The sequence below is a fragment of the Lissotriton vulgaris genome, chromosome 9 (genome assembly GCF_964263255.1).
Source record: "Lissotriton vulgaris chromosome 9, aLisVul1.2, whole genome shotgun sequence".
Classification (NCBI taxonomy): domain Eukaryota; kingdom Metazoa; phylum Chordata; class Amphibia; order Caudata; family Salamandridae; genus Lissotriton; species Lissotriton vulgaris.
Genome location: NC_141697.1, coordinates 210,065,513 through 210,137,601, shown reverse-complemented (window position 1 = coordinate 210,137,601; position 72,089 = coordinate 210,065,513).

The following is a 72,089-nucleotide window of genomic DNA, read 5'->3' as shown; positions in this document are numbered from 1 at the left end:
CCCTCATGTATGCATGCTATGACATCAATTTGAGCCATGCAGAGTGCCCTTGTGATTTGTCCCCCAGTTTGGGAATTAGGGGGATTACCATTGGTCCCGAGTCTGTGTATTGCTTCTGCTGTGATGGATGTTGGTACATGACACTGTGTAACTGGTCATTTACCCTACTTTTCTCCCATACCTGCAGCTCAAGGTACACCAGCGTCAGGCTGTGTGGAGGGCCATTGCTGCAAATGTGCGAGCTCTGGGGGTATCCAACAGACGACACACCCACTGCCACAAGAGCGGGGACGACATCTGCTGGCTGGCAAAGAACGTGGCAAAGATGACCTTGGGGCTGCAACCGCGCACTGGGCGTCTGGCATGGCGCAACTTTACCACCACTGATGGTCCGCATATTGGCAGTGACTAATCCGGAGTTGGATGCACATCTGAAGGAGCATGGCCAGCAAGGCAGGGTGAGTATTTGGGGAGGGTGACTTTGCCTGGGAGCGGATGCATGTGTACAGAGCCTGTGGCAGCGGTGAGCCATGTGATGTTTGTGGGGTGGTGCTGTGATGTGTCATGTGAGTGGCTGCAGGGATGTGTGCTAGTGTCAGGCATTGTGCCAAACAGCCCTTACAAGGCTGATCATCCCTGCTGTGCTTTAGCATAGCCAGGTGTGTTTGGATTCACATGGTCATTCTGCATTGGGATGGTGTGGGAAATCTATTAGGGGGTGAACGGAAGGGTCAACTATCTGAGTGTGAGTTCATGCATTCCTACTTTGCATGCACCATGATTGTTGAGGGTCACACGTCCCCAGAGTACCACATGGTGCGTGGTATGGCCTACTTGGCATTTTGGACTGTCATTTCCTAATAGGTGTGTGTGTTCTCCCCTCAGGTTCCCTGAAGGCCTGTCAGTGGCAATGAGTGTTTGGACAAGATAGATGTGGGCAAGGCAAGTTGTATGTGGTACACTTCATCCACGGGCAAGGTGTAGTGCTGTGGTGCCTCAACATGGCTCTTTCATGGCAGTTATTCAGTGTTGCAAACACCGTTGTGCTGTATGTAGTGTGTTGCTGCAATGTTTATGCAGGGTGTGGTGGCCAGCATGTTGATTTGGGCATCCCCTGTATGCATTGTTTGTTTTGCTTTCTCCTGATGATATCATTTATACAACCCTGCATCTCTCTCTCATAAAGAATCGCCAGTGGGTGCGGAGGAACGGTAGCCAGAAACCAGTGGTAGCGAGAGTAGCACTACAGCTGCACCGGAGGCCAGTGACACAGAGCTCACCAGCGCATCTGAAGGGGACAGGAGTATGCAGGAGGAATCTGTGGCTGAGACAGAGAGTACTACATCATCTGATGCGAGTGGTGATGCATCCATGTTGTCAGGCACAGGGGATGGGGAGTCTGCTACATCATCTACCACTCAACGGCCAGTGCCCAGCTTATCCTTCACTTCCTCGGTGCTGCCCGTGTCCATGTCAGTAAGAGGGGATGAGTTACATTCACACCTGGCACCGATTACCCTGAAACTGTCCCCCCTGCTGCACTCAGTGCTGAGTCTGTAGAGCTCCTGCGACCAGCTTTATGTGGGCAAGACCGCCATGCTCAATGCCTTCAGTGGCCATGACAAGAAATTAGGGCAGGTGGGGTTCTACATTGAGGGCATACACTCTGACGTGGGTGGACTAATCGTACAGTCCAAGCTTAGTCATCCGCAGTAACATCTGCCTTTCCACAAGCACATGCTCCCATTCCTGCTCAGGTGCCTTTGTCCACCCCCCAGTCAGTGGTTCTCATGCGTCACAGACACGATACAGCACAAGGAGCACAAAGCAGGCACAACTCAAGCGGTCCCGCCCACAGACACCATCCCAACAGAAGAGAAGAGCCTGCTCAGAATGCAAAGACAAGAGCCCGTCAGGGAAGAGCAAGGCCGAAAAAGCAATGAGGCTGACATCAGCCTCACAAACATCTGAGGCATCACCAGCAAAGGACTGTTCTGTCCCTAAAACTTCATGCAGAGCTAGGCGTGCAGTGTCTGTGCCCACTGAGGAGGTGCTGTATAGCAAGGGTGCACCTAGGAAGGGCACAGGCCCACATCCACCCACAACATCAACTCCAATTCCAAGCCCAGTGAAGCAGGTGGAGGAGGGCACTGTAGGGGCCACCCCAGGCAAAGTGACAAAGGAGGGCACTGTAGGTTGGACACCTGGCAAAGAGGCAAAGGAGGGCACTGTAGCGGCCACCCCTAAGAAACAGGCAAAGGAGGGCAACTGTAGGTGGGACACCTGGCAAGCAGGGAAACGTGGTCCAGAGGTGTAGCCAGACAAAGCGTTCTGCAGGATCCAGCATATCACAAAATGGAGTGCCAGTGTCTGAACCTAATGCGGGACAGTTGGTGTGTGTACCTGTTGTGTCATCACCAGTTCCCATTAACCCCAAGACAGGGAAGCAATTTCGTATTCCCAAAAAGTGGAAGGGCACCCCTCCAACCTCTCCCACCCACACTGTCAGAGGTCTGCATGGCTCTACCTTCATGTGCCACTTACCACCTGGTCCAAACAGCCCTCCAGCTTGCCAAACGACTGATAGCCCTACATCACCGGCTTCTATATCTCCCCATTCAAGTGTTCATGCTGACCCCGACACACAGCCAGCTCCAAGTCCACCTGACAGCCAAATGTGAGTGGCAGTTCCCCTCATACTCCTGTCTCTCATACAGGTGTGCTAGTCCTGACCATTGTTTTTCTACCTGGGTGTGTTGCTGGACATGGAAGGTTACAATCAAACACACTCACTGTGCAGCTTCTCATGTCCTGACTCTCCACTTCTCCCTGGCCACTGGCCTTGTCGTTCACTGCTGCTCTCCCCTTGCCTGTGCAGCTTCTCATGTCCTGACTCTGCACTTATCCCTGGCCACTGGCCTTGTCGTTCACTGCTGCTCTCCCCTTCACTGTGCAGCTTCCCATGTAATGACTCTGCACTTCTCCCTGGCCACTGGCCTTGTCGTTCTTTACTGCTCTCCCCTTGCCTGTGTAGCTTCTCATGTTCTGACTCGGCACTTCTCCCTGGCCACTGGCCTTGTCGTTCTTTACTGCTCTCCCCTTGCCTGTGCAGCTTCCCATGTTCTGACTCGGCACTTCTCCCTGGCCACTGGCCTTGTCATTCACTGCTGCTCTCCCCTTGCCTGTGCAGCTTCACATGTCCTGACTCTGCACTTTGCCATGCCTACTGGCCCTGTTGCTCCGCTGTGTTGGAGTCTCCCCTGTGCCATGCCCACTGACTCTGTTGCTCTGCTGTGTTGTACTCTACCCTGTGGCATGCCCACTGGCTCTGTTGCTCTGCTGTGTTAGATTCTCCCCTGTGTCATGGACACTGGCCCTGTTGCTCTGCTGTGTTGGAGTCTCCCCTGTGCCATGCCCACTGGCCCTGTTGCTCTGCTGTGTTGGAGTCTTCCCTGTGCCATGGACACTGGCCCTGTTGCTCTGCTGTGTTGAAGTCTCTCCTATGCCATGGACACTGGCCCTGTTGCTCTGCTGTGTTGGAGATTCCCCTGTGCCATGTCCACTGGCCCTGTTGTTCTGCTGTGTTGGAGTCTCCCCTGTGCCATGGACACTGGCCCTGTTGCTCTGCTGTGTTGGAGTATCCCTTGTGCCATGCCCACGGGCCCTGTTGCTTTGCTGTGTTGTAGTCTCCCCTGTGCCATGGACACTGGCCCAGTTGCTCTGCTGTGGTGGAGTCTCCCCTGTGCCATTTACACTGGCCCTGTTGCTCAGCTGTGTTGGAGTCTCTCCTGTGCCATGGACACTGGCCTTCCTGTTTGTAGTTTGCTTGTGCAGGATATCTTGCATTTGATCAGCATGTTGTACATTGCTCATGTGTACAGTTGTTTTTAGTATCAGTATGAGTGTCTGTATGGTTTGGTGGGGGTGTTACTTAGCACATAGATGCATCAATGACTAACTCACTGTTTGTATGTGTTTTGAAGACAGCATATGTGCAGGACTGTATGGGTAGATGAGTGTGTATATGTGTGTGTTAGTGAGTGAATGACTGTCTCAATAGTGTCTGTATGAGTAACTACATATGTTTTAATCTAGTATATGTGAGTATTGATGTATATAAGCAAGTATATGTGAGAGTGAGAGATGGAAAGAGTTCCTGTTTAAATAAGTATGTGTTTCTATAAGTGATTGTTTAAGAGAGTAAGTATGTGTAAGTTTCCTTAGAAGTAATGTGCTAGTGTGTGTATAGTTGTATATGCAAATAAATGGATGTTCAATAGTTTATTTGCATGTGTGAGTATGTGTGTGAGTAACTTTTGGATGACTGTCAGTGTGTAACAGGATGTATATGTGTATCACTACATATGATAAGTGAGTATATGTATGAGTGACTATATAGAACTGTTGCTGAATGAGTGGATGTGTATATAGATGGTGGAATTACTGAATTGGTTGTTGTAACTGGTATGGGTATCTCCATTTTTTTGAAAATGTTAGTTTCTATTTTTGAATATGTGTTTCAAGGGTTACATTACACTGAAAGGAGGTCTGTCACTCTGTCACAAGGATGGTGTCATCAGTGATGTCATGAGTGATGTCTCTGACCATGTCATGAGTGATGTAATATGTGATGTCATCAGCAGTGCATTGCAGGCGCGCAAGTTATAGTGAGTCCAACTAACTATAACGTGGGAATTTCAATGGTTTTATTTCAGTAAAATTTCCAGCTAACTATTACTGGTGTGAAACCTATGGTTTTTTCAGTGAATTTAATATGTTTTTTAAATGCTAATTCCTAACTATAACTGGTGTGAAACCAATGGTTTTTTCAGTGAATTTCATAGGTTTTTTAAATGCTAATTCCTAACTATATATAGGGCCTCAACCCTGTTTTTTTTCAGTGAATTTCAAAGTTTTTTTAATAGCAAATTTCTATTGCTATCACATATATTATTTTTTATAATGAATCTATATCAGGTCAAATATCCCATTTATATGAAGGTGAGGTGAACACATTTTGTGAATTTGAATATAGAGAGTTTCACAAATAAATGTCACATACAAATTCTCAACTTCAAAATGTAGGGAGAATACAGAGAATCCAAATGATGCCAGTAATAATCGGTTAGAGTGACGACACGTGACTTAACTAATGAGGAATTTTTTAGGGATCATAGATCATCCAAAATTCGATGAACAATAGAATGAAATTCATTTTAATTGATGAGTCCATACTAGTTGTTTGATAAGGTTTGGACCATATTATAGAAAATGTCTTTCTTTCATTATTTCTAGGAGAAAGTATGACTTCTCATTTTTTACTCTTGACAATTTTATTTAACTGTTGTATGAGAATTGGAAGTTGCACTGCTATCTACTGATGTACTTCCGATGTAGAACTGCCTGAGCCATGGACATCAAGATGTAAATGAACTTTCTGGCCTTAAGATGTAGAGAAGACCAAGCTCTTAGTAACAAGTCACTTATACTCATATGATGGCACCTATGTCAGCTACCTTAAAAGGTAGAATACCTATTTTGCTAAAACACAAGGGGGTTAATACAGAAGTCATATTCCATATAGCTGATTGTGTCTTAGATTAATGCTTCAAAGACAACTGCAATTTAATATGCAAGTATCTTTCTACTTTTCTGTTGAGAACAACAAACTTGTCAAACCATGCCATTTATACTCTGGAAAGAATTTCGTATTTCCAGGCTTCAAGAACAGCACCATTGTAATACACATGTAAAACATTTCAACCTGAAAGAGGCTTTTTAGTTATGCTAAGAGAGAAATCCAAGGGCTAGGGATCAGTTGCATGAAGGACCTGTTTTGCGATTTCCTACTTGCGAATCTTAGCGATTTGCAAATAGAAAATGGCAAAACTGAATGCATGAAAGTGTGTTTAACACCATTAGCGATTCCTAGGGGATCGCAAATTACCTACCTCATGAATATTAATGAGGTAGGTCGCAATTTGACCACCATGTCTATGATTGCTTTCAAATAAAGCAATCTTTTTTTTTTTTGTTAAGCAACCCGTTTTCCATAAAGGAAGACTAGATGCTTCACAAAAATACATTTTCTTTTATTTTTTTCATTTTTGAAGAGCAGGCATTGGTCCATAGGATTTGCGAAAGGGTTACCACCTACTTGAAGTAGGTGGTAAAATGCATTTGTTTTGCAACCGCATTCACGGTCACAAAACATTCATGCATACTGTTAGGATCTGCTATTTGGAAGGGATGCCCTAAACATGCCCCTTCCAGGTTACCAAATCCCAAAATTGGGTTTGGTGCATCAGAAATGCATTTTTTGTTTTTGCAAACAGGCCAATTCTGAGAATCAGCCTGTTTGTGAGGAGCTAAATGCATGATGTCTCTGGTCCTACATGTACGACAATAGGAATAGTGATAACATAATTACGATTTGCTACAAATTAGAAATTTTCTATTCCTAATATATGAAACTCTTTGCATTTTGCTGAATATGATTTTACCTTGAATATAAAAGACAAAAGGAGCTTGTCAAAACAGGAATGTTTGTTTAATTAAACACTTTGGCAGGGAGTACAGTCTCAGAAGCTGGTCTGAGGTCTGTCCCTGATAACAAATGCTGGTGGTCCCCTATCTTACGTGGAAACAATCGGGGCTAGTGTGGCCAGACATCTGGCATGAGGGATGTGTGATCACTACGTGTATAGTGTGTGCTGTGTCCTAATTGGCTGCATGCTCCTAACTCCACAGGGTATCTGTACTTAATGGTGTTTTGGGAATGCGGGCATGACTGGTGAATTCAGTAAGAGAGATGTGATTTCTTTTTTACATGTGAATGTCTCATTATTACTATTGACATCAACCTGCTCAATATTAGCATTCCCCCCTCTAGTTCAATTTTCAATTACACTACTCAACCCATACTCTATTCTAGTCATATTATTTTTGTTTTGTTGTTCTTCAGTTTTGATTATTAATATTTTCCTAGTTACTTGTATTCTACTCAATTTGAGGACTGCCTTTTTTATAGCAGGAAACCCCCAATTGCAGGAAACCACAAAAAAAAATAGCAATAAGAAAATGGGCAGCAATGACATGCATAGTTCAGACAGCCACTGGGAAAACCAGGAGAACCAGATCCAGTACCACAGCTTTTTAGGGCACCGCTCTCCTCATGCATGTCTCTTTGTAAGTGGTGCAGTGCTTCGATGACAATAGTCAGAGTCCCATTGTCCACGTCATTTCCTGGGATAAATTCAGCAGAACGTACAGATGTAGGTGCACACCCCTCCTTCAATTGTAGTCATGAAGTCTAACACATAATAATGTTGCATCACCATGAGACAGATGACTCTCATTTCTTCCTTTATCGAATTAAGGCCAAGCTCAGTCCTGTTGATCATCTTGAGCATTCCCCTTCTGGTCATCTGCAACCAGATGTTGTCTGCTTTTATCTGTGATGTGAAGATTAAGTATAGGTGAATTTTGCTGATCTGCGGTACGCGAATACGCAAAAAAATCTGCGAATTCGAAGATTTTCCTGCGAAATCGCAAATTATTTTGAGATTTGCACTATACTCAACTGGAGTACTTTCTACTGGCTAATCAGTAAGTGCTACCTTACTGGGTAAATGTATAGTGCTTTTCCTACACTGCAACTGCATAAAGGGCCAGAAGATTTGTCTCCACTGACCATGTGTGCCTTTAACTTTGCCACTGTGCCAAAAGGCGCCGAGATCCCTTGAGTGAGCTGTCGATCATAGTTGGGAAAGGGTGGGAAGATGGTTGATACCGCTAGTGTGTGGTGCGGGGCTTAACGGGTGGGGCTTCTATGCGTGTCAACACGCCTCTTGTGTTTAAAGGGTCAGAGAGAGAGCAGGGCAGCAGGTGAGGAGAAAGCAGCCTCCTGGCCACAGGAACCACACGGGGATCACGCTCGAGAAACTCATGGATCCCAAGACCTCCCTCGAGTATTACAGCTAATTTTCGACGGCAGATATGGGGTTAAAGCACACTTGGCCCGCCTCGACCGTGCATGTATACTGCTTTTCCTACACTGCAGCTGCGTAAAGGGCCAGAAGATTTGTCTCCACTGACTGTGTGTGCCTGTAACTTTGCCACTGCACCAAAAGGTGCCGAGGTCCCTTGAGTGAGCTGTCCATCATAGTTGGGAAAGGGTGGGAAGACGATTTATACCCCTAGTGTGTGGTGCGAGGCTTCTATGCGAGTCAATGCCTCATGTGGATAAAGGGTCACAGAGCGAGCAGGGCAGCAGGTGAGGAGAAAGCAGCCTCCTGGTCACACAGGGATTGCGCTTGAGAAACTAAGGGATGCAAAGACCTCCCTCGGGAATTACAGCTAATTTTTGATGGCAGATATCGGGTTAAAGCACACTAGCCCAGCATTGACCGTGCTCACTAATGTTTTGGGCTGATTAAAACGTTACTGAATTTGAGCTTCAACTCGGGCACCTGCTTTATTTATATGAAGTGCTTCCTGTTGAGGTTTAATTTTTGTGACAGCAGCCTTGTGCCAAAATTAATCCTACCCTGCATAGTTATCCATGAAGATGCCACCGTTTTGTGCAATACCTCTACTCAACTGGAGTACTGGATAATCAGTAAATGCTACCTCGTTGGGTAAATGTAAATTGCTTTTCCTACACTGCAGCTGCGTAAAGGGCCAGAAGATTTTTCTCCACTGACCATGTGTGCCTGTAACTTTGCCATTGCGCCAAAAGGCGCAGAGTTCTAAGTTGCGTGCTGCTGAGTGCTGGCAGTCATAGTAGAACCTTTTTGTTGTTGGTTTAGTTAGTGATTTACATAACTTTCCAAGTAGACGGTCTGCGAATCCAGCAATACTGTACTAGTATCCTCCAAGTTGACCAGATCAGATAGGTCAATACATGTAGTGCAATTGTTGCTAATTTATTTCCCCGAGATTATTTTAGATTGTGGTCAAAGAAATCAAATATTTCCAAAAAACAATCATCCATGTTTGTGTTTATTTTATGATCATCAGGACCTCCCAGGGGCAAGGCAGCAACATCCCAGACTTCGGCGGAACAGAGTGGGCAGGAACGGTCCTCTGCAGGCTCTTCTGCTGGCCCCAGTAAGTTGTTCTGTTGTTAAGAAAATTATACTTCCCTAACTTTTACAGCTCTTATTCATTTCAAACTGTTTCCTAATTCTATTTTTTACAAAATAGTCTTTGATCTTCTTGTTGACTGTTTCTACTTTCTTATCCTGCCTCTCTACCATCACTCTCTGTGCTACTACTATATACTAATATTTATGAGTCGGTCTGTGTAGGTAGCTAAGCTTGCCCAGTCGGCAAACGGCGTTAAACAAAACTCTGATCCAGCAATAGCTCTAGAGGCACTCAGTGCAGTCCTCTGGGTTGCCCTTGCTGTCTATTCCAGTCTTCTTAATGTTAGTGCTTTGACAATTTCCAACAACAAAATGTCAATGTCCACCAATAATAAGCTAGTAGTTGGCTTTTTGATTTGATAGTAGCACATACCATACATACCATACCGCTAGTGTTTCTGGGACTATTCTGCACATACAGAAGTATGGACAAGAGAAATAGGACATTGTTGATGATAGGTGCAGTTCGACTTTCCACATACCTCAGTCAGAAGTAACTGTGTGAGACTCGGGAGCCCTCACCTTGTTGAAACTTCAAGTCCTCCTGGTGGTGATGAGGAGTAGTTGGTTCTGTCTGTAATTATAAAAATGTTGCACGTTAAAGAGCAAGCATTCATCAGTTGTGCCAAAAAGAGTTGCACGTTATGGCTAAGCGTATAAGTTAACACCCTCCCCAAAACCGTGACTTGTTTTCAGTCCCAATAATTAAAAATTGTTTAAGATTTTCTCTTCCATTATGAGACGCAGTAGGGGGTGGTGTATGGCATCTAAAAATATGACATGTTTTTTCTAGGCGTCACAACATCGGATGCAGCACTTGCCACCACCAGTGCCGGGGCCAGCAGCGTGGAGGGGTCAACGCAAGTGGCGGATGCGGCGGCGCCACCAGGAGGAGTTGAGGGGGATGGCTCAGCAGCGGCAGACAGTGGTAATTTATTATTATACTTCTTACAATTTAGAGTAGGCTCACAAAGGAGTGTATGATGTACTGTACAGTAGACAGTACACTACTACAAGTACACCGTACTGTTACGAACAGTTACTGATTTAGAACTACATTTTTTAGCCAATCACAGATAAGACAGTCACCCTTGACTTAGCAATAGCTTTAGCGGCGGCAGTTCTCGAGTAAGCAATGGCCCCCTCTATTTGACTTCAAATCAGCTGGGAAACTTTATGGTGAAGCCAAGTCATATCAGATGAACTTGAGGGATGTGATGAACAAAGAGGGAAAGAACTTAGGGTCAATGGAAGGACGAGCGAGTGACTAAAGAATGATACGTTTTTTTGAATGCAGGCAGAGGTGTCTGATAGGAAGGAATCAGATGCATGGCTGCTTGAAGCATGGATGGTTGGAGGAGAAAGAAAAAATGACTGCCTGTGTGGCTCAATCAGAAAATTCATGCGTGGTGTGCATTGCAATATATCATTTTGGTGAAACTCAAATGCAAGTCAAGACGGTGGTTTACTAAATAAAATGAAAAGTGTGTTATTTGGTTGTTGAGAAAAAGTCAGGTTGTTACAGTTGAGACATTAAGAAGAATGATAGATGTTTACTTCGGAAGCCTGGATGGTATCTTCTTCCTCATACATAGCTGAGGTGTATGTAGAGCAGACGCTCAGTGCATGAAGAGTGTTACTCTGTTCGAACAGCATGTCTGTGCCAGAGTACCAAAGCAGAGGCAATGCAAATACTACAAGTTGTGATTGTTCAGAAACTCTCCCTTGCCTAAAGTAACAGTACAGTAGTTTACTTTGCTAGCACAGCTCCTTGTAAAATAGAATCCTGTTTTACCACGAAGGACCTCTGCCCGCCTAGAAGGAGAAGAGACGCTGGGAGAACTGGCCTGCTGCTTGCCTTGCTGAGAAAGGAGAGGAAAAGACTTGATAAGAAAATACTTTGCTGCTTTGTGCTTAAACATTCTCCAAGGGCTTGACTGAGCTTGCCCCCTGACCTGAGCCACATGACCATCTGGCTCAACCTGCCCTCTGCTCGTCTGCCGGTAATTACTCGGGATATCTACTACTGCCGGAGCTGTGACCTTGGTGCCCCCCAGCCCCTCCCTGAGGCCGTGACCGACTGTGTCTCCTCGTCCCCGCCGAGGAAGAGCTCCGCTCCGTTGAGCCGCTCTTCCCCACGCTGAGGAGATCGCTGTGTTGACCGCCTGGGAAGGCTCGCTGCTGTGGTGCCCCCCAGCCCCTCCCTCAGGCCGTGACCGATTGTGTCCTCTCGTCCCCGCCGAGGAAGAGCTCCGCTCCGTTGAGCCGCTCTTCCCCCGCTGAGGGGATCGCTGTGTCGACCGCCTGGGAAGGCTCGCTGCGGTGCCTCACCCTCCCGCCAGAAATCCTTTGCCGGACTAAAACAGACCCAGGGGACAGACCTCCGCTGGACGGACGCCTCGGGTGCCAGCCTCGCTCTGCCTGAGCCGCTGGGCACCTCGCATCTGTCACCGGAGAAAAGCCGCCACTGAGACTGCCATCGGGCTCGTGGCCCGCAACGTTACTTGACCCCCTTTGTTTCTGCCCACTGCCCTGTTCACAAGTGCCCCCCGGCCTAAAGATCCGCTGTGGTGCGAGCCGCCCTTTCCAGCTGACTCGCACCGCTCTGTGTGCCTGCCTGCAGCTCCGCGCTGCGAGAGCGCTCCAGCCCCTCCCGCTGGAATCCTTTAGCTGTCGGGAAGCCGAGGCTGCAATCTAAGCCCCTGCCCGAGTGACTGGGGCTGCGCTGGGTTCTTGGGCCTTCCCTCCTCCTGGACAGCCCTGAGGTCGGTGTTTCCCCCCGGTGTGGGTCCCGTAGACCAGGGGGGCCATCCGCTCCACGAGACCCGGCCGGGCCGATCGCGCCTCACGCGGGAAGCGTGAGACTTGGCAGGGGGTCGGGATTTCACCCATCTGAGGCGCCGCGGAGTGCGGCAGAGTGCATAGCAGGACCCCATAGGTCCTAGAGGGGTGGAAAAGTGCACAATCTGGTCAGAAACGAACAAGGAATTAAGGGAACACTGTGGAATACAACTTGAGATAAGAACCGTGCATTTTGAACTACAACTAAAAGAGAGCTTGCCTATTTACAACCTGTGGGCATACAAAAACGTTATTTGGTCTTGTACTAAGTCTGAACTGCATAGAGATATATATTTTTACATAAAGAAGCGTATTTTTATATACTCACAGCCTGGTGTCCATTTGTGGGGGGATTGGTGTATTTTACTGCGTGTGTGATTACAAATGCTTAACTAGCTAACGCCTGAAGAATAGCCTTGGCTGCTCATGCCACGCACCTAGAGGGTGAGCAAGGGTCATTCTAAGGGGTCATCCTTCGCCCTGACTTAGAGGAGAGGGTCCCTGCTTGTCACAAGTGAATACTTGCGCCAACCAGAGACCCCCAATTCTAACATTGGACGCAGCGGTGAGGATTTGCGAATTTGCATTTGTGATTGACATACAGTGAATTGCTGATCACCACATAGTGAGAGCAGACCTATAACGCAGCCACAGATTTCCATTTTGTTTAATTTTGCTGGGAGATCTCCATGTGCTGGTGAAACGTCATGCCTGGTTCAGTGAGGATGGAAAAGGCAGCAACCAGATGCCTGTCGCCAGAGGAGTTGGCAGACAGGGCAGCAACCAGGGCACATGAAATGGAGATGGCGAGATTAAAAGGACAATTGGAAATGGACAAGCAAAAATTGGCAATGGAAAGGCAAAAATTAGCCATGGAGGCGCAAAAACGCCAAAGAGCTCACTACTTGAGGATGAGAGAACTTGATTTGGAGCTTGAAGCCAGGAGGGCGGCAGCCCAACATCCAGAGATGTGTGTAGCTCGCAGATGGAGCTTTGCTGAGTTGGAGGTGGAGTCCAGCTCAGCTGGTGGCAGCAACATTCAGGTATCTAGTGCTGACAGCATAGCGCGCGCACCTAGAGATATGGCACCTGACTTGGAGGGGGTTAACTTACACCAGGAGGTTCAAGGGCATGAGGTAGCTCCAGTAGTGCGCAGCGTCCCTGAAGGGAATAGGGTGGCTGGCGTAGGAGTTCATGGTCCTAGTGGTGGGAGGGATTCCCCCATGGTTGAGGTCCTGGTGGGTGAGTGTAAAGACCGCCCAGAAGAGTGTGGGTTGTGTGACAGAGACAGTCCGCTACTGTCTGGCCAGTCTCAGAAGAATGGTGTGGAGTATGTGTGTGAGGCACTGGATGGAGAGGTGAAGGATAGTTTGGTTAACCCTGCAAGGGGGCTGTGTAATCCAATTGTGGGAGAGCATACTTTAAGTCCCAGTTTTCCAGAGCTATGCCAACACCTGTTTGAGAGTGAGTTCTCTGACCCCAGGGAGCTCACGTTGGAGGCAGACCTTGTGGTGGATTCCAGAGGGTCTGGAGAGGCATTGGGGTGTGATCCTGTGGGGAGTGGCTCAGGTATCTTGAAGCCCAGAGTGGTGGAAGTGGCGCAGAGTAGCCCAGCTAGGTACTGTAGTAGTGAGAGGGGTGTAGGGCCTCATGTCCTGTCCTTAAGGGGAAGGAGTGAGAATGGGATTTGTCCCGGTAGTGCCCAACCTCAGTCTCAGAGCCTGGATGGTTCTTTAAGGGAACATCAGGTGGGGAGCCTAGGCTGTCCGGAGGAGTCACCCTCTGAGGGGGATCCCCCAGAGGCTAGAGAACGTGGAGGCTCTGTAAACAGAGCTCCAGTAGTTCTGGTGTCTGGCAGTACCGCTCCAGTTGGGAGGGTGCAGAGGTCCAGATGGAGGGGCGAGAGGGGGAAAGAGTCCCCAGTGGAAGAACCAGTGGGTCAGGGGCCAGCCAGCAGGGCTGCGTCCCCAGTGAATGACCAGGGGGACACCACTTCTGTCCTGGGGGATCTTCCCGCACTGTCAGAGGGACAGAGGCTGGGAGATCTGCGCCAGGCAGACTGTCGCACGGCACATGAGCTATGTGCCACCCTCAGGGGGGGCATGCGTGCTCCCCGGGAAGTCCTGGTGCGCCAGGCAAGTGTTCAACTGCAGGGTTGGGTCCCTGAGTTGGAGAGCCAGGTTCAGGTGTTGTCTGACCTGGAGGGTGGGACCACTGTAATCAGTGTCCTGACCCATGTCACTTCTAGGGGTACCACTCCAGTGGGGAGTGGGCAGTACTCTGGAAGGGGGTGCAGAGGGAGGGAGTCCTTGCCTCTGGCCCCGGTGCAGTTTGAGGGTTTAGACCCTGGGATAGAGGGCCAGGTGCAGGGTGTCCCCCCTGACCTGGTTCCCCAGTTGCAGGATAGCACCCCTGAACTGGTGGGAGAATTGTGCAGATCACCTGCCACAGGTGCCCTGACAATTCTGGAAGGGGGTACCACTCCAGGTGGGAGGGTACAGAGCCCCAAGGAGGAGGACCGGGTGTGGGAGAGCCCACCCCAGTCTTTGGTCCAGTCGCCAGGTACAGACCTGGGGCTGGTGGGTCAGTGCCAGGATATCATACCTGGACTAACAGAAGAGAGAGTGGACAAAAGGTGCCAAGCACCTGGGGCTACTGCCCCCCGCTCTCTGAGGCCACAGAGGTTTGAGAGTCCTGAGAGGCATGAGGCCTGGGTCTCAGCCCTGACTACTGTCAGTGGCCACTGTGATTTGATGACTGTCTGTTGGGACACACCTGTAAGCCACTTAAGGTTAGAGGCTGCACAGGTGGTGTCCACAGAGAAAGAGAAGGGTGCCCCATGGATTAGCTGGGTGAACCCTGAGAGTATGGACAGAGGATTTGAAATAGGTTCAGATTGGCGTAGAACTGGAATGTGCCCCTGCTGTTGCGGGCCAGGTCCAGGTTCTATCGCCCAAAGCAGGGAAGCCCATCACAGTGGTGATTGGTCTACCCTGCGTTTTGGCTGGAAGGGGGTTGTGTTGGACCTGGGCCTCTTGGCAGGGTCATCCCTAAACTTTTTGCCTTCCTCCAATACTCTCTCTGACCTGTTTTTGTTGGTTTAATGACTCTGGGCACTTTACCACTGCTGACCAGTGCTAAAGTGCATATGCTCTCCCTGTATAAAATGTAACTGTGTTTGGTATACCTGATTGGTAATTGGATTTACTGTCAGTCCCCAGTAAAGTGCACCAGGAGCGCCAGGGCTTGTAAATACCAATACTGCTAGTGGGCCTGCAGCGCTGGTTGCGCCACCCACAGAAGCAGCCTTGTAAAATGTGTCTAGGGTCTGCCATTGCAGAACCTGCGTGCAGTCTGGTACTGTCATGCTGGCTGGGCAAGTGCACACACTTGCCAGCCCCTAAATCTTCCCTTAACTTCATATTAGTCACCCCTATGGTAGGCCCTAGGGCAGGGTGCATTGTAAGTGTAAGGTAGGACATGCTCTGATGAGTGTGGCATGTCCTAATAGTGAATTACAGCCAAATTCGTTTTTCACTGTGTAAGGCTACCTGCTCCCTTTAGGCCAAGATGGGCTGCTGGAATTATTACACCCTATAATCCCAGCAGGCTCAGGGAACATGGTAGAAATTAATGTTTAGTATGCCTGAACTCAGAATAATAAAATACTTCTTTTAGTAAAGTTTATTTTAATATCCTGTGTTTGCAAATGCTACTTTTAGAAAGTTAGCATTTGCTTGCCTAACCATTTCAGCCCGCCTCTGCAGTATGTGTATCTGACTGTCTGGGTTGTGTGAGTGACAGGGCTGGGGATGACAGGTGGTGAATGCAAGGATTACACCTTAGTGGGAGGTAGGAGTGGCCCTTGACTCTTAATCTGGCTGTGCTCTGCCACCACAATGCTGGCTCCGCCCCCCTGGGGAGCGACTGATGACTCAGCCTGCACCTGGCCCAGGAAGGGAGAAGCCCCATCATCAAGGTACTCCTGGCTGCCCCTGTCCACACAATGCTGGCTCCACCTCCTGTGGAGCGTCTGATGTGCCAGCCCCTCACACTGAAAGAAGACACCAGAGTACACCCAACAAAGTGCTCAGGGACTGAAAGTGGCTATGCAAAGGCCCCCCTGGCCTGTGAGAACAAAAGAAACTGTGTATAAAAGTAGGAGCCCTGCTCCTTGTAAATTAGAATCCTGTTTTACCACGAAGGACCTCTGCCCGCCTAGAAGGAGAAGAGACGCTGGGAGAACTGGCCTGCTGCTTGCCTTGCTGAGAAAGGAGAGGAAAAGACTTGATAAGAAAAGACTTTGCTGCTTTGTGCTTAAACATTCTCCAAGGGCTTGACTGAGCTTGCCCCCTGACCTGAGCCACAGGACCATCTGGCTCAACCTGCCCTCTGCTCGTCTGCCGGTAATTACCCGGGATATCTACTACTGCCAGAGCTGTGACCTTGGTGCCCCCCAGCCCCTCCCTGAGGCCGTGACCGACTGTGTCTCCTCGTCCCCGCCGAGGAAGAGCTCCGCTCCGTTGAGCCGCCCCCCCCGCTGAGGAGATCGCTGTGTTGACCGCCTGGGAAGGCTCGCTGCTGTGGTGCCCCCCAGCCCCTCCCTCAGGCCGTGACCGACTGTGTCCTCTCGTCCCCGCCGAGGAAGAGCTCCGCTCCGTTGAGCCGCTCTTCCCCCGCTGAGGGGATCGCTGTGTCAACCGCCTGGGAAGGCTCGCTGCGGTGCCTCACCCTCCCGCCAGAAATCCTTTGCCGGACTAAAACAGACCCAGGGGACAGACCTCCGCTGGACGGACGCCTCGGGTGCCAGCCTCGCTCTGCCTGAGCCGCTGGGCACCTCGCATCTGTCACCGGAGAAAAGCCGCCACTGAGACTGCCATCGGGCTCGTGGCCCGCAACGTTACTTGACCCCCTTTGTTTCTGCCCACTGCCCTGTTCACAAGTGCCCCCCGGCCTAAAGATCTGCTGTGGTGCGAGCCGCCCTTTCCAGCTGACTCGCACCGCTCTGTGTGCCTGCCTGCAGCTCCGCGCTGCGAGAGCGCTCCAGCCCCTCCCGCTGGAATCCTTTAGCTGTCGGGAAGCCGAGGCTGCAATCTAAGCCCCTGCCCGAGTGACTGGGGCTGCGCTGGGTTCTTGGGCCTTCCCTCCTCCTGGACAGCCCTGAGGTCGGTGTTTCCCCCCCCGTGTGGGTCCCGTAGACCAGGGGGGCCATCCGCTCCATGAGACACGGCCGGGCCGATCGCGCCTCACGCGGGAAGCGTGAGACTTGGCAGGAGGTCGGGATTTCACCCATCTGAGGCGCCGCGGAGTGCGGCAGAGTGCATAGCAGGACCCCATAGGTCCTAGAGGGGTGGAAAAGTGCACAATCTGGTCAGAAACGAACAAGGAATTAAGGGAACACTGTGGAATACAACTTGAGATAAGAACAGTGCATTTTGAACTACAACTAAAAGAGAGCTTGCCTATTTACAACCTGTGGGCATACAAAAACGTTATTTGGTCTTGTACTAAGTCTGAACTGCATAGAGATATATATTTTTACATAAAGAAGCGTATTTTCATATACTCACAGCCTGGTGTCCATTTGTGGGGGGATTGGTGTATTTTACTGTGTGTGTGATTACAAATGCTTAACTAGCTAACGCCTGAAGAATAGCCTTGGCTGCTCATGCCACGCACCTAGAGGGTGAGCAAGGGTCATTCTAAGGGGTCATCCTTCTCCCTGACTTAGAGGAGAGGGTCCCTGCTTGTCACAAGTGAATACTTGCGCCAACCAGAGACCCCCAATTCTAACATGCGGGCTACCAAGAGTTCACGTACAAGTAATTTCTTTCGTAAAACTAGAGAAAAAAAGAATACTGATGTACTCTCTGACTCTCTGACTATGTATTGAGTCCATAGTGCTGCCTGGTAGTAGAATTCCTGAAACTCCCACTGTTACAGGCCTACAAAGACGGCAGAAATATTCATGCCAAAATGTTATACTGTGCTTGAAAATTGCTAGTGTTGCTGTGAGACAACTTTCTGTTGAATTATTTTGTGTTATTTTTTAAAGGGTATTGGTTACATTATTTTTCTTTCTTTCTCCATATTGATTCTCCCAAAATGCTCACCAGAAGGGAGATGGCTGTCCGGGCCAGGGCCCGGAAGCTGGAGGCCATTCGGGTGGAATATTGCCGGCTGTGGGCTCGGGAACAGGAGGAGGGGCGTGAACAACCTCCTCCAGCACTGCCCCCGTGTCCACCAGCCAGCAGCCTCCAGCACTGCACCGTGCTCGGACAGCCCCCCGCCGCCGCTCAGCTGCAAGAACACCAGCAGCTGCCCCCCCCCAGGGCCTGGAAGGCACCATGCACCGCCTAAGCCTTAGAGTGGACTACCTGGAGCGCAAGGTGGACGACCTTGAAAAACAGCTCCGGGACCTCCGCAAGGAGCGGCGGGACCGCCTGTCCAGACACCGCTAGAAGTGACTGTGTCCCTTGGCCCTTTTTTAAAGACTGTTGGAGGGGTGGGAATCGGGAGTTGAGGATTATTTGGGACTAGTGGACTATTTGAAATGGATAATTGTTTGGGGTGGGGATGGGTGGGACTAGTTTATTTTTGGTAGGGGAAGTATATCATTATTCATTTTACATACTTCAAGATAGTGTACGCGTTGATGTTATTTTGTGGGGTGGTGGGCGGGGGTTAAGGCATGTTTGGTTTCCTCAATCTTACCAGCATGAATTATCTAAAACATCAAAAAATTTTCAAAAGTGCCACTAACAGAGTTAGTGAATTCAATTAGACTACTAGTACTTTACTAGTACTACTGTCAGTCTCTCCTCCGAGTCCTAGCCCATTATTCTACCTCCCAAAATGCTTATCTTACCTGTGGTTCGTGTTTGAGAATAGAGCTAGGCACAGCACTGGCTGCATGGCAAATGGCGATTACGCCATCCCGGACCGAAATTCCGTTGTTGTGGTGTTAGTAGGAGTGGAACCACACTAGCAGTAGCAGCATATGAAAAATAAAGTAAAACATGAGACATTGCGTGGCCTGAGAGGAGTATTAGAAGGAACAGTAGCCTAAGCAATGCTGAAGATGAGTATGGGGAAAAAAGAATTGCATGGATGATTATGGCTACAACAATAACAGTGACACAGCAGCGTAACAACAAGTCTTCTTGAAATGTAGGAGGATGATGTTGACGATGGATCCAATCAATGGTGGGCATGAAATTCAGAATTTATTTAAAAATACTCATTGTTGTTTTTTTAACCAGAATTACAATATCCTAGCTGCCTTAAAATTGATTTAAGGAGGTTGCTTGCACCTTATCCTTCCCAGCAAGTGTGTGGAATTATTGTTGTAATTTACTCACACCTCAATGAAAACCACACAGCCCGGGGGAAGAGGGTTAGGATTTGAAACTTGGATGGGAATGGGGTTTGTGGGGAAAGTTTTTTGGAGAGAGGAAAAAAAAACACAGCATGGACAAACAACAAATGAAGATAAACAAATCTTTGGATACAAAGCTATCCATAAATCTTTTAAGGGACATAAAGGAAGTGCATGCACTACGGCATGCATGAAGTTGTTTGCTAAATGGATAGGTCACTGAAAAGTAAGTAGTACTTTCTACAATGTACTAACTATGAAGAAGCAATGTGACAGTACAGGGCTGCAGTAATTACGCAATTTCACCTGCCTATCTGCCCTCAGAGAGAAGAACCACTTAGTACATTAAATTAGTTTAAAAAATAGCAAGACAAAAGTATACAATGGCTGGAGGGATGAATTGAAGCATAGAGCAAACAAATGCACAGAGTCACACTCATAGAAGTTCACAGCAGTAATATTACTTAAAAGATAAGTAGAAATGAAGATGGATACTGTTACTGTATGTTGTTGTAGTTGTCCTGTTGAATTTGGGAAGTTGCATGCATCCAGCCATTCCTCTTTTTCGCGGTACTCCTCCATTCCATCTGACGCGCCGTCGATCAATGTTGGGGACCAGATAACACCTTATCCACGGCCTGTCTGGCGGGTGCTGAATTGCGGGTAGCTAATTGTAAGCCTGAGTTCATCCTTTTTGCCATTGCACAGGGTAAAAGCCGGCCTGTAAATGTTGATGGAAAAACAGGAAGTGATATTAAAACGTCACGGAGAAAAAAATATAAGGTACACTGTGTATTGCAATAATAACACTTTCAGTTTCAGAGTCTACTACAATACATACAAGCTTCATTTCGAAAGTGCATACTCTGAGTCTCCTTTTCAAGGATAAATAAGTGTGGGCGAAATTTGCGGATCTTTCCCCTCAAGCTAGGTGTAAAGTGTAAACTGCGATTTTAGAAAAAAATTAGACCTTCCCAGCATTGCTCCCAGATCCCTCAACCCACCCCCAAACATCTAGAACCCCCCCAACAAGCCCACCAAAAACATGCGATACTACTAGGCCTAACTTTCAACAGTGCAAAAATGCTCTCTGCAACTAGGGCTAGGCCCAAATCCCCCCTTTCCACCATGGATTTTCTTCAAACCACTTGCATCCGATATTAGACCTTCCCAGCAGTGTCCCTAGACCCCTCAACCCACCCCCAAACGTCTAGAACCCCCCAAAGCAGCCCCCCAAAAACATGCAATACTACTACTAGGCATAACTTTCAACCGTGCCAAAACGCTCACTGCAACTAGGGCCCAAACCCCCCTTTTCCACCATGGATTTTCTCCAAACTACTTGCATCCGATATTATACCTTCCCAGCAGTGCCTCCAGACCCCTCAACCCACGGGCAAAAAAGTAGAACACCCCCAAACAGGCCAAAAGCTAAAATGGAAAATGTCACACATAAAACATTTGAGGCCTACCTCAAAATCACTCCAAACGCGCTCTGCAGCTAGGCCCTAATGCCCCTTTTCCACCATGGATTTTCTTCAAACCACTTGCAATCAAAATTAGACTCTCCCAGCAGTGCTCCCAGACCCCCCAACCCACCCCCAAATACCTAGAACCCCCCCAAACAGCCCCCCAAAACATGCAATTCTGCTAGGCCTCAGTTTAAATTGTGTCAAAACGCTGTCTGCAGCTAGGCCCAACCCCCCCCCCCTTTTCCACCATGGATTTTCTTCAAACCACTTGCAATCAAAATAAGACTTTCCCAGCAATGGTCCCAGACCCCCCAACCCACCCCCAAAATCCTAGAACCCCCCAAACAGCCCCCCAAAACATGCAATTCTGCTATGCCTCAGTTTAAATTGTGTCAAAACGCTGTCCGCAGCTAGGCCCAACCCCCCCTTTTCCACCATGGATTTTCTTCAAACCACTTGCAATCAAAATTAGACTTTCCCAGCAATGGTCCCTGACCCCCCAACCCCCCCAGACTCACCAAACAGCCCCCCAAAAACATGCAAGTGAGCTAAAAAGGAAACACTTTTTCACCATGGATTTTCTCCGAACCACTTGCATCTGATATTAGACCTTCCCAGCAATGCCCCTAGACCCCTCATCCGACCCGCAAAAAAGTAGAACACCCCCAAACAGGCCAAAAGCAAAAATGGAAAATGTCACACACCCCAAGCAGCTCCCCAAAAACATGCAATAGTGCTAGGCCTCAGTTTAAATTGTGCCAAAACGCTGTCTGCAACTAGGCCCAAACCCCCCTTTTCCACCATGGATTTTCTTGAAACAACTTGAGATCAAAATTAGACCTTCCCAGCAGTGCTCCAAGACCCCCCGACTCACCCCCACTAATCTAGAACACCCCGAAACATCCCCCAAAAAACATGCAATACTGGTATATCCAAAACATGGCAAATTGAGCTGTTCACAAAAAATTGCTGTTTTCGGCCTTCGACTACTTCGATCCTCTTGAAACTTACCTGGACACTTGTTCCAGCGATTCCCAAGAATCTCAGCAAGGCAGAACAAAATCGAACCACTGCGCTCTAAGAAGAAGAACAAGAAGAAGAAGAAGAAGAAGGTGTACGACTAGTTTCCACTTTTCACCCAAAAACACGCTCCCGCAAAACATCAAAAAAGGCCAGAATCCTGCCAATTCTGGACCAAAGAACGCCAAACCGCCCTAAAACCTTGCCAACATCATTATGAATGAGCCTGCATTGGGCCCTGAGCCCTAGACTAAGCAAAAACCCTATCAACTTAAACCCAAAAACCCTAGAAAATCGCACGGAACCCTAAACCGTAGATATGCTTTGTCTGTCGGTGTCAAAGAGCCTAGGTATGCTACATCAGGATGCTTCACTCAGTGGTGCCTGCCTTGACCATCTGCATGGCCCTGCTGCAAGCATGGTCCAAAAATCTGTTCCGCTCAAGAATTTGCGAATTTTCGGTAATTTTGCGAGATTCTCGAAAAACCCCAAAACAGCAAATTTCGCAAACATAACGGATGTTTGGCCCAAGCTTGAGGCAGGGCCATGCAGACAGTCAATTCAGGCACCACTGAGTGAAGCAACCTGATGTAGCATACCTAGGCTCTTTGTCAGACAGGCAAAGCATATCTAATTGTATGCAGCAAGCCACATAGCCCCAATTTTACACGAACTGCTGTCTGGAGTGGAGTGGACTCTGCCTGGCATAACAGCAACAGTACACTGCCTCGCCCTCGACCACTACATACCACAAATAGACAGACATGTAGTTCTGCTGTAGTAGTTGTTGTAGACTGGTTTACCTGATTGCCACTCAAAAATTGGCCATAGTTCTTCCGTAAACCGACGCTGATGATCCATCCCAATGAGTGACTGTAAAGAAAAAAGATATATTATTTAATCAATCATCATGGTATATTGGCAAGTGAGTCCACTCCAAGGACATTTTGCATATTGGAAAATGCAACATAGTGGCCAATGAAGTTGAAGTACAATTTGAATTAAACAAGGTAAAAATAAACAGAGTAGTAGACATGAGTTACAATTACTGTGTAAAAGATTAAATAATAACTAAGACAAGACATATGATTCATTTGATGCACAAAAAACAAACAGTAATTGGTTTCATCAAAGCCAGACAGCCATTGCTGTCCACTGCATGCCATCTTCTCATTATTCATTACCTGTTATACTGTCTGCATCTTCTTCGGAAAGTGAGGGCCCACAGGGCAGCCTCTCCTGTCAATTTCAGAAGTAACTCTGTCAGCAATCAGCAAGCATGCAGTCAGTCAGTAATTTCAGTCCCACTTGAGGGGACTTGTCTACGAAGACAAAGTGTCTTTATTCTTCGTAATCCATCCATCTGCCTTGAGAGAAATGGATAGGGGGAGACTGGAGGAGGAGGATAGAGGAGCATGATTGAGTTGTGAACTTGTGAACCTCAGGAATGCAGACTGTGGCACCTTCAAATCAATAAGGAAAATAAGATGAAGACAGTGCTGCTGATGGACTTGTTGTGATTAGGTGATTAGAGTTTTGTTGTGGTAAAAGTTGCAAAACAAAGAAAGACACACAGGAATAAAAGTGAATAAGGACGAAAAAAAAGGAAGTCATTTTCAGGCCTCGGTGTCAGGAAAGTAGAGCTCGTCCTCAAACTCTATGAATTGAGACGGGAGTAGGTCAGCTAACAGAGAAGAACTTTCTTCACCTAAGTCGGTGTCCTCTTCTTCCTGCGTGCATTCAAGTATTTTGTAATCTGGTGGTATGAAGTGCTGATTCACCTTGATCAGTGTTAACCTCTCCACATTTTTGGGCAAGAGGCGGGTCCTTTTTGAAGTTACAATGGCACCAGCAGCACTTAAAACACGTTCAGAACACATGCTTGCGAGTGGGCAAGACGAATAATTTAGAGCCAGGTTGGTGATCAGTGGCCATAGAGGCCTTTTCCTATACCAATACAGCAATGGGTTCTGATTAAAAAAGACCTCTGTTGGGTCATCCAGTTAGGCCTGCACCATCGCCTCAAGGTTCTCTATGGTTGCTCCACTTTGCATACCATCTGTGGCCTTTTCAGCACTGGAACGAGCAATCCCTTGATGAGCTAGCCAATCCGCTTCCGAAAATATTATGGCTGGGTCTGGTGCAGGTCAGGATGCTGATACGGTTGCTGGTGTCGTTAATGGCTGTGAGGGAAATTGACTCCCTTCGGCCACAGATTCAGAAGTGGAACTTGACGCCGGATGGCCTGCTGATTCAGTTGTACTTCGACCGGCTCCTTGAATTTTCTGTCGCTCTTTTTCGAACAGAGTGGCTGACACAGCTATCCAATGTTTGTACTTTGAAACATCTGCTTCATCAAAAGGAATGAATGCTTTGCTGGCCACTGCCTTTTTGTACCGTGGATCCAGAATAGTGGCACACATGTAATGTTGTTCTGTTGGTATGTTTTTAAGCCTGTCATTGGCAACTAGGCGGCTTAATACCCTCTCCGCCAACTGATATGCGTCTTGCTTTTCAGCCTCAGCTCAGAACGTTGAAGACACCGCCTTGAGTTGGTTCTCTAGCATGACCAACAATGGGATAGCTTTACCCAAAGAACAGTCCTCCCTGATGACTTCACGCGTGAAGACCTCAAAAGGACGAAGCATGTCTGTCAGGCTTGCAACTAGCTTCCATTCCTCCAACTCTAGCCTCATGTCTTTCATAGTAGAACTTAGTTTATAGACATAATCATTTATTACCCCCCACTGCTCAGACAGACGCTCAAGCAGACCTCCCTTGATCCGGAAGTCCTGAAAAACTTCCGGCCAATTTCGCTGCTTCCCGCCCCTGCGAAGATGCTTGAGGCTCATCTAAATAAGCATCTCGCCGCTTTTGTAGAAAGCTCGGGTTGTCTTGACTCTTCTCAGCATGGATTCAGGAGGGAACATAGCACCGAGTCGGCCCTCACTGTCGTGCTCGATAACATCCGCACGACAGTGGACAGAGGCCAGACTACCCTCCTGGTCCTGTTAGACCTAACTGCGGCCTTTGATACCCTCTCTCCCTCAGTTCTTTCATCTCGTCTGGGGGATGTGGGGGTGAAGGGCGCAGCTCTAGATCTCCTGACTTCCTTCCTGACTGGGAGGGAACAAAGAGTCAAGATGGGTGAGTTTCTATCTCCATCCCGGCCTGTGCTATGTGGGGTCCCACAAGGGTCGGCTCTTAGCCCGACCCTATTCAACATCTATGTGACCCCACTGGCCAGACTAATAAGAACTTTCGGGATGGAGGTAGTATCCTATGCCGACGACACCCAAATACTCGTCTCTCTCTCCCATTCAGATGTGCAGACCGTCTCCAAATTTAGATCTTGTATGGAGGCGGTTGGTCACTGGATGATTCAGAACTCCCTCAAACTGAATGGGGAGAAGACTGAGGTGATGGTGTTTGGTGGGAACGAAAATATCTGGTCCTCCAGTTGGTGGCCTGACTCGCTAGGTGTGTGCCCTTCCCCCACTACATCTGCAAAAAATCTTGGGGTGATGATAGATCCTGCCCTGGATATGGGTAGACAGGTGAGTAGGACCATCTCCACCTGTTGGGGCCTTATCCACACCCTGCGAAGGATCAGGAAATATCTTTCTGTGCAGTCCAGAAAGCAAATAGCGGTCGCGCTCATTGGCTCACGCCTGGACTACTGCAATGCGCTGTATGCGGGGCTAAATAAGACCCTCCTGCAGCGCTTGCAGGTTGTCCAGAATGCCGCGGCCAGATTTGTTCTGGATGTTCCTAGACGCTCCTCGGCCACTTTGGCCAGAAAATCGCTGCACTGGCTTCCTGTGGAGTACCGAGTACGGTTTAAGGTCCTGTGCATGACATACAGAGCCATCGCAAGGAACAGTGACTCTGGAGTGGGTTCAATCATCTCCCACTACATCCCCGGAAGGAATCTGCGTTCCTCCGGGAAATTGCTTCTCTCAGCCCCTCGCGTGCGAAAGGCTAAATGGGGTGGTAGGGCCTTCTCCACTTTAGCTCCTAAGTGGTGGAATGATCTTCCTTTGAATCTTAGGTCCCTGCCCTCCCTGCAGACCTTTCGCGGCGCTTTACAAACCCGCCTCTTCCTACAGGCCTATGTGTAAGGATGATTGATTCAGACTTTTTGATGTCATTGATAGGCGCCTTGATACCTTCGGGTTATTGTCTTGCGCAATATAAATTTTTATCAATCAATCAATCAATCAAGCATGTAAAATGTTGAGTTCCAATGTGCTGCCACCTCCTGGATGAGTACTTTGACTGGCAGTCTACGTTCATGTTGAATGCTCCTCAGCTCCTTCCGGGCCTTAAAAGAATGGCTGAAATGTGTGCAGTTTCTTGCTGACTGTGTTTTCTTTTTTTAAGAAATCTTGCACCACGATGTTAATACTGTGCTCCAAACACGGCACTCTGAAATAGTCACCTTGTTGCATGGCCTTGACTATATTACTGCCATTATCCGCGGAAACATAACCAACTATGCGATTTCTTGGATGCAGCCATTCATAGACCTTCCTATCAATTTCCTCCAAAAGGCTAGGTGCAGTATGAGTTTTCTCCATGGCAAACATGGCTACTGTTGCATGTTTCCAACTAGCTTGAAAAATTGTGGCACTGTCAACACCTGCAGATAACTTGTCTCTAACCCCTGCAAAAGAGGCCAGTGTGCAGTGATGCACATGTAATCAAGGGCTTGGCAACTGGTCCACATGTCTGTTGTCAGGTGGATAGTGTGAACAGCACTCTTCTGAAAAGAAGCCCCAATCACCTCCAGCACATCTGGATGTAGTGCTGGTACCACAACTCTGGCAAAATAGGACCGGCAGGGAACCTTCCATTTAGGGCAGACTGTTGCCACAAATTCTAGAAAACCCACCCTTTCCACGAAAGAAAAAGGGAGAAGGTCCAGCGCTTTCATTTTAGCCAGCTTTGCATTATACAGACGCGCCGTTGGGTGGTTGCGTTCAAATGGCGCCTCCGACCAAAACATTCTGCTAATGGTGGTCTGGACCGTTTTATGTGATGATGATGCAGACTTCTTCAAACCAGTTATGCTCATTGATGTACTTTTTCACATTGGTGTCTCTCCCAGACTCTTAGTGTACCTCATACATGTTGCAGGGGTAGAGGGTGAGGGCGCTACCACTGCAGTGCTGCTGCCAGGGGTACTGGGTGTACCAGAAACAATGTTGGTCGGTTCTTTACTTCCCCCTGCACAATCAGCCCCTCATCAACATCAGATGCAATGTGAATGGATACATTTGGATCAGTTCTACCTTTGGCATCCCGGATCTTCCTTAGGTGTGTCTCCCACTGGATAATGTGGCGTTTTTGAAGATGACCTCTCTGGTCTCCGGTACCATAGTTGGCACCAAGCTTACCCCGACTAACTAATATTTTACAAATCGAACAAACAACCATGTTTTCAGCCTTTTGACTAACAGTAAAGAAGTCCCAAACTGGGGACTGGAGATGTCTGCTGGTGGTGGAGGTGCTACTTTGAGTTTCAATGCCAGATGTAGGTCGTGTTGGTGTTGTAGTTTACTGTGTTGGTGGTGGTACCAGTGCCACGCCGCCCACATCCCTCTCAGCAGCCATTTGGGATAGGTTGAAAATGTCTGTCTGCTGCATGCCCACTGGGGCTGGAGTGACAACTGTGATGACTGGGTCGACGTCAGACTGTTCATCAGCAGCAGAAGACACCACCTCTTGTTCGTCGTCATCACCCATACGTGGATGCCTTGCGGGAACCTTCCTTTTAGGCTTAGCTACCTTTGTCAGCTCATGTCGTGCCTCACTCTCAGACTGCATTGGTGGGTTCCAATCAAGGTCATCAGAATGAAGGGAGCTTGAAGAAGAACTTGTAGTAGTAGTAGTAGTAGTCCTTCTTGCTGGGGATCTTGAAGACAATGGATCTTCATCAGGAGGAGTGGCTTCCTCGGATGATACCTCCGCTTGAATATCAATTTCCTGATGTGCCCCTACTTCTGGAGGAACAAGCATTGTAGGCAGTTGTGCCTCTCAATGAACCTCTAGTTGCACCTCTCCATGCACCTCTCCATGCGCCTCTACTTGCGCCTCTCCTTGCGCCTCTCCTTGCCCATGTACTTGCGCGTGTAGTAGTTGCACCTTTGGTTGTCGTTGCAGCTGTGGTTGTTGAACACTCGTCAGCTGAGTTACACCCAGTGTTGATTGGATAGTACTTTCTTGTGATGAGCCAACATCACTGGTCGATGGTGATTGAGAAACTAAAGTGGCTGCCTCAGCAGCACTCATGGTCTTGGACCTAACTTGGCGTGGTGGCACTGAGCCCAATGAAACGGAGGTGCTGCTTCCAGCTTGGTCCCCGGCGGACACCGCTGATGTTGCAGGAGTAGTTCTTTTTTATCAAAAAAGGTGTTGGTGGGCTCACCAGTCTCCTTGGTAGGTGGTGCCACTTGGTTCTTCTGCTCCTTCTTACTGGCAGTGGCACTGGCAACTTTTATCGCTGAGGCGCTACGGCCACCTTTCTTTAGGCCCATCTTCTTCAGATGTCAGAACAGCAGGCCTCAGTTGCAGGAGTTGCAGAGTTGTCTTGTCTGTGGCCACACGTGACATTAAGTGACGTTGTGCTATACACAGCGCTGAAGGACTTCTTCCTGGCACTGGAGGTTCTCTTGTGCACCTAAAAGCAATGGAAGCCAGAGGAACATCAGTTAAACACCCCAAAAAGTATAAAAAACACACAAAAATCACCACAATCCAATGCCATCAATGCCCTCAATGATGTTTAAATTCAAGACACCCCACAGAAAGACTTGGTCCATGCACCACTCACTACCCCTGGGCCTAATGGAAGAAAGCAAGGCAAACTGGGTGCAGGCCTGCGCACACTGCCAGGCCCTGCATTGACCAGGCCTCAAAATGGCACCCACCCACACGGCCAGGCCCCAACACCACCCCAAAGAGTCAAAAACCACACATAAATCACCACAATCCAATGCCATCCATGCCCTCAATGATGTTAAAATTCAAGACAACCCACAGAAAGACTTGGTCCATGCACCACTCACTACCCTGGGCCTACTGGCTAATTTGGCTTTACATGCACCCCAAAATTAAAACAAAATTCCACATATAACAGTGAGCTATTCAATTCCATAACATAAATGATATTTAAGTTCAACAAAACTCACAGAACAATTGTATCATGCCCCCATGACTAACCTTGAGCCTACTGCATACTGTGGCTACCCACAATATATATTTTTTATAGTTGTGAAAAAGTTTAACAATTGTAGATGCAGCAACTGCAATGCCCCAAGCAAACAACACCAACTTATTTGTAAAATCTCAAATCCAAAAGTAATTCAAAAGTGATCCAAACAAAAAGTCCTCAAATACAAATATCCAGCAGCAGCCACAAAAAGTAATCCTTCCAGCTCCAGATCCAAATGAAAAGTGACCAGGACATGGACAAAGCACTGGGAGGAGCCTGCTGGACAGGAACAGGACATTGGAGACTCTGGGGCACTTCCTTCCTCCAACCCCCCCCAACAAAAAATGGCCCCCACCCACATGGCCAGGCCCCAACAACACCCCAAAAAGTCGGAAAACACACAAAAAATGACCACAATCCACTGCCTTCCATGCCCTCAATGATGTTTAAATTCAAGACACCCCACAGAAAGACTTGGTCCATGCACCACTCACTACCCCTGGGCCTAAAGGAAGAAAGCAAGGCAAACTGGATGCAGGCCTGAGCACTCTGCCTGGCTTCAAAATGGGCCCTTAACCCCCAGCTACATGGCCAGGCCCTGCCTGGACCAGGCCTCAAAATGGCCCCCACCCACATGGCCAGGCCCCAAAACCATAAGTGTGGCAGGGTATGCTCAGACGTGAGTCCCTTGTTCACTTTACCACTGGATTCAAGCAAGCCGGGCTGAAGATGGCTGAATTGCAAGAAACCGGTCCTCAGAAGCTTGTTTCCGGTCCAGGGAAGGCATGGCTTGGCAGTTAGGGCTGGACTGTTCCCATGAGGCACAGGGTCAGACTGATTTGCATATAGCCATGTCTGAACTGGGGTGGCAGAGTGGGCTAAAGAACGGTGATGGATTAAACCCAGATCTTTTGACTGGGTGTGAGTGTTTGATTGGTTCAGATGCTCCGTCCATTACCACCCCCTTTTGTACCGCTTTTAGCCGCCATAAGTGTGGCAGGGTATGCTCAGACGTGAGTCCCTTGCTCACTTTACCACTGGATTCAAGCAAGCCGGGCTGAAGACAGCTGGAATGCCAGAAACCGGTCCTCGGAAGCTTGTTTCTGGTCCAGGGAGGACATGGCTTGGCAGTTCGGGCTGGACTGTTCCCATGAGGCACAGGGTCGGACTGATTTGCATATAGAGTGGGCTAAAGAACGGTGATGAATTAAACCCAGATATTTTGACTGGGTCTGAGTGTTTGATTGGTTCAGATGCTCCGTCCATTACCACCCCCTTTTGTCCCACCTGCATTTGTTATCAGGGACCTCTATTTATGACTCCACAGACAAGTCCTGCATTCTTTTAAATAACAAGGATAGTTGGATGTACTTTGTGACACCCAAGACTGTATTAAAATCACTCAGATTGATTGTACTTTGAGACAGTCCTCAGACCCGTTGCTGTAAGCTGTACTCTGGGCCAAATTGTTCAATTACACCACCTGTTTCGGTTTGCCAAACACCTCTTGTCTCTGTTTTTTTAGGTCAATTCATATTCGGGCAACATTTTGGCAAACCAGATAAAAGAGAGTAATACCTCAAGCCTGACTGCAGCCGAAGGAAACAGATCCAGCCTGGACAGAGTCACATCTGTGCACCAAGGAAGCTGAGCAGATGCCGCAATTGATTGGAAGTTCTGCTGAATTTGTGGGGCAGAGTTCCGTCCTGAAGCCAAAGTCAGAAAGGTAGAGACCACATCAGAACCTGGCCCCTAGCATTTGGTGTATGGCAATCTAGGGAAGACACCCACAAATGTAACGTAAGTGCCCTGTCATTAACAGAATTTATGTTGCGTATTTTATGTGCCTGAACTGTGAAGTTGCAAGGTGGCCTTGCTGGCGTTCCTGTACAGGTCACTTTTTTTCGATAGTCAGCAAGCAAGGTAAGTTGAATTAGTCGTCGCTTGGACAGCTGGTGCGTAAAACAGATGGCACGCTTGTCCTGGGGTGTAATACAGAGTTGAGGCCTCACTGCATGGGCCCTGGGTGTCGTATAGGGCTGACACGGCCATCTTATTTTTTAGTCTAAAGGGTTTTCTCATTACTGCTGTTTTCTTAAAACCGAGATCGTATCTGAAAGAAGTTAGAGGTGTTGTTTGCTTGGACTGTTGAGTGGTACACAGATGGTCCGCTAAGCCTCTTGTGTGAAACGTTTGAATGTTAGGGCACAATTTGGACCTGGGAGAACAGGTGAGTCTTGTATTTGGCCAAGAGGGACCTATGATTCTTCTAGGTATTCCTTTTCTCCATGAAAAAATTGTTGTTATCTTTGTCCCTGAGCCGACATTGACAGACTATCAGGCTCACTTAGTCCTGTGCACCGCACAGGGCTTCCCCTGCTCACAGGAAAGCATGCGCTTGAAGCGGGCTAAGGTTTTTTTTTGACAAAGTCATCAGTTTTTCTCCAATCATTTATTTTCTTACTGTAGTTTCGAAATTGATAAGAGGTATTTGATGTTGTGATGATTTGATACTTGCTTCTGGTACATTAATGCAACTGTATTTTGTCTGAATATTGTGTTTTATCAATGTCTCAAAGTGCTCAATAAAGGGACACACACAGAGACAAAATATGCAGGACAGAAGAAGGACAGGAGAGAGGCCCTATAGGAACTGTGGGCCATCTGTGAAGATGCCCAGACTGATAATCCTAACCCACAGACAATAAGCAAAGCCTCTACACCACCTCCACTATATGCAGGCATTGATTTACTCTCCCTGATGCCAGCAATCCCCCCTTAGGAAACACCAACCTGCCAGTTGAAGGGTTGGGATGATCCCCTCCCGAACAATGTGCTGTTAGGCCTAGGCACGAGGCCCTAACAGGCCAGCACACCCAGGCACTACCCTAGTCCAGTGCTAAGGCTCCCTGAAGCTCGAACCCCATCTGTCACGTTCAGCCCATCAAGTGCCAGCGACGCAAAGAATGTACACACCCACCTGCTCAAGTGAGGGTGAGGAAAATGGTCCCAGAATCTAACTACAAGGGTGGGTGCTGCCAGTCCCAAGCACCTAACAATTACGAAGTGACCCTGTGGGAGCTCATAGTGAGAGACAAAGGAGAAATGTTTTCACAACTATTCTGCAACATGTTGACAACTTGGGCTAATTAGGGGAAACAAATTGACCAGTCCTTGCCTAGGGTAGCTTCACCCGAGCTAGAGGTCATGGTTATGGCAAAGGATTGTATCAGGTATGAGAGGGGTAGACCCAAATGGAGTTTTCCTACATGCAGCAATGTGTCATAAGGTGGAAGAGAAAGCAAGTGCAGGAAAGAAGGGAAACAAAAGAAATTAAGAAGAGGTTAGGACAGAACCAGGGGGTCACTAAGAAACCCCTAAACTTGGAGCAGGCAGTCCTGGTAAGAACAGCTGTGGCCACAATTGCAGAGAAAGCAGCAACATCAAACAGCACCCTGATACAGTAAGCAGACAACATCTTCATTTGCAGTCCATCAGAGGACCTATGTTGGTAGGACACAATAACCCTCCTGGCTGCACTTGGTGAGAGAGGTTGCAAAAGTAGAGAAGGGAAAGATGCAGATTGCGCAACAGGAGGTACTGCATCTGTGTCAACATATATCAGCGGCCGGTTGACAGACCATATTGGAAAATGCAGATTCTATCAGGGCTATGCCTTCATATACAATAAAAAAGGTATGTAAAGGTTTTTACGGTTATGCAACTATGACCAATAGAAGGTCTTTGACAACAGCACACGTGTTGCCCCCTTACTCAAGGTCGTGTAAAAGGTGAAGGCAGGCCACAACGAGCTAGTGTGGGTGCCTCAGATGAATGAAGCCTTTGGGAAACTCAAAACAGAAATACCACACTCCCCTGTGCTGATATCACCCGACTATAAGAAGGAATTCTTCTAATCCCAGCGAAGGGCAAGGCATGTCAGCTGTTCTGATAGAAAATATCCCCTGGGGCAAAACCACCTTGTGTACTACAACGGGCTCCTAGACTGAGCTATGCAGGGTAATTTCCCATGTGACAAGCTCGGGCAGCAGCAGCCTTTGCCATTTACAAAATCACCTCCGTTGTGATGGGGTACCACTGACACTGTATACAGAACACTCAGTGGTGCAGTAATTCAAAAGAGCACCCTGACTACACAACAGGTTTCTGGCTACAAGCTGATGCTCTTCAGGCCATTATTAAAAATAATAAGGTGCCCTCTAGTAAACCCAGCCAATTTTTAGCTCATGAGGTTCAGGATGAGGAGGAGATCCATGACTGTGCCACATTTACCCCCAAGGGGATTAGCCCGACAGAGGAGGATCCCATCTTAGACAGTGAGGCCCTGTTCATTGACAGTACCTCCACAATAGATCAAAAGACCAGGGTAAGACATATAGTAGCAGCAGTAGTGATGACCTGTAGCTACCCACCCGTAGAAACATTACATGTAACCGTGCAGTATACCCTCCTTTAGCACATTTCAGCACAAGCAGCAGAACTGACAACATTGATGAAAGTCCTTACACAAAGCACGGGAAAAACTGTAATGATCTTGTCAGATGTAGCCTATGTCACAACCACAGTGCACTCTTTCATAGGAAGGTGGAAAAGGTGGCGGTTCGTAAAATAAGACGGTGCACCCATTGCACACAGGGATCTCCTAGAATTACTATTCAATGCACTGACCTGGCTATGTGCAAGGCTGTAGTCAAGTGTGCCACCCACACTGGCGGCAAGGACTCACATCCTGGGGTGATGCACTAGCCGATCAGTTTACGAAAAGGGCAGCTTGTGTAATTGTCAAAGAGATGCACATGCTTCCTTTACAACAGGTACCAAAGACAGAACCCCGGGGGGCAACCCCTAATTAGAGATAGCAGGGTTGTAGTTGAGGGAGCTACAGGAAACAGCATTGCCTGACCAGAAGGAGCGATGGATATGCAGGGGGTGCACACTGAGTGCACAGGACCTCATATACCGACACACTACCAGGAAACCAATTGTGCTTAAGAGCCTAGTCCTCACAGCATTTCTCCAATTACACTTACCAGCCTATACAGCAGGGACTATGACTCGGTACAACGTGAGTCATCACAATGGGTGCAATTAGAACGCAGTCGTTATAACGACTGCATTGGTTACCATGCAAAGCCATTACTACGCAAGTCAATACATTGACTTGCAGTATATGGCACGCTGACATTAGAAATGTATAGTTTTATATTCCAATTCCAGCCTATGTAATAATAGGAAATGTGTTGGAATAGTAAATGATACTATTTCTAATGTTAGCACACCATCTACTGCAAGTCGATGTAATGACTGTCGTAGTAATGGCATTGCGTGGTAACAACGCAGTTGTTGTAACAACCGCGTTGTAATGGCATTGCGATGTGATGCCCACGTTGTTAAGTTTGTTTCCTACAGCAGGAGACAACATGATAGCTCATCTCCAACACATCTTGTTAATCCCCAACCTTGCCAAAATGGTGACTATGTACTTAAACAAATACAGAGTCTGCTAATTGTACTCACCCAATCCACTCAAGGTTGTGTCATCTGCCATTCCAAGATCAACGGGGCCTTTCAGGCTTTCACACATCAACGTTATCAACAGTATCCATGTGCTAACTGCAGATACCTAATTATAGAAATCTGCTCCTACTTTAGATGAATAAAAGCTGGTCCTTGCCTGTATTTCAATGCCTAGGCAGAGGCAACATTCATTATCATGGATGTGATTCCCAGATGGGGGGGTACTGGACTTCATTTGGTAAGATAACAGAAAGCACTTTGTTAACTCCATGTTTAATCACCTCTCCACCCTTTTAGGAATAACACGAAAACTGGCTGCTGTATATCACCCACAACGCAATGGCACTGTTGAGAAGCTTAACGGCCTGTTGTAAAACAAAATAAGCAAGATTTGCACCAGTTTTAATAAGAAATGACTTCATTGTAAGCTCCTAGCCTTGTTTGTGCTGAGAAACATACCCATCAGTGATCACCACCTCACAAAACACCGGATAGTGACTGGTAGATTGATGGGGATGCCCATACCAAAAATCAAGACCGAGTTGAGCCCCGAGGCTAGCTCTCAAGCGCTAGCAGATGATATGAATGTGTACCTCTCTGAACTAACCAAAACAGATAGATTCCTATCTAAGCAGGTCTACCTCCAGAGCTTCAAGTGCATGCCCGCCAAACTACAATATAAAGCAGCTCAACCCGGACAGGAAGTCTACATCAGCAACTTTGTAAGGAAGAGGAAGCAATCCAAATTTGGATGCTTCTACAAAGTAGTCTTCAAAACACCAACCACCCTCAAGGTGGAAAGGAAAAATGCATAGGTCCACCTCTACAGCGTATGACTGAAACCTTCCATGAAAAACCCTCTATTGAACTCTACAGTGAACTTTTGTCTCACATTTTAGACTAAATACACTCCCAATTGCTGGAGGATTACCTAGGATCCAGTCCCAAGACTTTCAATGTTGCATAGGTTATGTCAAGACTTTCAATGTTGCATAAGTTAGGAGTGGTGTGGCTCACTGGTTAGAGGCGGCAGACCCGAGAGCAGAGGACGGCCGGGACAAGGGTTCAATTCCCGACGCGGCAGGGTCGTGGACCAGGGTCAGCGGACTTGATAATTCTCATCTCGGTGCCTACTCTAACCAGGGATCATACTCGGCAACTCTGGGCATTACTTTGCCTCATCTCCACAACGGCCCCCCCACATACGCTGGGGATGCCTGGTTTCACCTTGGAGATACCCAGTAGGGACCACCTCACAGGGAAAGCCAGGATGGGTTCCCCAGCGGTCCACTGCGCAGAGATACTCCTTCGGGAGTCGATTCTAGCGCATTACAAACCCACAATTAATTAATTAATTAATATTGTTGCACCTCTATGAAACCTCTGTTCAGTATGGGTGTTTCTGCATCCATGCATCATCAAAGCACTGCCTAATCTGATGGAGGCTACCCTGGAGCTTTCACTGCACTTGGGTAGGGACCTCTCCAGCATCACTTATAATTGAACCAAATCCAACACTAGCATTTCACATGCAATATATAGCACCCTCTTACAAAACATGTGGCATCAGCACATGACCACTGTGGATTCCAAGACGCCAGCTCATGTTACTTTGGTTCACTGATACTACATGCAATAGGCACAGACAGGCTTTACTTGTCGCAAGATGGAGCCTCTGAAAATGAAAAATGTCTTCTCCACCTATAGCTATGTAGGATTAAGTCTAAGATACAACCTAACATAGTAGAACCCCTTACAGTAGTAGTGAAGATGACCAATATGCGACCAATCCCACAGCATTGTACCTTTTCACCTAGACTAGCAACATTCAAACAGACCCAGATAGGATGCACAGGTGGCCACCATAGGGGAGGATACAGTTATCACCTGAAACTTTCTAGAAGAAAAGGTTCCTGAAAGTAGCTAACCAGCCACACCAATGCACAAACACATTCACTACTGCCTCCATCTGTGGTTCCAGGGTGGCTCTTAGCATTTCTGGGGCTCCCTTCTTTAAGAACAAATAGACTCTAGACATGGAGCCATCAAGGATACAAAGAGGTAACATGTCTCGTAGTAGAGGGTTAAACAACAGCGTAGATACTCCATGTGAGGATATCAGGGATAATGAGGTGAATAAATATACATGGTTAGAAGGGAAGGGGCAACCCATAATTGATACATTTGCAATATTATCAATTTGAATTGATTCACTATGTGGCATGGTCTGCCAATGTGTTTTCCAACCAAGAGGCCCGGAGCTATTCATGGGTGCATCGAACAACTGTTTCTGTGGTGTCTTTTGAATTTAAATATCATGTAGGGCATGGATGGCATTGGATTGAGATGCAAAATGCGTGTTTTTTTATGTTTCACTTTTTTCATGTGTGTTAAATAAATGCCTTTGTTGGATTTGTGTGTTTTTTATAACTTGCAGACTTTTTTTAGCCTTTTGGATTTTCGTTTTTGGTATAGTTGCATTATAGATGTGTTGTTTAGCATGCCTCCTTTGTCTGGCCAGTGCGTGAGTGTCTTTGTAATAGTGGTCCAGCATTTGCCTTGGCGAACCACCCCATGTGGCCAGGAGCTATTTTGTAAAGTCTGTGTCCATATCGGCTTGCTTGAGTTCATTGTTTTTCAGGTCTCCTTCTTGGTGTTGTTGTGAGTGACCAAGTGGCTGGCAGCCATTTTTGTAGTGGCAGTTAGTGTGCTTTTGCCATAGGTCTGCATGCATTTCCATTGTTCCTCTTGGCTTATGGCTTCCATCCATTGACATTTGTCAGCTGCAGCTCCCTGAATGCTGCATCCTACGTGACGCACAATAACAAACAATTACATTAGTATTGTTGTTGTTGTTCTTCTTCTTTCCTATCCTTCCTGAGTGTACTGAACAGTACACCATGAAAGCCTTTGTTGTTGTCAAAGTCTCACAAATGGCTACACTGAATTGTTGATTTGTTTTTAATAACTGAGGCAATGCATTTACTAAACATATCAATAACACTAACAAGTGTGACAACACACTAACTTATATTATATTTGTTTGTACTAATAATTGAACCACAACGAATGCCACAATGCACAAATGTTCTTTTTGCTTCTTTGCTTTTAGGTGCTCAAGTACCACCACTACAGATTCCACAAAAGGGTAGAGGGAAAGCAGAAGAAAGGAAGCTACAGACAAACTAGTAACTACAGACAGTTTGAAGTAAAGTAGAGAAACTTGAAATATAGCAAATAAGTAAAATTTAGAAACGGATAGATTGAAGAGGACTTTTGGAAAAATAATATAAAAAGGGTAGACGGCAATGCCACATTATATAAAAAGGAGTTGAAAAATTAGGGGAATAAATATATGAATGTTAACAACAACAGGAGGACTTACTGGGGACAGCAGAGCCATCGGCCGAGGAACTCTGGGAGGCACCTCCATCTCCAGGACCCTCACCCGCCTCCGCCGTCTTCCTACCCCTGGATGCTGATGTAAAACATAAAGACCTTAAAAGATTAGTGGTAATAAATATTATCGGTCCAAAATATATTTTGAGAAGCTAAGACAATTGCAATAACATTTAACATTTTTAAATCAGATCAACTAGCTCTAGTATACAGTGGACCGTCCTATCCTATTAAAACATTTCAAAACCTACCTACCCAAGTCCACTCCTATTCCAAAATGAATAAACTGCATTTTGGAATTACTAATGATAAATTGCAACAAATGATGTTTGCTTCTTCTCAAATCTCATTTGCAATCTCTCAGTCTCAACTCAACCCCTTTTGACGGACCAATGCACTAATCACTAAGGGACTTATTATAATGATTACAACGATGTCGGGTGGACGCCATTGCAGTTCTGGAACTGCCCAACCTTAAGTTTGCACAGCGGTCACCCATAGGCCATAGGGCGGTCGCAAACCTCCATTTGTCAATGGAAGCTTGTGTGGCAGGCAAAAAAGGCCATCAGCCAAGCTTCCATTGAAAAACGATATTGGTGTTCACACACATCCCTGCACCATCTGTCTGGCATGCACCATGCGGTTAAAAAAAAATTCAAATAACTAATTACATAAAGTTTAACATAATCATCAGTAATCACATCAGCCCAAGCGAATGGCAACAAATACGATTCGATAACTAGGTTAGGTGGGTAGTTCCAAGTAAGCTAATCAACTATCTAGAATAACAGATTATTACACAATATTTGAAAACTTAACTCCCCTGCATGTGAGCAGCATGCTGGCTATTATTTGGGAAAACATATTAGCTATAGCATAGAACACACAAGTAATAATAAAAATATAAGTACTCATCTAGCCCCTCAAATTCAACTTCTAGCAGCTCCAGCAGATCCTGCTCTCAGTTCAGGATGTTGGAATAACGGTGCGCCAACTGGTGATGGGTGTGTTGGACCCCATAGCAGCGTTAAACTGCCCAGCACACCCTCGTTCAGTGCTGCTGGCCCTCCTTCATCCTGTACCTGGACCCAGGTCTGCCGCCTGCTGCCAGGGTGGAGGCGAGGTGGCGATGGCTATAAAAAAACTAGCGCTGCCACCTTCACCTCCACCTCGAAAAACAGGGCAGAGGGCTGCACTCATGCCTGATGCCACCTTCCGGAAGGAAGGTGGCCACACCATGGTGCATCCTTATCAGCCATTGGGCAGGGGGTGAAGAGAGAAAAAAAGGAAATGGGGGAAAAAGAAGTAAAGACTGGGTAATAAGAATTTAGGGAAAAAAGTACAAAACTCACCAAAAACACACAGTAAAGTAGGAAAAAAACAGAAAGAGAAATGGTAAAGTAATAAATATAAAATATTGAAAAAAAAAGTTTCAGAAAGCAAGAATTGAATAAGGATGGAAAAGTAGGCACCAGACCATAAACAGAGTAAGAAACATGATGGCCGCGCCCATGTGCGACCGTGTGGTACAGTTCACGGGATATTTCCACCTGGCCAAGCAATCCTCATTGACGCACGGCAGAAATGTCGCTGAAACGGGTGAGTCAAGCAACTCTGCCCACTGATGGAACTCCGTGTAGCGCGGCAGAGTTTTTTTGCAACTTAGTGGAGTTCCACTGCGCGAATTCTGCCCAGGCTTAATACTTACCATGAGCCAAGGTCTATCCATAGATACATCAAGATGAAAATTTCACAAACACAAAAAACAATGTATATGAAGGGTCACAATCTAGAAGAAAATGTAATTGTTAAGCAATTGACATAAAATTTTGCATCATATAACAAATTTTGCCAGTGGCATAACATCATTTTTTTTGCTTTGGCATCAAATAAAGCTAGTGAGAAATAGCAACACCTTTATATACCACATTGAATCATCAACAAAATACAACACAGTTAACTATAATATGAAAAAACTGACAGAGAAAGAAATTATGCACCTAGTGCATGACATTCTATGACCAGAGGAAGCTCTGCTCAGAACACAGAACTAAGTGAACCTGATAGTCTGTCAATATCAGCTCCAGGACAAAGATAAATAATGGAAAAAGGAATAACTTGAAAAACCACAAAAGTTACACTTGATTTCCCAGATTCAAATATTTTTCCCAAACATCCAAATCACAACTTGTATCACACCCAGGGGTCAAGCGTACCATCTGTGTCACATCCAGCGGTCCAAGCGACCAACACCTCTCAGCTCTTTCGGATACAACAGATTTAATGAACCAGTAACACTGAGAAACCCTGTTATACCAAAAAATAAGATTGAGGTGCCAGCTCTGTATCACCTCAAGGGCCCAAGCATATCATCTGTGTTACGCCAAGTGGTCTAATCGGTAAAACCTCAACCCTGTATCACACCCAGGGGATAAGCGTACCATCTGTCTTACGCCCAGTGGTCCAAGCGACAAACAATATTCACCTTTCCTAGTATGCTGACTATCAAAAAAAGGTGTCCTCCGCTGGAATGCCTCTGAGGCCGCCTTGTGGCTTGTCAGTTCAGACACATAAGATAGGTAATATGCCAGATTTATGTCAGTGGCAGGGTGTTCAGGTTAAAGATTTGCACTTCATCCTAATTTGCAATATGCCAAATGCTGCCACTAAGGATCTGATGTGGTGTCTTACCCTCTGTGATGACGGCTTCAGGACGGACCTCCGTCCCGCAGAATAAGCAGAACCTCCAATCAATTGTGGTGTCTGCTCACCTTCGTTGCTGCGCAAATGTGAATCTTTTCAGGCTGGGTCGCATTCTTTCACCTGCAGTCAGTTCCAAGCTATCAACCACTCCTATCTGTCTCTCCAAAATGTTGCTCAAATATGAATTTCTTGAGAAAACAAAAGACAAGAGGCGTTTGGTAAGACAGGAACAGTTGGTTTGATTAAATGCATTGGCCAGGAGTACAGTTACAGAAGCAGGTATGAGGACTGTCTGAAAGTGCAATTGATCTGAACAACATTTTATGCATTTCTTTGGGTATCAAAAAATGTTTCCATTGATCCATTTGGTTATAAATAATGCCTCTGATAAAAAATCTTGTATGGTCACCATGGGGGTGAGTGGGTAACGTGTCCAGATGTCTTTTATGAAGGCCAAATGATCTCTTCATGTACTCTCTGTGCTGTGTTCCAGTTGGCTGAGTGTTTCTAACTTAGTGTGGCACCTGGCTTTATGATATTTTGGGAATGTGCGCACCCCTCTGATATTTTGGAAAGTGCGCATCCCTCCGATCATGTGTGCTTTTTGGGGGCCAATCTCCCGGGAGCATTGTGGTGTTGCTGTGCCTATCTGTTGGATTGATATGAGTTTCATGTTTATGTGTTTGTTTGCCAGCTATGTACTAATCCACCTATGACCTGTCAATCAGTAACCTCAGGCCCGGGTCTCTGAGCCTGCCTGACCACATATTTCTGAGTCGAGCATTGATGGAGAGTTCATGACGGGTGAATTTGATAAAAGAGATGTGATTTTCATTATTTGACATGAAAGTAACATTATGAATATTGACATTGACTTGTTCTATATTAACAGTTTCATTAGTGATTTGTGATGGGTCCCAAATAGACCTATTTCATGAATGGTAATGTGGTAGGTCGCAAAGTCGGACCCACAACAATTCGCTGCCATCACATGGATTCCTCAGAACAATATGTCTGATATTGCTTCTAAATGAAGCAATTTTTTTTTAAACGCAGTCCTTTTTCCTTGAAGGAAAATGTGATGTGTTTAAAACAGAAAAATGAAACTTTGAAGATTCATTTTTTAAGAGTATGCAGTGGTCCATGGGACCACTGCCCCTCACTTAAAAAACAAAGACGTGATGGGTGGAATGATGCTTCAAATAGTCACTTGAGATTACTTTGCTGTTTGTTGCAGATCATACCCAAAGTGTAATGCTCATTTGGACAGTTAATATGCAAGCATATCTACATGGGATTGATGTATGAGAGATACCTTTTCTTGGAGTATAAATGATTTGAAATCTGGAGAGCCCGCTGAAGTTGAAATTCTAAATCCCAGTCTGAAAGTTCTGCAACAGTTTGGTAGAATAACCAGACAATGCATTGTTGAGGATCACCTTCTTCTTTTCCCTAAATGACCCCTAGCACCCTGAAGTTATTCACCCCATCGGCAGTTTTCCAAGTCTTCCACCATTTGTTAAGCAAACAAGATCTGACCTGTGTGTCCTTTTGTTATCCTCAATCTATGCACAGTAATCTGCTCTGTGTTAACAACCTTCTTTTTCAGATCCTCAATCTTAGTGGAGAAGCACCCTATTTTCTTGGTGACCTTGCCATGGTGTGTTAATGGCTCTTGCCAGCGAATTTTAACAAGCTGAAAAATATTAGCAAGTTAGTTAAGTTTTATTCAAAAGCTTAATGGGCCTGTCCTACCCCTTGCTGCAGTCTGGTGACAATTTGGGTCTTTAGAGTTAGGCGGTATTGCTATTTTTCTGAGCTACCCCATTCCTGACTTATTTTATTTTCATTGTACCTGGTACAGACTGTGCCGAACATTCCGGGTGCTTGGAATATTGCGTCAAGTTCATGTTATTGCCCCTCATTGTTACTGTGCTTCCCTTCGTGAAGTCAAAGTGTTTGGACCCTTTTTCCTGGTTGCTGAGGTGTCTGAGGTGGCTAGCTACACGCTTCTTAAGGGACAGTTGCATTGACCATTGGTGCTAGTCTCAGATTCACTGAGCTGCTGAAAACATCAATAGCCATGGCAGTTTGAGTTCACTTTCCCTTTTCTCTTGTTTTACTGGTATGACTAGTCTTTATAGAGGTGGCAGAGCTATTTTCCAGATTTATGGAAGTGCCATGCCTTTTGCTTAAGTCTTTTGAGACAGTCGGATGTAGTTAAAGTTTCAACTACGTTAGCCTGGACTACAGAAATAGGCATACAACACAGGTGAGTTATAGAAAGGGTTTCAGTCCTGCAAGAAACTTTGTTACCTCCAGTTACATTTGTGTTGCTCTGCTACAATATCTCTGTGCCAGAGGCATGCTTGCTGCATGGAGACACTTCATATCTTTCAGGTGAATCCACTGGTTCTGCAGCAGGATGCGAGAGCTGATAATGTTACCTAGAGGGACACTCTCCAGGATGGCATCCATCAGCAGCTATGCAAAAGGAGACACACTGGATACAGCAGATTCACCTCTGGCAAGTGTGCCCATCTGTGTCACCAGATGTTTTAGAACTGTCCTGTTGATTTGCAACCTTGCTGGTCTTCTCTTGTTACCATCTGGATTGCTCAATGACCAGGCATCTACACTTCGCACTAGACTCTGAAAATAGGCTTGCATAAAGCGTGCTCGTCATCCACCATGAACAGTTTTTCCTGGTTGGTACAATGACAGTGACATTTCGAGTTGTATTGAATCTTGCAGAGGCAGGATTCTCGGTAGTCCGAAGGCTTATAATTAAAGACACTTATAAGTCAGGTAGCAGAACATCTGAAAGTGGTTTGAACTGGTCAAAAGTGAAGGGGTGCAGATCAGCAGTTGCAGCAGCCACACGCTGCCACCATCTTTTTCACCAGATCAATTCATCACTCAAATCACCAAAGCCAATATCGGTTCACATAGAGAATTGTTTGATGCATTAGGCAATGTATGTAAAAGCATGTCCCTATGTTCTATTTATTGTCAACTCGATTTCCTTCTTTGTATGCTGCCATTTTTGTACATCTACTGAAAATCGCAGATAGTGATTGTGCCAAATGTTTGATCTCTTATAGGCAGCAGGGGCTCATATTTTCTCACAGGAACGAGTTTGATTTAAAATTCTGAAAAATGCTGAAATGCAGCTCTGTTTCTTTGAAAGTGAGCAACAGCTTTTATGAAACAGTCACATCATCTGGGAGGACAGAACACAAGAAAGACTAGAAATCAGGGCCGTAGCGATGTTGAGTACAAGAAAATATTTCTTGAACTACATTAGATTTCTCAGGAACCCTTAAATATGACTGCACCTTGTAATGACTCACCCTATATAGCACTTAGTGAGCCGGGGAAGGGAAGGAGGATGGTGGTCAAACTGGGCTGTCAAGGTCAGCTCACAGCAAAAGTAATGGGATGATTGTTTCTCCAACCACTCAGAGGTGGGGGTAGGATAGATTGTTTTGGAGATTTTTATGTTCACATAACTGGACATACCCCAGCAAATTGGTAAAAATTATTTAACTGTGTCACCAAAATTTGTTTTTTGCTTGATATCAGTCAAGGATAAGCATTAACTGATGAAACATTAAAGTGAAACTACAAAAAGGCAACCAAAACAATAGGTCAATTCTTTACAGGTAATGGTAGTGTAAAGGAGTAAAATCTGTAGCACAAGTACTTGATTCCTTGAGTAGATGTAGTTTGCTGCATTACAATCAAGACTCAAAGTGCCTCAAAATAGTTTTTTTTTCAAATATTATGCAGCTCATATTTTTTCTCATGTTGCTAATGATTCTAATAAATGAGGATAATTTGGCACGAATATACTCTACCAATGACAAGATATCTATGAGAGAATTCTAAAAATAATGAGCAAGAGCAGAGAAGATGATGTAATTGACTGGGTTCATAAATGGAGCAGGAGAATTAGACAGGCAATTCAACCAACAGCTGTGGCTTAAAATAAATCATTCATTTAATCTTTATTTCGGTCAGTTACTACCATAAAAGATACAATTTAAAAACAACATTTCATTTGTATTACTATTTACAAAAATCAAAAGCCGGGTGGGACACAAAGACAAAAAGGGTAGCAGATATGATTGTGCATTTATATACTCAGCCTCTACACGCCATAAAAGCTATCTAATTCATAAATACACATTTTAAAACAAGCTAAGTATCCTTATAAAATATTTAAAAACATGCACATTTTCACCATATACAGGATGGTTGAGCCACATGGATTTTAACCCAATTGGAAATGCAAGTGCATTCCTTATTCAGCTTTTTATTATAAATCTGGTCAAGTAGGACTTTTTCCTTAAAACTTTAACCCCCTTCTCTTCCTTATCAAAAATACATTAAATAGAAACCTCCTTACAGAAAAAACTATTATTTGTGAGGGATCAGTTCTTAAGATGCAATCAGCATCACTACAGCTCCTAATATCTAAATGCCTACAAAGGGGTTTAATCCAGCTTTTTCCTTGCGTAGTTATATGCCGTTCAAAAGAATAGTATATGAGCATCATTTTCCTTTAATACCTCTGCACATAGGGGACACAAATCCCTTCCCTTGCCCCCCTTTCTCTGTTCCAACTGGATATATTAACATCTATTTACAAAATTCCGTATCTAAATTGCAAGAATAAGGATTTTTCTAATGGAGGTTCTATCTCGTCCAGGCAGACTCTAGACAAGCAACATCTTTGAAGGCTAAGAACTTCATAGTTAAAGGCCCAACAGTCGAACTATGCAACAGACTATTTGCTATATGGGTCCAATATGTCACTTTTAAGTGTTTTTTACAAGGTGCCGTTCCCAATAGTTGGATAACCATAACATTTGCATCCACTTCATAACATGTCTTAGCCATGGGATGTCTCTACATCGTTTTATCTTTATAATTTCCTCCAACCCTGCTTTATATTGAATGGGTTCTGGAGTCAACCAGATCCTGATCCAAAATAATAATGATCTTAATGCTGCACAGTGGTCTGTATGTTTTATATTCAGATCCATAGATACTGGCAGCAATGGTGTCCTAGTTGGAAGTTTTAATAGTTGCCTATAAAATGCATTTTCTTCCCGCTTAAAGTTCTTTTTACAATGGGAACCCCAGATCCCTGCCCCATAAAGCGTTGCTGATTGGGCTTTGGATTTATATACTTCCAATGCAGGTGAAACAGCCTTGGATGTACTAGCCTCATGCTTTTTTAGTATAGGTATCGAGTTCTGGCGCAACATTATCCTACTCTTTTCAATTTGTCCTTTCCAAGACATTTTGCTTTCCAAGGTGATTCCTAAATAATTAAAACTTTCAACATATTCCAATGGTGATTATTTAAACCAAGATTCTTTTTAAATGACTTGTGTGGGTTTAGAGACATGTATTTAGTCTTACTGGAATTTATTTCAAGACCCTTCTGTAAGCAGTAACTATTAAAAGCATCCACTAGGCATTGGAGTCCCTTGGGAGTTTGCGAAAGTAAAATGGTATCGTCGGCGAATAATAAAGCCGGTACCTCTTCACCCCCAAGGTGTGGAGAATCATGCTTGCAATCCAGTAAGAACTTTGGGATATCGTTTACGTACAGAGAAAAGAGGGTTGGTGCCAGTATGCACCCCTGTCTAACTCCTCTTCTCACCGGAATCAGTTTAGTTAATTCTCCCTTTGGTCCCCATCTTACCATAGCAAAGTTTCCTGTATGTAGCCTGATTATTTTCCTAAGTAATTCTGGTGGTACCCCGATTGTCTTCAGTGTGTCCCATAACTGGGAACGGGGGACCAGATCGAATCAGCCCTTCAATCTATAAAAGCAATATATAGGCTGCCCTTCCTAAAAATAATATATTTCCAATAAATACACAGAAACCTAAATACTTGATCAATAGTACTTGTTTTTGGTCCAAACCCTGCTTGATACTTTGATAAAATATCCACCTCATCCATCCATTCTAATAATCTATTTAAAATATGCCTAGCATAAACATTTTGTAAAATGTCAATTAAACTAATTGGGCGGTAGTTAGCTGGATCATGGCGATTGCCCTTTTTAAAAATTGTCACAATCTCTGCCCCTTTCCACATGTCAGGAATTGGTGTCCCAGCTGCTATTGAGTTACATAAAAAGTTAACGTAGGGGCTCCAAACTTCTAGAACATGTTTTAGTAAATCGCCTGGGATCTTATCGGGGCCAGGCGCCTTCCCTGGTTTAATGGCCGCAATAGCATTTTTGGTCTCCTCTAAGCTAAAGTGCAAATCAGTATCCACTGTTCCTTCTTCTACTTCATTTCTTATGGCAAATGCACCCCCACTACTATCATGATAGGGATTAGCAAAGTGGTCTACCCAGGTTTACTCGTCTAAGAAAAGATCTTTGGTACTTTTCCCAGTCCTATTGCCCTTTTCATTTAGGCTCCAGAAAGCAACCTGGTCTTTAGTTTTTGCAGCGACGATTAAATCCAACCATATATCGTTATCCCAGTTTTTTTTTGCTTCTAGTAATATCCTTGTATATTTTTGCCTACTAACGCTAATTTCTGTTGGACTCTTATTTTTAATTGCCTGAATAAGCTCCAACTTTGCTATTCTACATTCTTTGCTGTACCAAAGATTTACTGTCTCTCTTTGATTACTACTTCCTCCGTCTTCCTTTTTATACAACCTAGTCAATAACGGGAGGAGAGCTTCTACCAAAGTATAATGCAATTATAGTACAGTTTCTTCCCCTTCTCTTAATTCTTGGAGAGGGGTGACAATGTCAGAAAAAGTGTTATATATATTTATCATTGTTGCATCTTTAGCTAAGATATAGGGCCTTTTCAGGGCTCGCCTGTTATTACTTATTTGTAGCTCTCCAGTTGGCAGGTCATTCCCTCCTGCCCGTGCCTTGATGGACTTGAAGGGATGAGATTCTATTGTCAATTCTAGAGGATAATGGTCGCTCTCTGCTCTATTTACGACCCTTAGATCTATGGTAATATGCCATAGATTCATAGAGATCATAATATAATCTAACTGGCTAATTGAATTACCTCTACAAAATGTAAAGCCGCCGGGCCTGTTAGACGGTAAGAGCCCATTACACGCCCGTAAGTCATGTCCCACTGTAAGATTTAGAATTTGGGCTGCCGCGACAGTACATTTTATCTCTCTACTGAAGTCTAAGCTGGGAATTTTATGAGCCATACCTTGCTCTTCAAAAAGATCATGTATACCCGCCATAGGCTCATATTTACAGTTGAAATCCCCCCCCCACAGATTACACTTGACGCAGGCTCAACCATATCTAAAAAGGAGCCAAGTTGTTCTATGACTAATGATTCCTTACAGCTACTATTTGGTCTGTTGTAGATATTAAGTAGATATATGAACCTATTGTCTTGCGTTATTACTTTTACTCCCAGTATATCCGGGGATTGGATATACAGGGGGATTATGTCTTCTTCTAGAGTAATACTTATCCATATGACCAAACCTCCAGATGGCCTACCTCTACAACACTGACTAGCATTTACACTGTAAGTTTTGTATCCTAGTCTCTGCGGGGGTTCTAGTGACCAAGTCTCCTGTAGGAGTACTACATCACTGTTATCTATATATTCACTCCATATCCTGTCTGCTAGATTCTTAGTAAGACCTGTCTTATTCCAGGAGATTAACTTTATTTCTGGGCAAATGGGTTGTCCCCTGGCTACAACCTCCTCTTCAGCATCTATATTTGTTATTTCTTTATTAGGAGATTTAGCGTTCGGGCCTACTTGTTTGCTGCAACTACTCAGTCAATCCAAGTCATCCAACGTAGACAGCTCAGAAAACCTATTAAACAAGGATATTTGAGGTACCAGCACACCACCACTGCCTCCCTTAGGTAATTTATAAAAGTAGCCCAGTGGAAGCGTGTTTATGTCTGTGCTGCGAGGGGGAATTTCTCCCTGGCAATCTAGTATTCTTCTAACTAATTGCGGCCGTCTAAAGTTTATTACCACACAGTCACCTCTGGTGTGCTTTGGAGGGTCCCCCACCCATCCAACTCTACGAACCATCAGAATATCATCTACATTTATGAAACCGCTTAAATATTATAAGCCAATCTACTGTTTTATTTTGAAGATTGGTCCATGTTTCTTTTTGTTCTCTTCTTAGAGTTGGAAAACCAGTTAGTACAATTACGTATGGACAAGATGCAGGGGGGAGTTATAATACATCCTTGTTAGGATATAAGTCTGTCCCCTTGGGACTATATATTGCCGATTTTTCAGTGTGGCTAGTTATATTGCCAGGAACTGCTAATTTAGCCATACTGCTAGGTGCACCTCCCCGTATAGTCTCACTATCTGAGTGTCCATTCTCAGGCTGCCTATATTCCCCAATACTAGTGCTAGCCAATGGGGTAATATTAGTAATTCCTCCAGCTACTGGTTTCCTTTGTTTGTTCCTACTATCAGAAGAGTTGGTTTTCCCTCTGCAAGTATCACCCCTACCATTGTTTCCAAGTAATTTGCTCATTTGCTCAACCTTGGTCTCCATCTGCCTCAAGCTCAGTCTCATACACTCTTCCATTTTTTCCAACCTCTCTTTGAGAACATTTTCCATTGAGATTTTAATACTGGTCTCAAGATTCTCTGACATCTCTTCAACCCAATTTTCATATGGTTGTTGGCCAAACTCTGTTTGTGTCGATTTCATTTGTGGTATTTCACTTGCCAGCTCACTAGCTACTTCATTAGTTTCAGTGACCTCCACTATTTTGCTACTTTTGGTATTACGTGGGGGTGGATTTTGGTTCTTTGGTAACCCAAGATCTCGACCGTTGTTTTCCAAAGCTGGCCTTTGTTTACGTAGCCTAGATACTAAAGCAGGGCTGGTTATGCGATTTAATGATTCCTGCGTATCAGTTGGAAGTAAGATGGGAGTAGTAGATAGTCGTGGGGTGTTAGTAGTAATAACTATAGGGATTAATGGTACTATACAAGATTGATCTATATGGGATAATGGTTTGGTCCATAATTGGATCACTAGAGTCACAGGGTTCTCGAGTACTAACTATTCCTGTATTTGATGTTATTGAGTCGGTTGTACCTGGCCCGAGTCTTCTGTCTCTATACTTATTTGATCTAATGCTTGTGGAACTGTTACAGGTGATTTAGCTTTCCCTATTGCTCCTAAGGATGATCTTTTGGCAGTAATCCCCAGAGATAATCGCTTTTCTGTTAAAATGTTCTCATGCTCAAGGACCGTTTCTGCCCTGTTCAAAAAAGCGTCCAAAGTCCCAACCACACTGGCTCCCACCCGTGTCCCTTTTTTTGGCCTTGTAGTCATATAAGCCACTAGTATTATTACTAATTTACAGAGTCACTAACCAGTTTCCTTGATAAGTATCTCAGTCACTAGTCACGCAAATGGATGTAGAGATGAAAGGGGGGTGGGCCAGCCCGGCCTCTTCTGGCCCCTGACGGCCACAGACGGCCCGTCCTTTGCCCGGGCTATGCCCGCACTCGTCCCGCATCACAGGAACTCCGCGCTCCTTAAGATGCGCCGCCTGGTGCCAAATCCTGTAGTGGGCAGGGTCAGCCACGCGGGATAGCTGTATGTTGTGGTCTCCCCCCTCGGCGGCCGCGCACAGGTGCTGGAGTGCAGCAGCAGCAGGGGAGACCGGGAAGAGACTGTAGGCGGTAGGCGTGAAAACCCAGGTGAGCAGGGCAAAAGGAGGCAAAAGTCTGTGTACGCTACAAGGAGCACCAGCTCCACAGCAGCTCCGCACTCCTTATGATGCGCCGCCTGGCGCCAAATCCTCTAGTGGGCGGGATCAGCCGCGGGGATCGCTGGATGTTGTGGTCTTCCCCCTCGGTGGCCGCGCATGGGTGATGGAGTGCAGCGTCAGCGGGGGAGACCGGGAAGAGACTGCAAGCGGTAGGCATGAAAACAAAGGTGAGCAGGGCAAAAGAAGGCAAAAGTCTGTGTACGCTACAAGGAGCACCCGCTCCACAGCAGCTCTGTGCTCCTTATGATGCGCCGCCTGGTGCCAAATCCTGTAGTGGGCGGGGTCAGCCACGGAGATCGCTGGATGTTGTTGTCTCCCCCCTCGGCGGCCGCGCACGGGTGATGGAGTGCAGCGGCAGCGGGGGAGACTGGGAAGAGACTGCAGGTGGTAGGCGTGAAAACCCAGATGAGCAGGGCAAAAGAAGGTAAAAGTCCGTGTACGCTACAAAATAAATCAACCTTAAGCTCCAACAGTTTGAAACCCTGTCCATGCCTTATCATACTCCAGAGAGAATAGCTAAGTGGAGTCATAATAAACTATGCAGTTCGGAAAGGCTCAGAACCGGATTCGGGTCTTCAGAATCCGAATCAAAACTGGTTCTGAATGACCAATTACGATGTTCGTAAAGCATTTGAGCTTTCTGACTTGGTTCCGTATGGCATTCGGAGTTACATTTGGAGCCGACTCGTACAGGTCTATGGACCGAGTTTCAAACCAAGTGGTTAAGTAGTCAGATTTGGATAGCCTTTCTGAATCTGTTGTTCTGGCTGGGATCAGCAATCGGAATCTGAATTTTGGGGCCTGTAGCAGGCCCCCCTTCACCCAGGACCTACTTAATCGGTCCCGTGGGGGTACCCAAGGGACACCCCCTTTCCAGCTATGCACAGTTTGGCAGGCACCAAGGGTTGTTCTCCACAGGGGGCACGATTTTCCCCAAATACCCCTTTCTTCAATGGGAGCCTGTGTATTCGGTTGGAACATAGGCTCCCATTGAAGTCAATGGGAGTCAGTCCAAATCGTATCCGGAAGCATCATAATTGGTCGCTCGGACTCCCTAGATCTGATTTGGTCAGAGCCCATTCCGAGACTGATTCGGTAGGAACGATTTCGGAACGGCATCGTAATCGTCAACTAAGAGTGGGTGTCCAAGTTGTGGGCTACAGTCAGCTGATTTAATACATATATCTGTTAGTTGTCCACATCTACATTGTGCATTGCTTGGCATGTTGGACTGTAGTATGAGAATTTCATGAATAATTTTTTTTAATTTTTTTTAAATTTTTTACTTATCATAATTATAAAAAAAATTTAGAATATTTAAATTGTCAAATTGTTTTTTTCAATGAGTACTGGTCAGAAATTACCCAGTTTTTATCAGAACACTTACCACGTTACCTCTAGGTCACCACACCAGATATTATGATAGAAGATAATCATGCTAATGACTAACATATATCTGCTATTATTTCTATTGCAATTATTGTAGCTCATTTATGTATTGTGTGACAATGGACCAATGGGATATGCCAATCTTTGTGTAATTCATGGACATTATTCTGTTAGGTGTAGGAAATTGAACCAGCTATTTTGAAATGTGAAAAGAGAAAGAGTATTAAGCGAAGAAATCAGGTCTGGCTACAGATGTTCTAAGACAAATAATTGTTTCTTAGCTTTTGTCGCAAATGCAAACTATGCTGTATCTTTATGTACATATGCTCATAAACCTTTTCTTATAGTTACTTACCATTCCCGACTTGAAAAATACAACTTCTATGGGGTCGATTCCAATCTCGTTAGGTAAGCCCTCCATACGACTTAGATCCATAGGGCTTTCCTAGCGAATGGTGCAGTGATAATCCTGCTGAACGATGCTTCTGTACTCTGGTTCGGTCAGGCTCCCATTGAACTCTATAGGAGCCTATGACACATGCTCCCAAAGCAAAAATGGGTGCATGGGAAAAGCATACACCCTGTGGAGAGCACCCCAGGGTGCCCGCCACACTGTGCATGCTTGTAGTGGGGGACACATAGGCATCTCCCCCCCCCTGTGACCGATTGGAGGGTCCTTGGTAAAGGGGGACCTGCTACAGCCCCCGAAGTCCGATTCCTACAGCAATTGTATCTCGCTGAGACTTAGTCGATACAGCTGTCTGAATCGTGCATTGTACTCGGTCATTCAGAATCCGACTCCATTGCGTGGCATGATTTGGCTGTGAATGAGATGGACAGACAGGATCAGGTTCGGAAACCATTCGGTCGACACAGACAAGGACATCTCAACGTACTTGGTCGTTTAAAATAGGGGACGATTCGGTCGGAAACATATGCTCTGAATCAGATTCTCACATTCCGGAACCTGCATGGAGGCTTCCTAACGACATTGGAATCAGCTCGTATATATGTTAATGTGTAAGTAATCAGTATTATTAGTTGAGGGGGGATTGCCCCACTCAGGCAACTACCACACTCCTTGCCACAGTGAACCACAAAAGTCACTAAATTGACCCGTGCTTAATTAACCCTCTGGTAGCCTGACACGAAAACAGTTGTGCTTAACTTAGTCAATATTTACAGTTTTGTGGAACATACAAACAGTAATAAAGTAAAAAGACAGCACCCTAAAAATCCAAAACACATTTAGAAAATGTTATGAAATAAAAGGATTCCATAATGACAAAAATCCCATCAGTGGAACCAGGCATAATGACTTTTAAGTTGTTTCAGTTAGAGTAGCACCAAAAGCACAAAGCACCAACTGTGGATATGGTTGCACCGGACCGGGGTAAAACACAAGTTCCAGCCGACCATGATGGAGTGGGGGTTGGATACTGGGACCAGCCTAGCCCCACTGAGAGTTGTGATTAACGTCCTGGATGCAAAAGTTTGCGTTGCTCGGCTTTAGCTCTGATCAGGAGCTTCATGGTGCTGAGATGCAAAGCCCTGTGTTGAGGTGCGTTGTGTTGCTTCAGTTCTGATCAGGAGCAGTGAAGGCTGCAAAACGAGGTTGTGTGTAGATTTGTTTCGCATTGTGTCAATTCTGATCAGGATCTGCAAGGGAGATTCGAGGTCCCTTGTTGGCTCAAATTAAGCTGCTGATCAGGGGCTAATAGGTTTGTAAATATGTTTGACAAAAATATTGTTTTTTTAACATCGTTTTTTAAACTTTCTTTATGTGTTTAAAAAATATTTCACTTGTACATGTTTTATATTGTTTGTGTAATTGTTTGATTATTAAGTAAATTGTGTAAATAAGTTATATTTTAGGTGTGGGTTGTTGGGTTTGTAGGAGTATAGAGTGGGAAGATGATTAAATAAGAATTGATTAATGATTAATTTTTAATAAATTATGAATTAATAATTGTTACTTCATTATTTAAATTGTGTAACTAATTTACTTTTTAAAGGCTTATTGGGTTTGTAGGGATATGGGGTTGAAAGTTTGTTAAATAATAATTGATTAAGTATTCTTTATTGAGAATGAAAAATTTCCTAGCTGACATAACGGAAAGTTTCAATGCTATTAAGGACTCGGAGGTGAGAATTATGCTTTCTTTCTTCACTTTATTGGCATATAGCAGCGTTAAGGTTTAAAAAAAGACTACATTTCCGATGAACCATAAGGAAAAGGTAGTCGAAAAAAACCACATGAAACAACCAATCCATGTCAGGGGAACAGTGTCCATTCAGGGCATTCCAAGACCCATATAGTCCATTGCTAGTGTCTTCTCCTCCTCTTTCAGAGTGAGAAGACTGCCCAGTCCTCCTCTTCAGGTGTCTTGTTTGTGAGCATCAGGACCTGCAATGACATGGACGTATTACCGGAGAAATAGAACCAGCAACCTGCAAGTAAAGCATGTCAAAAGAGAACAGGTACAGCACTCATAATACATACAGATAGAACCGATACAAAAGGTACTTACTGCAGCACAGGAAGTGTTCTCCTCCTGGAGCACAAGGCAGTATAATCCTCGCCTCTGAGTCCTTAATAGAATTGAAACTTTCTGTTACATCAGCTAGGACATTTTTCATTCCATGTCAGGACTGGAGGCAAGGATTATGATTGTTTAAAGCTTGCCCAGAACCAAATGAGCCATATTAAGTATCGGCTTGAAGTAGAACCATTTAAAGGTGGAGTCCGAGGACCAATCTGCACCGTTGAGGATATTCTCTAAGTGGGCACCCAAGCCAAATGCTTTAGAATCCATGGCTTCTCTTGCGGAGTGCGCTCCAAAATGGCAAAGACTGATGCCTACTTCTTGCATCACCCAACGAACCCATCTGGCGATGGTGGGTGTGGAAACTGCTTTAAAGGGTTTCTGAAGCTCAATAAGGAGTTGCTGTTCTCCGTCATCTCTTCATACACCTTGAGGCAATGAACCACACAGAGTTTTGGAGAGTCTGGAAACTCAGAATAGCAATTACCCTGGTGTGGCATTTCGTACGTCTAAGCAAAGTAAAAGTCACTCCGTCCGGAGTAAACACCCGGCCAGTGATATTAATGGCTTCGCACATCAGAGTCCCTTCTGCATGATACCAGGCAAACAAAGCATTGCTAGTTTTGCAGACAGCTCCTTCCTGGAGAGGAACCTGTTAGGCTGCCAGGATGGAAAAAGTTCAGGTCCAATAACGCAGAATAATGCAGTTCCGGAGGTAAACAAAGCCAGATGCCACGCAAGAGTCTACAAACCACGAGGTGTTCGCCCATGGGAGAGCCACTAACTGTGACATGACCAGAGGAGATGGCTGACCTGAAAGGGTTGATGGATAGATAGGCGAATACGTCAGACGCTAGTTGTGCCAGGAAATTCATGATGGGCATCACGTCTGCGACCAAGGGATTGACACCCCTTGGGAAACACCAACGGGACCATCTGCCCTATGCGGACTTGTACCTATTGACGGTACTTTCTCCCCAAGCCTTGGAGATGAGAGCCTCAGCCTCTTGCGAAAGGCCCAGGGCTTGCCATCTGCCCCTGAAATCCTCCACGCCATGAGCCACAGTGAGTTTGTTGACACTAGCGGATATGGAGTTCATGAGAAGAGTCAGAAACCGGCGGAGTAGGATCGGAAAATTCCAGAAGAAGCAGAAACCACACTTGAGACCTACAGAGAGGGGTGAATATGACTAGATCTGCTGACTGTCTGGGGACTTGAGCTGTCAACCGAATGACCATCACGAAAGGAGGAACGCATATCCCTGCCGCATGCTCCAATTCTCAAGGAATGTGTCCATGGCATCCGCCAAGGGGTCGGGTCTCCAGCTGAAAAATCTCGGAGTTTGATGGTCCAGCCTGGATGCAAACAGATCCATTGTGAAGGGACCCCATTGGTCGTGAAGAGACACAAAAACTGATTGTTTCAGTTTCCAGAGACTGGAGTCTCAGAAATGGCAAGACTGGAAATCCGCTTCCAATTTGTCCTGACCCGGCAGGTACTCTGCTGTGACCGAGATCTGGCTGTCTAGGCTATACTACCAAAAACTCACCGCCAGCTCTGAGAGGGCTTTCGACCTGGTGCACCCCAGATGATTGATGTAGCGGACTGCCGAGACGTTGTTCATTTTAAGGAGCACACACGACTGCACTGAATCTCTCGGTCAACACTGCACGGCCAAAGAACCCACCAGGAGCCGAAGATGGCTTGTATTGAAGCTGGCAGAAGGCCCACCACCCAGGCCAGCTCCCAAAGGGACACCTGCTGTTTGGCCAGGATACAACGCAACTCGTGGTGTATTTTGGCCACCTTTCTGGCTGGCAGACTGAGAGTGGAAGACGTGGAGTCGATGACGAACCCCAAGAAGGTAACAGACTTAGCTGGCTATAACAGTGACTTCTTCTCATTGATCACAAAGTGGAGGTCCTAGAGCAGTGTCACTGCTATCTGAAGATGTTCAGTCAGTTGTCAGGGATAGGGGGCCATCAGGAGGAGTTCGTCGAGATATACAATCATCCTGAGGCCCCGAGATCCCAGGAACTCCACCACCGGCTTCAGCACTTTGGTGAAACACCAGGGTGCTGAAGAGAGCCCAAAAGGAAGGGCTGTGAAATCGTAAACCTGATGGTGCCAAGCAAACTGTAGAAAGTGGCGGTGAGGTGAAAAAATCGGGTTTACCAGATAGGCATCATTGAGGTCTACATAGACCATCCAATCGAGAGGATGTAGAAAGTCCCAAGGTGGATCCCCTTCATTTTGAAATTGCGGTAAACCAGCCATTCGTTGAATTCGCTCAGATTTTTGACTGCCCTTTTGCCACCATCGGTCTTGTCGACAAAGAAGATGTGGCTTAGAAACCCCTGGGTGTGAAGATAAGCAAGGGAGATAGTGCCCTTGTGGAGGGGAAATGCTACTTCTTTGTCCACTGCGGCTGCATCTTGTGTTGAACATTGAATGGGTTGTGGTGCGACTTTTTGAAATGGGTTTCCCAATGAACTCTATGTGAAAACCCCTCACTGTTTGCAGCACCCAAGCATCTTGTGTGATGGCCAACCAGGCCTGGAAACAGCTTGCCAAACGCCCTCCTATGTTTTGTGGGGAAGAAGGGAGAACACTCACCACCGTTTGAGTTGGTTGCTCCTCTTCTGAATTCGCTCCCTTTTCAACGGCATCCTCTTGTGGGATAGAAATTCCCAATTTTGGACTGATCTTGTTACCCATCAGAGCCCCTTTGGTTGGTCTGATGGTTTTGTCGACCAGTCGAGCGGCTCCTGCCTCGACCGGCCCTGTGAAAAACATGCGGATAAACTTTCTTAAGACTGGGCCCTGTCTAATGATGTAAATGTATTTACAATTTTTCCCAGCTCCTTTATAAAAGGTTCACTGAATAAACCCCCCTGAGCAAAGGTGCCTGCTTCCGAGTCCGCTAGGTCACCTAGCTTCAGGTCGATCTTAATGAGGAGGGATCGGCGGTGGTGGAAAGGGCGCAGCTGGCAATGCCCAAAAATATTACTACTACTCTCTGTGCTGAGCCAGACAGGGTTTCTGGGGAAATGATAGAACCTAATGCCTTAGCCTATTCGGTCATGTCAAGGATCTTAGTGATAGGACCAAGGGCATCCAGGAGCTTGTCCTGGCATGCACTCCAGGATCTGTCAATGCCTTTCTTGGGGTCTCTAATACATTTTAGCAGGAACGTTGACATCTGGGATTAATTTCTGAGGTGAGGACTACCTTCCCCTTAAGGGACGGACAGGGACACTTTGGCCAAAGGCAGTTGCGGGACTCTTTTTCTAGGGGGTGTTGGATGTGCTCAACATACATAGCAAACTTCTCGGCCGGGGCCCAGACCAAAGTGCGGGGAAGCACAATATAAATGGGATCAAGCATATCTGATGGGAAGGGTGGGCAGGAGCCAGGGTCTAGAAGGACTGGGTCAGAGTCAGGGTCTCCTGAAGGGCCTGGGCAGGTATCAAAAGCAGGGGGTCCCCTGTGGGCAACGTCAGCTGGCTGTCTATGAACGCCTGCTTCAAAAGCTCAAAAGCATCCACCCCAGCTTCACGGGGGCGCTTAGATGGTGGAGATTGAAGAATGTCCTGGGCCGATGTAGCTGGAGCCTGACTGGGTGCTCCAGGCGCTCAAACGCCTGTTTTGTCTGGTGGGAAGGCCTGTCCTCTATAGGAGAGATGGCTTGATCCACCACCCTGTATATAGATGTGTCAACCGCCTCATAAAAGGCATCCCCCCAAGGCATGTCAGCGGGAGGGTCTTCCTCCTCCTGATAATCCTCATAATGCTACATAGTGCTGGGAGCATGGAGAGAAATTATTACCTACTGGCGGTCGCCAGTAGGTATTTAAAGTTAGGATTTTTTCCCTATGGGATTTTTGAAAATTCTATGTCTAATAACTTTGGCGTTTGTGGACGGAATTGGCTGACATTTTCAGGAAAATGGCACATTTTGTTTCTGAGCAGCCCCTGAAAATTTGGAGGGGGGGGGTCGTCAAGGGGGGGCCGAGAAAAAAGGGGGGTCCCAAAACGTCTTTTTCCCATGTTAATTTCCATAGGGCGGTTGGCCTCACTTTTAGCTCGAACGGCTGAATGGTTTTGCACAAAACTTGGCAAAATTGTAGGGACTGTTAGCCCGATGTGCCTTTGCTAGGTCTCAATATATGTGCTCCAGTGGATTTTGAGAAATTAACGTTCAAAAAAAGATATATATCTGTAACAGCGCTCCGGGTAGCGTTCCGGTTCGCGTACTTTTCGCGTAACGGAGCTTTGCGAAGCGAAGCTGATTGGCTCTTCGGTGTCTGTCAACATTCTAAACAGTCCGGAGCGGCCGCCATCTTGTATCTCGGTAGGATCGAGAGACAAGAGGAGGCCAAAACAAAGGGGGAAATTACCATAAGAGGGCATAGTAGATCCTCGTTGACCCCCTAGGTTTTATGTGTAGGTTTTAAAAGGGCCCAGCAGGGCAAAAAAAAAAAAAAATTTTTTTTTTGCGTGGGGAGCGGCCGGTTCGCGAACCGGAAAGCGTTCTGGGCAGCGTACTATAAGGAAAAAAGAATGATAGACTTTTCAAATACTGTATGTTAATTGATTGTTGGTTTTGTTGATTATTTTTTAATTTCTTTATTTTTTAAGCAATTTTTATTATTGTGATTGTGTTTCATAATTTAATAAACTTTCTAACATTTCACTGTCAGAAATGTCATTATGTTCATTGAACATACTTTGTAGTCTCTGAGGGTGTAAAATGTCCTCATTTTTAAGGAGGTCATCTACTGCTTCCACACATTGCAGTAGTTCTTGGTCCCAAGTTTCATCCATAAATTCATTTTCATTTTGATCAATGATTTCTTGGCTGCTCTCTTGCAGGACAATTTGAAATTCAACTTTCTGTTCGCCTTCCATTTTGCCTGAAATTTGGATTAAAAAAATATATATTAGTAGAGATAGGGCACTGCTGGGATTAATTTTAGATAGGCAGGGCCTCATTTATGAAAAGTGACGCATCGCTGTGTGAAAACAGCGATGCGCCACTTTTCACTGCGCACTCCTTGCGACTCCAATGATGCGTCATATTTAATGTATGACGCATCATGTCGCAAGGAGTTACAGATACGTCAGTATTTCTGACGCATCTGTAAGCGCAAAAGTGACGCATTGCTGGAGTGTGTCACAAAAGTGACGCAACTCCAGCAATGCGTCCTTTCACATGGGGAAAGCCCCATGTGAAAGGGCTTTGGTCAGTCTTACGCCTGCTATGAGGCAGGTGCAAGATTTTGACGCAACCGCATCCTAAAAGTGACGCAGTGAAATCTCATAGATTTCACTGCGTCACTATTACGAGGCTTTTTGCGGGGGAACGCCCCCTCTGCATACATTATACCTGACGCAGGTATAATGTGGCGCAGGGGTTTAAAAAGTGACGCATCTACCTAGATGCGTCACTTTTTAAATATGGCGCAACAAGGCGCATGTTTTACGCTGCCGATGCGTCACAAAAAGTGACGCATCCGCAGCGCAAAACTGACGCAAGGCCTCATAAATGAGGCCCGCAGTTTTTATCAGTGAATTTATCTTTTGGCAGTGTATAGTATCAGAGTGGAAGTAGGAATATAAAAAAGTGTATGTGATTTAACGTAAGTAAATTCATAATTATACAAGAGAAGCCTAACTCCATCCATAACTATAACAGAGAAGTCTATCTAAATCTATAACTACTACAGAGGGATAGTATATAACTATCAGAAAAAGTTTACCATATTAATTTATAGTGCACAATATACTTCAGTTTTAAAAATAACAACTTACCTTTACAAACAAGTTGAAGTGTTTAGTGATAATTCAATTGAAATGTACAACAAGAAGTAGCAGTGAAAATGGCTGTGTTTCCTTCTCTTCCTTTATATATATTCAGGTATATAACCAATCAAATGTCAGGTAATAAAAGTAGAAAATGAAAGTAACATTTTCATTGGTTGTCAATTCCAACACTTCAGATGTGTTTTGTGAAGTAATTTACCTCACGGTATTTAGAGAGGTCTACAGGCTAAATGGCTAAATGGAATTTCAATCAAATTTGTGAAAATGAAAGGGATTGTTATGTAGTATGAGCTAATCTATATTTGGTGAGAGTTCTCTAGTCGTTTTTCTGTAAATTACTTTCCCACCTTTTTTTTTGGACCGCTTCCCGGGAAGCGGTCCAGTTCGCGAACCAGCAGCGTTACGGGAGTCCACCATTTTGTGTTTCGGTCGAATTAAGATACAAGATGGAGGGCAAATAATGTTCAGAATGGGTAAAAGGGGGCACGGTACAAGTATCTTGACCCCCTAGGTTTTCTGAGGGTGGCTGAGGAGGCCCATATGTGCGGGAAAAAAACATTTTTTTTAGAAATTTTGCGCAGTTAGCTTCCGGTTCGCGTACCGGGTAGCGCTCCGGGGAGCGTAGTTTGTTGAAATTTAGAGAAAAAAGTTAGAGTAACATAATAATTGTGAGTGATCAGATGTAGGGTAGCTCTGAGAAGAGCTTTTGGGTTTATAGTACATTTTGGTACTTATAAGTAGGTACCAATGCACAGTCTTAAATTCAAAAGGAAAATTCTGTTGCCCTCATCTGAGAAGTGAACTCCATCTCCTCTGTAGATATCTTGCATGCAGTAACGCAAGTTATTGTTGTACATGGAGCCCATTCCATGGTCTCTCATGTAAGCTGAAACAGATTTGTTTACATGCTTCCTCGACTTCTCAATTTGTGGACAAATTTGGTTGGACCACCTCCATTTCTGTCTTTGGCATATATTTGAATATACCAAGGCAGTTTGAGGAAAAAGTGCCATTAATTGCTCAAAGGTGTCCTTTAAAAGCATTTCTGAACCTACCCCAGTCAAAGTGCCCAAATCATTACCTCCACAGTGCACAATTAACAGGTCAGGTTTTGGCAAATGCATAAAGGTTTTCACCAATGGTATCAATTGGTGACATTTTAATCCTCTTTGGCCCAACCACTTAATTTCCACATCTTGTAAATTGAGGTTATGTAAATTTCTGTTCTCAGCATACCTTTGAGCCCAGTAGATGTAACTATGTCCAACAATCCAGACATAAAACATGGTGAGAGAAGGTTGTGCTGTAGTCAGATGAAGTGTGGTAATGAAAGGGCAGTTGAAACAGTAGGAGTTTGTAAAGAAAAAAAACTGTGGATTTCCAGTGCTAATGATGCATTAGCAGTGATTGGTGCATTTCCATTTCTGAAAACAGAAAGTTAGGGTGCATGGATGTGTTCTTTGAAAGATGTAATTTGAATGGTCAAGGAAAAAACATTTAATGAATGATTGCACTGGATACGCAGGTGCACTGAGAGTTCAGAGTTCAATTGAAACATTGTTGTGTGAACTTGCAAACATGAGAGGTCTTTCAGGAGGTGGTTGCTGAGCAAAAAAGGCAGAGAGGGCACAGGGGGGAAGGGTTTTGATTTGAAAAAAGTGAGGGAAGAGTTATGATTGGCTAATATGAGAGATATGTGTAATGAATATCAGCATTTCTGTGCTTTCTATAGCTGCAGCCTCTGGAGTGCATCCTCTTTGTTCTGCTGAAGACAATTTGGTGTATTTCTGAGACTGTTTTGAAACTCAAAAAGTATTTGCTAAGGTGAGAAAAGATTTATTTAATTTAGATAGAGAATAGTATAATTTAAGGAGAAAATGATGAAGAAAGCTGTGTTTTTAAAATGTTGCTTTGTCTCAAGTGATATACAAATAGATTTTGTTTCTTTGAGAAATTGTAATTGCATATTCTGTGTAGAAATCTTGCATGCAGTAACGCAAGTTATTGTTGTACATGGAGCCCATTCCATGGTCTCTCATGTAAGCTGAAACAGATATGTTGTGTTTAAAAATGATTTTTGAAAACAATTACATTTCTGGATATGTTCTGCTAGAGCTTCATAGGTTGTTTGGGCCATATTTATAAGGCATTTGAGTGTCTCTGATGTTATTTTTCCCATTTTAATTGAAGAGCTTTCTCCATGGGGCAAGTTTCTTGTAAATATGCTCCCACCTGTGCTTGGCAAATTTAGTTTTTGATTATGGGAGTTACATAGCCATGTTAAAAATGACCCAAAAATGGTGCAAGGGCAATCAAAAAAACGCTTTCATGTGTCTTAAGGACATTTTTAGTCATTTCCTCTTGAATGTAGGTATACAATTGATTTATATGTTGTGTTTAAAAACGATTTTTTGAAAACAATTACATTTATGGATATGTACTGGTAGAGCTTCATAGGTTGTTTGGGCCATATTTATAAGGCATTTGAGTGTCTCTGATGTTATTTTTCCCATTTTAATCGAAGAGCTTTCTCCATGGGGCAAGTTTCTTGTAAATATGCTCCCACCTGTGCTTGGCAAATTTAGATTTTGATTATGGGAGTTACATAGCCATGTTAAAAATGACCCAAAAATGGTGCAAGGGCAATCAAAAAACGCTTTCATGTGTCTTAAGGACATTTTAAGTCATTTCCTCTTGAATGTTGGTATTCAATTGATTTATATGTTGTGTTTAAAAACGTTTTTTGAAATCAATTACATTTCTGTATATGTACTGCTAGAGCTTCATAGGTTGTTTGGGGCATATTTATAAGGCATTTGAGTGTCTATGATGTTATTTTTCCCATTTAAATTGAAGAGCATTCTCCATGGGGCAAGTTTCTTGTAAATATGCTCCCACCTGTGCTTGGCAAATTTAGATTTTGATTATGGGAGTTACATAGCCATGTTAAAAATGACCCAAAAATGGTGCAAGGGCAATCAAAAAACGCTTTCATGTGTCTTAAGGACATTTTAAGTCAATGAGGAAACACAGGTGATGTAATTCTGAAATGAGGAAAAGAAACTCCACATTTTTCAATTACATCACTAGTGTTTCCTAAGTTTATGAATGACATTGTGCAGATGAAGTTTAGGTCTGACCACAGATTCAAAAGAGGTCTGCCCTTTGTTCAAGAGTGAAGTGGACATGACTTACTTCATTGGTAGGCCTTCACATGTATTATCTCCTTTGTATTCTTCAACACGCGAAAATCTCATCTGCAACCGTGTGTTGGCCTCACCTCAAACAAACAAAACAGGTGATGGACCGAATGTGGATCAATGTCACACATTCACCCCAGTCCAAAGATCTGGGCCCAAACAAACCTCTAGATAGGCCACACCTTATCGTCATCCTGAATCAATCATTTAAAATGTTAGGGAGAGATTTATGATAGGTGTATGCCTGTTTTGTACCACTGTGCGTCACTTTTGTGATGCAGTGGTGGTGCAAAAGATTTGCTATGTTAAATAATAAGTAGGGTGTAAAGTTTTTGATGACTGTTATTCATTTACTGTTTGGTAATAGTGGTTAATAACATTTTTTTTTTAATATTTTATCACAGATTCAACTGCAGATCATTTCAAAATTTGAAAATGCCAACTAAGAATCGAATTAGAAAGGCTAGAAAACGTCAAAGACAGCAAGTTCAGCTATTACTGCAGCAGTCCTCTCCCAAAAAAACTTGTCAAATCACCAAGAAAGCTCCGGGTAAGACCACAAAATCATTCATAAGAAATATTTGTAGTAAAGAAAGTATTTCTACAGAAAATGTTTCAGTCCAGAAAAAGAGAAGCAATTTAAACGGAAAGGAATGACCAATCAAAAATGTTACTGCTAGAGCAAGAGATAACTCTGTGCATGATAGTAGAAGGAAACAACAGTTTAGGGACATTCGAAAACGAATGTTCTGCAACAGGATAATAGTTAATTTATTAAAAAATATTAAGAAAGGCCAACAGAAAGTGGCATTTTATAAGAATAAGAAAAATGTAGAGAAAATTATTGATCATGCTTTCGAAATTAAGCGAAAGTTATTTATTTTGGTAATCAATAGAATTAGGAAACTAAACAAGGTAATTTCTGATTTCAAATCAAATAGTAGATGGAAGAGAGTAGTTAATCGAAGTAATTTTTGTGAAGTTTTTTCCGGAGAATGGATGCATAGTTCAAGTTGTGAGGCATTTTTTAATGAGGAGAGTTATTTTCAGGATAATGATTTGGTGCTTGCAGTTGACACCAGTGGTCGAGCTTATGAAGTGAAGGATGGTTGTCCAGTTGAAAAAGAAAAACTTGTGACAACAGAGATAGAAGAGGTGTTAGGTAATGAGGTTTTAGAAAGACGTCCTAAAGGTCCTGTGTACATTTGGAAGTGTAGTTCTATTTGCAGTGTGCGACAGGATTCCATCAATTTGCTTTGTGATTTTGTACGGACATTTAATAACAAAAGTTTGAAGCAGAAAATGAAGTTGTTGCAAGAATTAGATCCTTGCAGAGTGAGAGAAGTGACAGGTTTGCGTGGTCATTCACTGGCTTGTCTTTCCAGGAGAGTATGCCAGAGTGTTTTTCATCATTTCAAGATGCTAGCAGTGCATCATAATAAAGTGAGGAAATTAGTCAGAATGCTGTATTATGCTAAGAGTCCAGAAATTATGCTTAAACAATTATGTGCTGCTCTTTTGCATGGTTCTGAAATAGATGTCAAGAATATTTGTGAAGAAATTGAGTTTTGTTACTTTGGAAGTAAAGATGAGAATGTTCAAATTGACCCAGAAGTAGAGGGTAATGTTGAAGATAATGTACAGGTTTCCAGTACAGATAATTTTCAGAAGGAAATTGCCACGTTTCAGGTGAAATCAAGTGAGAGGCCAAATTTCTCTTGTGTGTGTTGTCGACGCACTTATTATAAGAATCAGATTAAGTTAGTGGATTTATATGCAAAAAGTGAAAGGGTATATAATAGTGAATGGAAGGATTTTGCAACATACTTGATGGTAGAAAATTGTTTTGATTTGGGATCGGATCAACGTGTGTGTATTTATTGTTGTAACAAATTAAACCAAAACCAGATGCCTGCTAGGGCGGTTCATAATAATCTGGAATTGGTTGAGATTCCTTCTGAATTGAAGGATTTAAATACTTATGAATCTATTTTGATTCAAAGTATCCATCCCTTTCAGGCTATTATAAGAATGGAGCCAAAGACAGGGAAGTTGCCTCCATCAGATTTACAGAGAGGATTAAAGGGAAGAGTTGTTTATTTGCCTCTAGATTTGAACAAAAAAATTAACACAATTGGAGTAGAAAAAGTGGAAGAGGAACCTCTGGTTATCTTAGTTAATGGGGTTCCGACAAAGAATAATAAAATATGGCAAGATTTAGTGGATGTTAGGAAAGTCAAAAAGGCAACATTGTATTTGAAAAAAAATAATAAGTACTATAAGAATGTATATGTTGCAGAAGAGGAAGTAAGTGATGAAGAGGATAGCAATTTGTGTGCTGGCCAAATTGAGAAAGTAGAAGCCTCTAAAAGTGAAGAAATATATGAACATTATAGTGTTCATCCTTTGCATTCCAAGGAAGTCATGGGGAATGCTATTGAGTTGTTTCAAATGAAACAAGCCAAAGGGAGTCCAATCAGTGTTTGGGAGGAAAGTTTGGAAGCTCAGTGTTTCCCACAGCTATTTTCAACAGGTCAAGGAGGAAGATATGATGAGCGACCACATAAAATTCCTGCTTCTGAATACCGGACTTTACGTTTGTATGCAGAAGATCCTAGGTTTCGTCAATGCATTCCCTATTTGTTTCATCTCCTGTTTGAAAGCGATCTGTCTGGACTGTCATATGCAGTGAACCACATCTTGAAAAGTGGTATACAGATGCGAAACATCTCGGCAAGTGACTTTATGCATAAAGTCAATGTCCAAGACAGTATTTTGGATTCTCACCTAATTAATCTCATGGCGTGTCAGCGTGGTACTAATGAGTACTGGTACCGTCGTCATGGTGATTTAAAATGTATGCTGAGGAACTTAGGAACTCCGACATGGTTCCTCACTCTGAGCTGTGCCGAGTATGGCTGGGAAGACTTACTTGAATTTCTACGAGAGGCAAATGGAAACATTGAAAACATCGAATTCAAGACACCCGGAGAACTGTGCTCTTTGGATCCGGTCAATGTATGCAGGTACTTCAATCATAGATTTGAAGCTATGATGTCTTTCATCATGAATAAGAAGAATCCACCTCTTGGAGAGGTGTTGGATTTCTTCTGGAGAAAGGAGTACCAAGCAAGAGGTGCTCCTCATATACATATGCTGCTGTGGATCAAGGATGCACCTAAATTTGGAACAGATCCGGATGACTTAGTGATGAGTTTCATAGAACAGTATTCTACGTGTGCTGTTCCAAACGCAATGGAGAAGAAAAGCCTAAGAGAACAAGTTCTACGTTTCCAAAGCCATCGTTGTGGAAAGTACTGTTGTCGTAAATTCAGAAACAAGGACAAGTTCTACACCAAATGTCGTTTCAACTTTCCACGACCGGTGATTTCTAAAGGAAGAGTGAACAGTTTGATGTCTTCTCTGCGACATAATGTGACGAGGAAATCACCCAAAAATACATACAATTTGAAAAGGAACGAAGAGTCCAAGTACATCAATGACTACAACCCACTGATTTTGTCCATGTGGAATGCTAACATGGATATACAGTTTGTGGCTGATAACTGTATGGCTGTGGCTCGGTATGTGACATCTTACATCACCAAAAAAGAAAAGACAGAATTGAAGGATATGTGGGAGGACATTTCCCATGAAAAGAGCCTCAGTAAGAAGTTGTACAGTTTCAGTCTGAAGATGTTGTCGCATCGAGAAATTGGAGCTTACGAATGTTCTGACCGGTTGTCTTCAGCAAGTCTTTATGCTAAATCCAGGAGTATCGTTTGGGCGAGTCTTGGTCTTGCTGCAACGCGTAATCGAGTTCTGAAACCTGTGCGGGAAATTGAGTATTTGGCGGAAAAGGAGCTAAACAGTACCGACATTTTGAAGACCAACATGTTGGATACATATTATCCAAATCGAAGCAGTCATCTTGAGAATGTTTGTTTGTATGAGGTTCTACAAAATTACATATTCAAGAGGAACATCAAAGAAGATATTGAGAAAGGAGTGTATGCTGTAATTGGAAGTGAGGGATGTCTGGTCAAGCAAAGAAAATGCCAATTAGTAAACCATCGAAAATTGAGTGGCGAATCTCCAGAAAAAAAGGAGTTTTTCTATTTAGCACTTTTGCAACTTTTCAAGCCTTGGCGTGCAGAAGAGGAACTGCTTGGAGATTTCCTGTGTTACGAAGACTCTTTAACTGCCGCCAAGGAGACCATAGAATGTCCTGCTTTTCCCAAATATCAAGAAATGTTGACTTTGGAAATTGAGCAGGAAGCAACGATTGCAGGCGAGATTGCCAGAGACAGTTCTCAGGACAGTCAGAGTTCTGTTTCATTGAGTCAGGATCCACTAGGAGGACCTATTATCGAAAATGAAGCTGCCACTGCTATGAATGAAGTGGAAAGAGCCATGGCACATGCTCAGGAGGATGCGGTTAACTTAGAAGACTTGGAAAAACAACTCAACGTTGAGCAGAGGAAAATATATGACGAAGTTACCAAGCAAATTGATCATGGATTAAGTCATGAGAAGAAAGAGTGCTCATGTACGTCGTTGAAGCCTGTCCGACTGTACGTGAGTGGAGAAGCGGGAACTGGAAAAAGTTTCCTCATTAAAGCAATTTCTTGTTATTTGCAGGAAAGGACTGAGTCATCGCTGTCTTGTGTTGTTACCGCTCCAACTGGACTGGCAGCACATAACATTAAAGGTATTACTTTGCATCGTCTACTGATGCTGCCAGTGGAGCATGACAACAAAATACAATACCACAAGTTATCTGGAGATGCTTGTTGTGAAGTTTCAAGAGTCTTGAGGAAAATGAAACTTCTTATCATTGACGAAGTAAGCATGGTTTCCAATGTCATGCTTGCCTTTGTGCATTTGAGAATGCAAGAAGTTCTTAAAACTGAGTATGATGTATTATTTGGTGGCAAACACATCATTGTTTTCGGAGATCTTCTGCAGCTGACACCAGTAAAAGGACAACCTGTGTTCAAAATACTCACGCATGAAGATACCAGGAAGTGCCTAGGGAGCATTGGCAACGTCAATATATGGTTAAACTTCAATTATGCTGAACTGCATGAAAATATGCGTCAGGTAAAGGATGAAGATTACAAGAATATTCTACAAGATATTAGAATTGGAAAAGTGACCGAGCATGGGAAAGAAGCTTTAAATGCACGATTACTGTCAAATTTATATCCAGAACAAGACGTTGTGCCTGAGAATATTTTTCAGAAAATTACTGAGAAGAAATCCGGAATATGTTTGATGCCAACTCTTGCAGAATGTGCCATCTTCAACAACAAAATGTTGCATTTAGAAAAGCAAGAGATTGTGAAACTGGAAGCTATTGACAGAATAGAGCATATGGGATCAACAATTATTTTGTCTGAGAATTTGAAATCAAAATTGGATGCATTAGAGAAGACAATATCTAAAACAGCGGGTTTTGAAAAGACTTTGAATGTGTGTTTAAATTGCCGAATCATTTTGAGAAGGAATTTACATGTTGAAAGAGGTCTGGTAAATGGATCAATGGGTAATGTTGTTGATTTTGAGAAATACAGAAGTAGAGATGGAATTGAATTTTTAAAAATTAATTTTGATGGCATTGAGGAAGTACAGCTAATTGGTCGTTGTTCTGCTAGGTTTTTGCTTGTTAAAGACTTATATGTTCGCCGTAAGCAGTTTCCTGTTTGCTTGGCATATGCGGTGACAATCCATAAATCGCAAGGTTTAAGTGTAGATAGTGCATTGGTGAATATTAGCAGTTCTGTGTTCAAGGAGGGTATGGCATATGTGGCATTGTCACAAGTTAGAACTTTATCGGGATTGTACTTGATTGACTGTGATGTCACAAACATTTGTGCGGATCTAGATTGTGTTAAGGAATACAATAGGTTAAGAAGAGAGTATGCGCCACATTTGCCTCAATATCCTTTGTTTGAGAAGCGTGTGGTAGGCCGGAAACGAAGAAATATCAGTAATAGTAGGGAGGTTGTAGCAAAAAGCCCAAAAGTCGATGAACCAAAAATTGTAAGCAGAAAGAAAACGGATTCTTTTGAAGATGTTGTCGGTTTTCAATTTGAAAACAGTTCTGGTGTCAACTGCTATGCAAATGTAGTGGTTAATGTTCTCTTTTCACTAGAGACTTTAAAAGAACAGATTGTGTTCAATTCGGAACAAAGTTTATGCTGTTTGTTGAATTCTGTGTTAGAGAAATGTAGCACTGATCGAACAAAAGTAGAAAGTGTGTCTGAAGTTCGTTATCTGTTAGACGAATGTTCAGGTCAAACAGACTTCTCTGAAAATAATCAGCAGGATTGTCAAGAGTTTTTAATGTATATGCTTGATGTATTGCAAGATGAGGGTGTAGATGTAGATCACCTGTTTGGGCTTTCTTATCAATGGCAGCATGACTGCGAGAACTGTGGGGTATCAAGTACATCTAGTGTAGACTCAGAAAGATTTATATATTTAACTTTGCCAGACAGTAAATCAGTGTCCTTTAATAAGCTAGTAAAAGCAGCTGATCACAACATGGAGTGTAGCCAATGTAAATCTGAAATGATGTCAACATTATTTATACGAAGATATGGCCAGTACGTCATTTTAATGTTCCAACGATGTAGGCCTGATGGAACAAAATTGACAACTTTAATAAAAAATGTTGTTGCTTCGCAGTTGTCAATATCAGGAAGGACTTTTGTAACGGTAGCAATAATCTATCATGACGGTCCTTCAACAACATCAGGACATTACACAGCTTATTTAAAGTCTAGAAACGGCTGGTCATTCTGCAACGATTCTGTTGTAACTTTCAAAAAAAAAATTCCGTATGACCTTAAAAATTCTTACCTGGTGTTTTTAAAACCAAAATTTTAGGGAAAGAATCTCGGAATGTGCTCTGAGGAATTTAAAGAGGTTCATGGAGTAGAGGGAATGTAAGTCTGCAATGCTGTCTAGATTATTGGTCCAAAATTTTGATTATAATTAACCCTGGGCGGAGTTCGCGGAGTGGGGCTTCGCGGAGCTACGCGAAGTGGGCGAGAAACTACGCCCACCTCCGCACTCCGCGTAGCCCCACTCCGCAAAACCACTGGCCGGCAGCCCCGCAACCCGCCTCCCTCCCGCCCTCCCTAAATACTTTAAAATAAAGGAACGCAATATTTTAAAAGCACTTACCTTGCCGCCGCTGGCTGCCGCGTTCCCCGGGGCTCGTTATCTTCCGTCTTCCGTATTTTGCAGTAATGCGCATGCGCGGGCGGCCGCGCATGCGCATTTTCTCGTGAAAATGCGCATGCGCGGCCGTCCGCGCATGCGCATTACTGCAAAATACGGAAGACGGAAGATAACGAGCCCCGGGGAACGCGGCGGCCAGCGGAGGCAAGGTAAGTGCTTTTAAAATTATTGCGTTCCTTTATTTTAAAGTATTTAGGGAGGGCGGGAGGGAGGCGGGTGGCGGCCAGCTACGCTCCGTCTGCGGAGCGTGCGTAGTGCCGCCTGGCTCCGCCAGCTCCGCAAAATGCGGAGTAGGCGGAACTACGCACACTCCGCAGACGGAGCGTAGCTGGCCGCCCACCGTTAATTATAATGTCATTTTAAAAATCCAACTATATAAACCTGATGCAAGTAAGTCTGCTTCATAGTAAGCAGTATCAGTGTGATAGGAAAAGTAGAACATGAGTGAGCAAGAAGAGTAAGATATTAGTAGTTCAGGATTGTGAAAGTAATCTTAAACGTTTTCTTTCTGAAAGTTGCGAAAATAGAAAAAGACGGGATTTGGTTACAAGAATTCCAAAAGTTGTAAATCGCTCTAACATGATTTGGCCATGTGGAAACATGTATGTAACATATTTTTCAAAACGATGGAGGTTTTCTTTCAGAAAGTGGCGGGCTGAAAATATTAATAGCACAAAGGAGTGTAAGCTATTCATAGGACATCCTTCGACGTCATGGAAAGTAAGTTAATTTTTATGACTTTTAAATTCAGATTTCTTATGTTGTATGGGTTTTTTAAACACAATCATTTTGATTGTGTTTTTTTCCCCGCTGTTACATGATGAATACCTTCAAGTCACTGTTTTAGTGAAAATTGATACATTCTGAGAACAGCAAAAATAAACCATTTAACATGTATAATTAATTCTCTACTTTTTGTACTTATGCTATACATTTAGAAATGTGAGGTAGATATGGAGAAACTGAGGCTTCTGTAAGTGTCAAAGTTAATGCTTACAGTGCTGCACTTCTGGGTACTGTTTTTTTTTAAACCTGAATAGGCCTCACCTCAAACAAACCTCTGGAAAGGACACATCTTATTTGCATCCTGAAACAATTATTTAAAATGTTAGAGACAATTTTATGATGGCTTTACATCTCTTTTGCGCTGCCATTGCATCACTATTGTGAGACATCAGCAGTGCAAAAGATGCACCATGTTCCAAAATAGGCCTCACTTCATCAGCATCAAGATACTGTTTGATTAAAATATATATCTTTAGGACTGCGTAGGGGACGTAGAGAAGCCGAGGCTTCTGTAAATGTCAAAGTTGTTGAAAAACTGTTTGTTTTTGAACCTTTTCCCTTGTCTTTTCTAATTTTTA